At 42.2% G+C, this 72,089-nt stretch overlaps 1 long non-coding RNA gene across 1 annotated transcript; it reads right to left on the bottom strand.

Annotated features, from left to right (window-relative positions):
- Nucleotides 1-24,398: 24,398 nt before the first annotated feature.
- LOC143773661 (uncharacterized) lies at nucleotides 24,399-58,097 on the bottom strand. The gene is made up of 4 exons (XR_013215286.1): nucleotides 58,019-58,097; nucleotides 53,991-54,016; nucleotides 28,237-28,417; nucleotides 24,399-24,607 (listed from the first exon to the last, which is right to left on the bottom strand). It is a non-coding gene; the product is annotated as an uncharacterized LOC143773661 (long non-coding RNA).
- Nucleotides 58,098-72,089: the final 13,992 nt, after the last annotated feature.

Here is a 72,089-nt window from a genome sequence, read left to right on the forward strand (position 1 = left end):
CTAAAGAACACAAGGAATGGACATTAGACCAGTGGAAATCTGTGCTTTGGTCTGATGAGTCCAAATTTGAGATCTTTGGTTCCAACCACTATGTCTTTGTGCGATGCAGAAAAGGTGAATGGATGCACTCTAGATGCCTGGTTCCCACCATGAAGCATGGAGGAGGAGGTGTGGGGGTGCTTTGCTGGTGACACTATTGGGGATTTATTCAAAATTGAAGGCATACTGAACCAGCATGGCTACCACAGCATCTTGCAGTGGCATGCTATTCCATCCGGTTTGCCTTTAGTTGGACCATCATTTATTTTTCAACAGGACAATGACCCCAAACACACCTCCAGGCTGTGTAAGGGCTATGTGACCAAGAAGGAGAGTGATGGGGTGCTACGCCAGATGACCTGACCTCCACAGTCACCAGACCTGAACCCAATCGAGGTGGTTTGGGGTGAGCTGGACCGCAGAGTGAAGGCAAAAGGAACAACAAGTGCTAAGCATCTCTGGGAACTCCTTCAAGATTGTTGGAAGACCATTCCCGGTGACTACCTCTTGAAGCTCATCAAGAGAATGCCAAGAGTGTGCAAAGCAGTCATCAAAGCAAAAGGTGGCTACTTTGAAGAACCTAGAATATAAGACATAATTTCAGTTGTTTCACACTTTTTTGTTAAGTATATAATTCCACATGTGTTAATTCATAGTTTTGATGCCTTCAGTGTGAATGTATGTTTTTCATAGTCATGAAAATACAGAAAAATCTGTAAATGAGAAGTTGTGTCTAATCTTTTGGTCTGTACTGTATGTGCATGTAAAAGAGAAGTTACAACCAGAAGAAAGATCATTGCCTCTTACTGTCATCTTTCTCCACTATTCCTCATTTACTGCACATTTAAGGCACGATTCAATAAGACTGGTGTTTTGTATGATGGAGGTGCAGGAGTAAGATGCACCTAATTCATTAAGAGGCTTATGCTACTGTACTTAATGAAGTATGCACGTCTTATCACTGTTCTACGCCTCTGTGTACTTTCCCCAAAATATACATTTTTACACTAAATTATGCCACTATTGTAGTATAACTATTTGAGTAGCCTTTGCCATACTCCATCCCGCCAATGATCCCTCTTTGGCAGATTTGTCCGGAACAGGCCTGAAAATGCAAAAAAAAAAAAAAAACATGCAATATTTTTGTGCAGATTCAAGTTGCATAAAAGTTTTGTTGCAGATTTGTCCAGAACAGGCATGAAAATGCAAAAAAGTTGCAATATTTTTGTGCAGATTCAAGTTGCAGAAAAGTTTTGTGACTTTTCAAACTGTTTTACTCATTAAAGGGAAGGTGCCGCAATTTTGTTTTTGTATTAAAAATGATTGTTTATATAAACAATTATTTTTAATACAAAATTATTTTTTTTAACTTTAATATCTTTTTTATTATTATTTTTGCAGCCACTGGGCGCCACCATTTTGCTTTGCAGGAGTGTAAGTGTAGCTGCACGACACTTACACTCTGCAAATACGGCAGCCCTGGGCATAGGAGGCTGCGGTCGGCGTCCGACCCCATACCTAGCATTATAAGCTGCTCCCTACTGTGATCTGGCCACGCCCCCTGGGCTGTCTCCACATCACAGCAGAGGCAGGAGGTCGGCGCCATCTTTCTTCAGCCCACAGTGTGTGAGCTCCACTCACTGTGACTTGAGAGCTGCGCTGTTATAGGAGGGACAGCTCCAACTGTCTCCCCTTTCACACTGTCAGCAGCCGGCCATTCCCTGTCCTCTGATATGCTGCCTGGTGTGTGGCTGTGATCTCTAGAATCGCTAGAGAGGATGAAGTGCTGCGGTCTGTTGTCTTCCGGGGCTGCAGAGAGGTAACAGCGGGGATGGGGAGGCTCTGTGCTGCTCCGACCCTGCCTCACACTGTAGCTCCTCACAGGACATCAGACCCTGGTGTATCTATCACTATACTGTGCTGAGCCTTGTATCTAATCCTCTCCTGTGTGATACTGTCTGCTGAGCTGTGTATCTAGTCCTCTCCTGTGTGATGCTGACTGCTGAGCCGTGTATCTAATCCTATCCTGTATGATACTGTCTGCTGCGCCGTGTACCTAATCCTATCCTGTGTGATACTATGCTGAGCTGTGTATCTAATCCTATACTGTGTGATACTGTCTGCTGAGCCGTATATCTAATCCTATACTGTGTGATATTGTCTGCTGAGCCATGCATCTAATCCTATACTGTGTGATACTATGCTGAGCCGTGTATCTAATCCTATACTGTGTGATACTGACTGCTGAGCCATGTATCTAATCCTCTCCTGTGTGATGCTGTCTGATGAGCAGTGTAGTTAATCCTATCCTGTATGATACTGTCTGCTGCGCCGTGTACCTAATCCTATTCTGTGTGATACTATGCTGAGCTGTGTATCTAATCCTATACTGTGTGATACTGTCTGCTGAGCCGTGTATCTAATCCTACACTGTGTTATACTATGCTGAGCCGTGTATCTAATCCTATACTGTGTGATACTGTCTGCTGAGCCGTGTATCTAATCCTATACTGTGTGATACTATGCTGAGCCGTGTATCTAATCCTATACTGTAGCAAATAGATAATGGCTGCACTCAATTTTACTGTGCTAAAGCAAGGAAATGTGCGATACATGAAATGTGAATAGCATAATGGCTTGTGAAATCTATGAAAAAACACATGAGATGCTTAGCACAAGATTTGGCCAAAAATTGTAAGCCCATCCACCAAACGTCAAGGTGATCTCAGATCGGATGGGTAACTGACCTGTCTGCCTGGTGTGAACACTTACCTATGGCTAATAATATGGTAAAGCCTGCATTTATAGGAAGGTCAGAACCATCTGTGTTTGGATGTAATTAAAATCACAGCATGGTGAAGGGCGGGGCGTTCAAGTCAGAAAAAAAAGTACATAGTAAATATAGGAAAACTGACTGAACAGCAATCTAGTCTGAACTGGTGCATAACCAAAAAAAAGTCTTACATAGCAAATAGATCAATGGCTGCACTCAATTTTACTGTGCTAAAGCAAGGAAATGTGTGATACATGAAATGTGAACAGCATAAAGGCTTGTGAAATCTATGAAAACACACATGAGATGCTTAGCACAGTATAATCCTATACTGTGTGATACTGTCTGCTGAGCCATGTATCTAATCCTATACTGTGTGATACTGTCTACTGAGCCGTGTATCTAATCCTATCCTGTGTGATACCGTCTGCTGAGCCGTGTATCTAATCCTATCCTGTGTGATACTATGCTGAGCCGTGTATCTAATCCTTTCCTGTGTGATACTGTGCTGAGCCATGTATCTAATCCTATACTGTGTGATACTGTCTGTTGAGCCTTGTATCTAATCCTATCCTGTGTGATACTGTCTGCTGAGCCGTGTATCTAATCCTATCCTGTGTAATACTGTCTGCTGAGCCGTGTTTCTAATCCTTTCCTCTGTGATACTATGCTGAGCCGTGTATCTAATCCTATCCTGTGTGATACCGTCTGCTGAGCCGTGTATCTAATCCTATAATGTGCTGAGCCGTGTATCTAATCCTATACTGTGTGATATTGTATGCTGACCTGTGTATCTAATCCTATACTGTGCTGACCTGTGTATCTAATCCTCCTGTGGAATACTGACTGCTAAGCCGTGTATCTAATCCACTCCTGTGTGATACTGTCTGCTGAGACGTGTATCTAATAATCCTCTCCTGTGTGATACTGTCTGCTGAGCCATGTATCTAATCCTCTCCTGTGTGATACTGTCTGCTGAGCTGTGTATAATCCTCTCCTGTGTGATACTGACTGCTGAGACGTGTATCTAATCCTGTGTGATACTGTGCTGAGCCGTGTATCTAATCCTATCCTGTGTGATACTGTCTGCTGAGGCTACTTTCACACTTCCGTCGGTACGGGGCAGTCGCAAACCGTTGGCCCGACGGACGTTGTGCTAAATTTAGCACAACGTGGGCAGCGGATGCAGTCTTATGACGCATCCGCTGCCCATTGTGATGAGCGGGAAGGAGGGGGCGGAACCGACTGACAAAAAACGTTACATTGAACTTTTTTTGTGCGTCGCGGCCTCCAAAACATGACGCATCCATCGCATGACGAATGCGACGTGTGGCCATACGTCGCAATGCGTCGCTAATGTAAGTCTATGAGGAAAAAACACATCCTGCGGGCAACTTTGCAGGATGCGTTTTTTCTCCAAAACGACGCACTGTGACGTATCCCTAAAGATGGAAGTGTGAAAGTAGCCTGAGCCGTGTATCTAATCCGCTCCTGTGTGATACTGTCTGCTGAGACGTGTATCTAATAATCCTCCTGTGTGATGCTGACTGCTGAGCCATGTATCTAATCCTATCCTGTGTGATACGGTCTGAGCCATGTATCTAATCCTATCCTGTGTGATACTGTCTGCTGAGCCGTGTATCTAATCCTCTCCTCTCCCCCTGCATGTCTTTCCCCATTGCACACACAACTCAATGCGTGCGATAACAGGAGCTGCAGGGGTCATGCTGTATTATGGCATTATGTGAGATCTATATGACGGTATTATGTGATCTGTATGGTGGTATTATGCTTGATCAGTATTGTGATAATTATATGGTGGTATTGTGTGTGATCTATATGGCGGTATTATGTGAGAACACTGGCAGCATTATGTGTGATCTATATGGCGGTATTATGTGTGATCTATATGATGGTATTATGTGAGAACTGTATGACAGTATTGTGTGATCTATTTGATAGTATTGTCTGTGATCTATATGGCGGTATTATGTGTGATCTATATGGCGGTATTATGTGAGAACACTATGGCAGTATTATCTTCAGAAAGCGGACCCATTCTATGGTGGTTCTGGCTGAGCACCTGCACGCGGGTCTGGGGTAATAGAGGGGGCAGCATGACCTTCAGTTAGGTGCAGTCAGGGGAGGGCTGGTGAGGCAGCTGAAGAGAGGGGTCTCATTTTTATCCTTACTATATGGCTACATTTCCTTCCCAGCGTCACCCTGGACTCCGCCTGTCGCCTCACTTTCACACATTGCCAGGACAAGATATGCGGAGGGGAATAGGGTCTTTGCATGCAAAGTCTGGATCAGAACAGGCCATCAATCCACAGAAATGTTTCCTGGATTTCTGTGGAGCAGACAAGCAGACTGTCCATCCATGTGTATAAAAGACAGTGCTCTATGTACAATCCCTGGCTGCTCCGCGCACCAAACAGGGTGCCTCCATGTCACCCTGCTCCCTCCACCACATATCTCCCAGAATCCTTGCTGCCTGCCATCCTCGGCGACTGTCTACTTGTCAGTATAAGGCTGCCGTCACACTAGCAGTATTTGGTCAGTATTTTACCTCAGTATTTGTAAGCCAAAACCAGGAGTGGGTGATAAATGCAGAAGTGGTGCATATGTTTCTATTATACTTTTCCTCTGACTGTTCCACTCCTGGTTTTGGCTTACAAATACTGAGGTAAAATACTGACCAAATACTGATAGTGTGACGGCAGCCTTACTCTGCAGACACCAACAAAATGGCTGCTCACTGGGTTCCTGAATCTCATCCTCTCTTATCCCTTAGCAGACACCCAGAAGGGGAGGAGAGGAGACATCACACACGTCAGCAGACTCCGCCCATAATTACTGCAGTGCTGTAATGTGAGCTAGTTGTACACTAGGTTTTTCTGAAATTTCAGCAGCTGCTCCCCCTAATGTTTAAAAGTGGAAATTCCAAAACTTTTCAAATTATTTTTCATATTTTGCTAAATTATAAACAAATGATAATATTTTTTAAGAAAATGTAAACATGAATTATTTACATTTTTACAATTGCTGTAAAATAAATTTTTTTGATGGCACCTTCCCTTTAAATAATTGATAAATCAGTGCTTTATTGTCTCCTATTCTCAAACTAGCACCATATTATTCACTCTTTATATTGGTGTCCCTCTAGGCTCTCTCCAGGGAACCCTACTCTAATTTATGTCTGACCTGGCTTCTAATACCACATATGCTTATCTAATTATTCCTTGTGCCTAATCAAACTTAGAGATTCAAGCGGCTCTGATATTTATAAACCATTGGTTCATGGAGATTTTTATTTTGATAATAGTGGGAAGATATGTTTATGGTGCTATATTATAGAAATAAGTCTAAGCCTAAATTGCACTTCTGGGGCATAACTTTTAGTGGTGCATACTACCTTATATAAATGTTCATATAAGTAAGTTTTTGACAAAGTAAAAATTGTGTCTATATGCATGATTGAATACTGGGATAATTTGGAAGTCGTGGGCCACATGCACATGCTGAGTATTTGGTGAGTTTTTTACATCAGTATTTGTAAGTCCAAACTAAGAGAGGGTGAAAACTACAGAAGTGGTGACGTTTTTTTTATACTTTTTCACTTCTGGTTTTGACTTACAAATACTGAGATAAAAAACTCACCAAATACTCAACGTGTGCACATGGCCTTGAGGGGCATTGTTAGAAACACTTGTTTCACAATTATTTTGCTGAGTAAACAGGCTGCCAATGAATGAACAAAATACATCATAAATATAATTGTTCTTGGCAATGCAGCATCCTGTGTAAACAGCACTCACACTGCCAAGAAAAATAGCAGCCTATGCGCACCTTCAAAATATCGTTCAAAGTGCATCGTTTAGGCTGGTTTCACACTTGCGTTTTGATCTGCAGCGTTTTAGCGCTAAAAAAAGCATGCGTTTTTTTTCTATACTTAACATTAAAAAACGCATGCGTTTTTTGACGAGTGCGTTTAGTTGCAGAGATGCAACCTGCAGTAATTTCTAGCGGCATTTTTTTGCCGCAAAAAAACGCATGTGTTTATTCACGGCAAAAAAATGTATTGCTGTCTATGTAAACGCATGCGTTTTTAAGCACATGCGTTTGCATGCGTTTTTAAACGCATGCGTTTGCATGGTTTTTTTAAACTCATGCGTTTCTATAGAAAAACACAAGAAAATAAAAAAAAAACAAGAAAACCCTAACCCTAACCCTTGGGTTACTAGGGATCCTAACCCTAACGTTAGGATCCCTAGTAACCCTAGGGATCCTAACCCTAACCCTTGGGATCCTAACCCTAACCCTTAGGGTTAGGATCCTAACCCTTAGGCTTAGGGTTAGGATCCCTAGGGTAACGGTTAGGGTTAGGATCCCTAGTAACCCTAGGAATCCTAACCCTAGGAATCCTAACCCTAACCCTTAGGGTTAGGGTTAGCATCCTAACCCTTAGGGTTAGGGTTAGGATCCCTAGGGTTAGGGGTAGGGTTAGGGTTTGGATCCCTAGGGTTAGGGGTAGGGTTATGGTTAGAGTTAGGGTTAGGATCCCTAGTAACCCTAGGAACCCTAACCCTAGGGATCCTAACCCTTAGGGTTAGGGTTAGGATCCTAACCCTTAGGGTTAGGATCCCTAGGGTTATGGTTAGGGGTAGGGTTAGGGTTAGGGTTTTGTTCCCAAGGGTTATGGTTAGGGTTAGGATCCCAAGGGTTATGGTTAGGGGTAGGGTTAGGGTTTGGATCCCTAGGGTTAGGGTTAGGGTTTGGATCCCTTTATCACCTTGATGGTGGGGGGTGGCTTATCAGTGACCTGGTGACCAGGACATTCTTCTAATAAAAAGCTAACCCTAACCCTAGGGATCCTAACCCTAGCCCTAACCCTATGTAATTCTATTAATAGTGGGTTTTCTAGTTGATTTTGATGATTGGCAGCTGTCACACACTTGTCTGCATGCGTTTCAAAAACTCAAATGCAGGAAAAAACGCATGTAAATGCGTCAAAACGCCGCTTTTTTTTCATGCAAAAACGCATGCGTCTAAAAAACGCAGCGTTTGCACACGTTTACATGCGTTTTTTCACCACATGCGTTTTTTTTAAAAACGCTGCAGATCAAAACGCAAGTGTGAAACCAGCCTTACTTGTAAATAGGCATTAAAAGACCCCTGATCTGTAAAACTTTACCGATCACCAGTTGGAATAAACCACCTGTTGGTCTGTGTAAACGGATCCTAAGAGAACCTCTTTGTTGTTTATATGTGTTTTTTCTTTCTCTTTTGGAAATTAATTAACCCATGCATACCAGGAAAAGACCATGAGATATTCTGTCTTAAAGATGATCAATCTCGGTTAACTAACCATCACAGTGTGTAAGAGTTAAACAAATCCTTACCTGATTCTTCAGTTACCAACTTGAAACAAAATTAGTCACATTTTCACAAGAATGCAATGTGTTGCAGCTAACCAGTTCCAAAGACTAAGGGTAAATTCACACAGGGCGTTTTTGCTGCTTTTTTTCTGCAGCAAAACCTGACCTTCTTGTCAGAAAAGAAGCTGAGTCAAAAAACGCAGGTTTAGATGCATTTTTGGTGTGTGTTTTTTTTGCGTATTTTGATGCGTTTTTGGTGTTTTTATGTGCGTTTTTTTCTCTTTGTCCATGCTAATGTCCTAGGATTTTCAGCAGCAAAAACGCAGCAAATAATGATGCCTGCTTTTTTACTGCTTTTTTTCAACACCCATTCAAGTCAATGGATGAAAGAACGCAGCAAAAACGTTGAAAGAAGTGACATGCCCTATGTCCAAAAAACGCAGCAAAGCACAAAATAGTGATCAAATAAAAAACCACCGTGTGTGCATGAGATTTCTGAAATCTCATAGGCTTTGCTGGTATAAAAGCAGCTGAAAATTAGCATAAAAAGCAGCAAAAAAATGCTCTGTGTGAACTTGCCCTTAGGCTGTGAGCACATGTTGCAGATTTTGTGCGTTTTTATAGCTTTTTTTCCTGCTGGGATTTGTGGGAAAATCTGATGCCAGCAAAGTGAATGAGAAACCTGAAGTGTCATGTACACATTGAGTATTTTTGAGTTGCAGATTTGGTGCAGAAAATTATCTGCAGAATGTCAATTCTTGAGCGTTTTTGCCCGGCATTTTTGACCCATTGAATGCACTGAAAATAAAGCACAATGTTTCTTCCTGCGAAGAGATGTAGAAATGGTGGAGACATTTCTGCAATCAAATACTCAACATGTGAACATAGCCTTATTCAGGGTTTTTTTTTGTAGTAAATAAGATTAATTCTTTAAGTTGATTGAAGTGGTATGAAAACATCAAGGGCAGCCATAAAAACTGCTGCAAAAAAGGGTAACAACTAACAAAAAGGAATAATAAAATTGTGTATTTTTTATTTTAAATTACCATATTATTTTGCTTTTCATTATTTTGCATGATTGCTGCTAATCAGCCTTTGAAAAAAGAAATAGCAAGCAAATTAAAATAAAAGAAAAACTCTGTTAATGTTGAAAGTAGGACACATGTATTTCGTATTACTGTCTCGTTCCGCAAGACTTAGAGTTAACTAGAGACATCTTTGTGCTGTGAATTTAGTTTGTTTCAAATGAATATAACTCCAAGTAGATAAAACTTCTGTGAAATCAAACTGTCCACTTAGGAAGCAACACTGTTTAACAATCAATTTCACATGCTGTTGTGCAAATGGAATAGACAACAGATGGAAATTATTGGCAATTATCAAGACACACTCAATAAAAGGAGTGGTTCTGCAGGTGGGGACCACAGACCACATCTCAGTACCAATGCTTTCTGGCTGATGTTTTGGTCACTTTTGAATGTTGGTTGTGCTTTCACACTCGTGGTAGCATGAGATGGACTCTAAAACCCATACAAGTGGCTCAGGTAGTGCAGCTCATCCAGAATGGCACATCAATGTGAGCTGTGGCAAGAAGGTTTGCTGTGTCTCAGCGTAGTGTCCAGAGGCTGGAGGTGTTACCAGGAGACAGGCCAGTACACCAGGAGATGTGGTGAGGGCTGTAGGGAGGCAAAAACCCAGCAGCAGGACCGCTATCAGCCTTTGTGCGAGGAGCACTGCCAGATCCCTGCAAAATGACCTCCAGCAGGCCACAAATGTGCATGTGTCTGCACAAACGGTTAGAAACTGACTTCATGAGGATGGTCTAAGTGCCCAACGTCCACAGATGGGGTTGTGCTCACAGCCCAACACCGTGCAGGATGCTTGGCATTTGCCACAGAGCACCAGGATTTGCAAATTCACCACTGGCGCCCTGTGCTCTTCACAGATGAAAGCACGTTCACACTGAGCACATGTGACAGACGTGACAGAGTCTGGAGATGCTGTGGAGAGTGATCTGTCTGCAACATCCTTCAGCATGACCAGTTTTCCAATTTCTTTGGAAGGCCGCACAGCCCTCCATGTGCTCGCCAGAGGTAGCCTGACTGCCATTACGTACCGAGATGAGATCCTCAGGCCCCTTGTGAGACCATATACTGGTGCGGTTGGCCCTGGGTTCCTCCTAATGCAGGACAATGCCAGACCTCATGTGGCTGGAGTGTGTCAGCAGTTCCTGCAAGATGAATTCATTGAAGCTATGGACTGGCCCTATGGACTGAATCCGATTGAACACATCTGGAAAATCATGTCTCGCACCATCCACCAACGTCACGTTACACCACAAACTGTCCAGGAGTTGGCGGATGCTTTAGTCCAGGTCTGGGAGGAGATCCCTCAGGAGACCATCTGCCGCCTCATCAGGAGCATGCCCAGGTGTTGTAGGGAGGTCATACAGGCACATGGAGGCCACACACACACTACTGAGCATCATTTCCTTGTCTTGAGGCATTTCCACTGAAGTTGGATCATTTTCCACTTTGATTTTGAGCATCATTCCAACTCCAGACCTCCGTGGGATATTAGTTGTGATTTACGTTGATAATTTTTAGGTTTTATTGTTCTCATCACATTCTACTATGTAATGAATAAAGATTTACAATTGGAATATTTCATTCAGTGATATCTAGGATGTGGGATTTTAGTGTTCCCTTTATTTTTTGAGAAGTGTATTATATATTGCTTTTTAACATGAAAATATGATATGTATGATCCAATATGTGATAATAGACACAGAATTTAATGTGCAATGGCATAGATCATAATAATAAAGATATATATGGTCTTCAGGCTAGCACATGGAGAACTTCCTTAGGGCTTGCTGCCTTTGTTCTATTCATGACTAGTGTTGAGCATTCCGATACCGCAAGTATCGGGTATCGGCCGATATTTGCTGTATCGGAATTCCGATACCGAGATCCGATACTTTTGTGGTATCGGGTATCGGTATCGAAACAACATTGATGTGTAAAATAAAGAATTAAAATAAAAAATATTGCTATACTCACCTCTCCGACGCAGCCTGCACCTTACAGAGGGAACCGGCAGCGTTGTTTGCTTAAAATTCGCGCTTTAACTTCCTTACGCGAAGTCCCGGCTTGTGATTGGTCGCGCACCGCCCATGTGGCCGGGACGCAACCAATCACAGCAAGCCGTGACGTAATTTCAGGTCCTTCGGGATTTTAAAATTACGTTCCGGCGTTGTGATTGGTTGCGTCGCGGTCACATGGGCGACGCGACCAATCACAAGCCGTGACGTCACGGGAGGCAGGAGACGCGCGCATTTTAAAATGCGCGCGTGTCCAGCCTCCCGTGACGTCACGGCTTGTGATTGGTCGCGTCGCCCATGTGACCGCGACGCAACCAATCACAACGCCGGAACGTAATTTTAAAATCCTGAAGGACCTGAAATTACGTCACGGCTTGCTGTGATTGGTTGCGTCCCGGCCACATGGACGGCGCGCGACCAATCACAAGCCGGGACTTCGCGTAAGGAAGTTAAAGCGCGAATTTTAAGCAAACAACGCTGCCGGTTCCCTCGGTAAGGTGCAGGCTGCGTCGGAGAGGTGAGTATAGCAATATTTTTATTTTAATTCTTTATTTTACACATTAATATGGTTCCCAGGGCCTGAAGGAGAGTTTCCTCTCCTTCAGACCCTGGGAACCATCAGGAATACCGTCCGATACATGAGTCCCATTGACTTGTATTGGTATCGGTATAGGATTAGATCCGATACTTTGCCGGTATCGGCCGATACTTTCCGATACCGATACTTTCAAGTATCGGACGGTATCGCTCAACACTATTCATGACGTATTTCCTATCAAAATAGTTGATTTTCTAAACTGTCAAAAAACAAAATAGTAATACTAATAATGATAGTTCTTGCTCCATAGCATTAACAAACTCTTCTAAACTTTATTTTACTTCAACTGACAATAAATTCCAGGCAGTCTATCCAAATTTTATAGCAACGTCTTGTATCTGTCCCTCAAAAGACAGTGTCAGCTTGCATATTTCATGAGCTCCGGATCCAGGGCATCATAAAGATGTAGATATCAGGCTTTGGGCAATATAATATGAAGTAATGAAGCAATGAATCTTGGAGCAGCCAGAGATGAAATATACTGTAATATAAGAAACATAATGCAGCACCTGCAATTAAAATGCTGTTCATTTTTTGAGGGAGATATATGTCACCCAAACTTCCATTGCCTCAGTTAAATACTGAGCGCTGGTAAAATAAGATGATGATTATAGGGTTGATTGAAATGATTATATAAAAGTTCTGACAATAGACAGCAGCTTTTTGTTTACTCTTTATAGTATGGTGCAATTTAATTCTTTTATATTGGCCTACATGTATGATACTTAAATGCATTAACCAGTTCTATCTTTATATAAAGTTTATCTCTTAGAATTAACACTTCTTTCTCAATACTCCCTTTACTTATATTGATTATTTACCTCTGAGATTTTTGCATTGTATTGCTTGGCAATATGTAAAGTAAGTTTGTGTTCAGCCTACAGTTTATATTATGTATCTAATAAATCAGGAGTTCGGCACCTGAACCTGGAGCTTTCTGGCCGAAGGGGCCTTAGGACTCCACTGACACATTAAAGACACTTGTTTCATAAACCGTACATGGTAGCTGGCAAATCCCGCAATCGATTTTGCATCGTGGCCCTGGAGCTTCAATTTAGCCCTCTAAAGGAAATGGTTAATTCGATGAGCACTGGATGGATACCTAATATTTTTTTCCCAGGACAAGCTTTACTCACAAATGGTCCCAAGTAGTTATTAATCTTCCTAATAAATGTTTAATTTGTGTAAAACAAAACATTTCAATAATTTTCAGACTTTCTTCTCCCTCTGTGATGTGCTGGACAATCAAGACTTTTTACTAAAAACACCATATTACCTCATGTGAATCTCTCCTTTATTGTTCCTCCCCCAGCTCCTCTGTCATTGCTTTCACAGTCTTAGTGAAGTGAGAGGCAACAAATACTTTTTAGATCAGCGCACCTCTGTTTGCTAGGTGGATCCAGAAGAACACTCAATGTAGCTGCACATGCATTAACTTAAGAGAAAATATGGCTGGACGGATGTGCAAAAAGCTGGATGGTGTAAAGATCAGGATAAGCCAAACTAAGATAAAAATTGACATATCTTGTAAGTTAAACAATTTCAAAGAAGAGCTTTGTATTGCTGTTAAAAGAGGTAAAGTATGCAGATCCAAGGAGATCATAAAATGATCATCTTGACTGAATCGATGGGTTGGGGTGGGGATGAGTCACTGAAGTAAAGGCTACGGTATGAATGATTTTTTTGTATGATACATTGTAGACAATGGTAATACGAAAAATGTGGTTTATTGCAAGCGGTTATATTAGGCAACAACATGTGACTTTCGTCAGGCTCAAAATATTTTTTTTGTCATTAATATGGAATTGTTTCACCTGCTGCTCTTCTACTGAATCTATTTTGTACCATTTTTTCTCCCTTCTACAATGTATGTAAATCTAATCTTCCTAGATGAGGGAGTATGTTCCTTAGAAAGACACCCATGGATAAATGACTAGATTTACATACCAAGAGGAGACCATATTTCCAGAAAGGAGAGACACAGAAACAAAAATAAAAGCCTGATTCAGTACATTGGCATATAGAATAAGTAAAGAAAAATTACATAATTATAGCAAGTGATAGATCCTCTTTAAATACAGATTAAACTATAAAAAATATTCTCTCTATGAGAGATTATTTCATTGTCACTTTGATTTTTGGGACAGCCCTTTAAGATTTATTTTTGCCATGAGTTTTAGTAAAATCATGGAATGCTAAGTAAGTTTTTTAAGAGAATAAATAATATATTGCATAATAGAAAGTAGATTATGACAGTATTCCCGTACATCAAGGTTCATAATTATACATTTTTACAATTATCTACATTTATCTGCACACAAGTAATTTATCTCTTAATTAGTTTCAATAAATTGTTAATTAGACCATGTATTTTTTCAATGAGAGAACATTAAGAATGACCTGCCTCCGTTCTTTGGCGAACACTCCATTATCTAATATAACGTGTTAATATAATATTTAGAATTATTACATTGTTAGAACTTTTAATTCATTTAGAATGATTTTTCAACACTCCAGACTTCCAACAGAAAAACTGACTTTATTGCCTGGAGCAACCAATGAGAGCTCCACTTTAATTTTGTAAACTGCACTTGGTATGGGTAAAAGACATGAGTAAAGATATTTACTATTAGACAGTTTTGATAAATTGGGCCCTATATTTCTTGTCTAGTTACATAATTGTTTTTGCTTATCCTTTGGTGTTGTACAACGTACATGATGTTTAGGTATGGAACTTATATCTTTAGAAAAATCTTGACTTAATGACAGTGTCCCCTTTTTGAATTTAGACAAGGAAACAATTTTTTTTAATAAAGGGCTCTAAGGACTGGTACCTACCCCTTGAAGAACTTATTCTTGTTGTAAGATGTTGATGTTTAATATTATTGTATATGCTGTTATGTCCCTGTACGCTGCTATATATATTGTATTTTGTTATGCATTATAGGGACAGTGTAGTACCTGAGTTTGGTCACTAGATGGAAACACTTCAGGACTTTAATAGAAGTTTAGGAATAGATAATAGTCAACATAGAAGGGACCACTGTGGGATAAGATAGGAGGATTTCCTGGTTGGAGTTCAGAGATGCTTGGGAGCTGAATTGCTCAGGATGGCCTAAGTGCCCAGACAGTTCCGACGGGCTTAATGCCCAGGACTGCACAGTGACCACGTAACGTTAAGGGGGAATCCCAACCATCCAAGGCCAGCTGGCTAGATCAGCAACAGAACAGCAGAAGTGACCTTGCTAGTAAGAATTGGAGCTGCAGGAGAAGTCACAGCAGTAATGAAGGGCAGGTCGCTCACAATGTGGCAGATCATTGCATGGGCTGATGCCCTCAAATCCGGGGTGAAAAGGCTGAGGGAACTCCACGCGCAGAGAGTCTGAACAGGGAGGACACTGAGGAACCGTGTGGTACGGTCCGTCCCAGGCACGTGCTGTGTGACAAGGAGAGAAGTACAGGGAAAGAGATATATGTGCATTGTGGAATCTGTTGTTGAAGCTGTAAAGAATATGGATGTGCTCCAAGATCAAGAGAGTAAAGCTTTGCATTTGAAGTTTGAAACGGACTCTGTGTCTTTGTGTGCAACAACGGCAGCAGTGGATCTTCAGCCAAGCCCGATGGGACCCTGACGGTACAGAAGGTGAAGCAGAAGGTATGCTGCAGAGGGAACACTATTTTCATGTGACAGGAGACCAGTGCGTGTTCAAATATGCAAACTCCGCTACAGTTCTGGCCAAAAGTATTGACACCCCTGCAATTCTGTCAGATAATACTCAGTTTCTTCCTGAAAATGATTGCAAACACAAATTCTTTGTTATTATTGTCTTCATTTAATTTGTCTTAAATGAAAAAACAAAAAGAATTGTCCTAAAGCCAAATTGGATATAATTCCACACCAAACATAAAAAAGGGGGTGGACAAAAGTATTGACACTGTTCGAAAAATCATGTGACGCTTCTCTACTTTGTGTAATTAACAGCACCTGTAACTTACCTGTTGTAACAGGTGTTGGCAATAACTAAATCACACTTGCAGCCAGTTGACATGGATTGAAGTTGACTCAACCTCTGTCCTGTGTCCTTGTGTGTACCACATTGAGCATGGAGAAAAGAAAAGACCAAAGAACTGTCTGAGGACTTGAGAAACCAAATTGTGAGGAAGCATGAGCAATCTCAAGGCTACAAGTCCATCTCCAAAGACCTGAATGTTCCTGTGTCTACCGTGCGCAGTGTCATCGAGAAGTTTAAAGCCCATGGCACTGTGGCTAACCTCCCTAGATGTGGACGGAAAACAAAAATTGACAAGAGATTTCAACACAAGATTGTGCGGATGTTGGATAAAGAACCTCGACTAACATCCAAACAAGTTCAAGCTGCCCTGCAGTCCGAGGGTACAACAGTGTCAACCCGGACTATCCGTCGGCGTCTGAATGAAAAGGGACTGTGTGGTAGGAGACCCAGGAAGACCCCACTTCTTACCCCGAGACACAAAAAAGCCAGGCTGGAGTTTGCAAAACTTACCTGAAAAAGCCTAAAACGTTTTGGAAGAATGTTCTCTGGTCAGATGAGACAAAAGTAGAGCTTTTTGGGCAAAGGCAATCAACAGAGTTTACAGGAGAAAAAAAGAGGCATTCAAAGAAAAGAACACGGTCCCTACAGTCAAACATGGCGGAGGTTCCCTGATGTTTTGGGGTTGCTTTGCTGCTTCTGGCACTGGACTGCTTGACCGTGTGCATGGCATTATGAAGTCTGAAGACTACCAACAAATTTTACAGCATAATGTAGGGCCCAGTGTGAGAAAGCTGGGTCTGCCTCAGAGGTCATTGGTCTTCCAGCAGGACAATGACGCAAAACACACTTCAAAAAGCACTAGAAAATGGTTTGAGAGACTTCTAAGGTGGCCAGCAATGAGTCCAGACCTGAATCCCATAGGACACCTGTGGAGAGATCTAAAAATGGCAGTTTGGAGAAGGCACCCTTCAAATATCAGGGACCTGGAGCAGTTTGCCAAAGAAGAATGGTCTAAAATTCCAGCAGAGCATTGTAAGAAACTCATTGATGGTTACCGGAAGCGGTTGGTCGCAGTTATTTTGGCTAAAGGTTGTGCAACCAAGTATTAGGCTGAGGGTGCCAATACTTTTGTCTGGCCCATTTTTGGAGTTTTGTGTGAAATGATCAATGTTTTGCTTCATTCTCTTTTGTGTTTTTTTCATTTAAGACAAATTAAATGAAGATAATAAAACCAAAGAATTTGTGATTGCAATCATTTTCTTAAAGAAACTGAGTATTGTATTATCTGACAGAATTGCAGGGGTGTCAATACTTTTGGCCACAACTGTATGACTACAGCCCTGATTCTGGGTCCTTGAGTGGTATGACCCTATGCATGGTATTTCATCTGAGAATGTAAGTGATAACCCTAATAATAATAATAAAAAATAACTTTAGGATAATAAACAAATAAACTTGCTGTGTTATAATATGGGCATATGGTGATTTGAAGCAAAGGTAGGGTTTTTTTTTACTTTATATTTAGAATCATTCCATCTTATAAAAGAAAATTACTCTTATTACAGTAATTCTCTCATGTATATGCATAGGTGAGCATGCCTCTCAAACCTCGTTTCTATGAATTTTACACTCATAGACATTTTGTAAGAGTATGCAACATTGTTTACAACATTATTAATATTACCACAGACCAGTTAATATTTCAAGATGACTATTCACAGAAATGAGCCAACCAGATTGAATTCATAACCTTTTACAGCCCATCTGTTGTTCCATTACTCTGTGCAAACATATGCTTATAAGGTGAGATTTTCCGCCAATTTACGACTTGTTGCCTAAACTATATGATACACCATACACAGAGATTCTGAAATAAAATAATGTTCCTTATGAAAGTGTTGCATTATCATGTCCGCTTTCATAGTACATAAAATCCATGGCTCCCAGGTCACCTTTGCTGGCATTTAGGGCTGATTCAGACAAGCATTCTAAGGCCAGTGCACATGGACGATATTCTTAGAGGATCAATTATCTGTGTGGAAAAATTTGCAGCAAACTAGAGTAGTCTATATAAATAGCAGGCAGCTCTTGCACTTGTCTAATATATGGACAAGCACATTGAGGTACACACCGAGCCAGTCACAACCACAATATGCAGACATGACTGGCCTGAGTGTTACTTGGGCCGTCTCAAAATGATACCTGCAGTGAAGAACTCCGTTTTGTGATTCTTGTTTAATGAGTGTTTACTATAATCATGTCTTTGTGCTTTGGGGTTAGACTATGGGCAGTCTCTTTTCTTGTTCTGGCCCCTCTGTCTGCCTCCTGTTTGAGTGACAGGTCACTGATTCGTCAATGACCTGCCTCCTATTTTAATTTCTATTGTGCCTGCTCAGTACTTCATTTTGTCTCCAAAAAAACATTAGATCTCCCACAAAATGGCATCGGCGGCGCATGCGCAGTCGTATCTAAAAGTCTATACTAATTCCCACCTTACCCAGAGGACGAGTGAGATGTTAATGGTCTCCTCTTCTGTTTACAGTCTTCTTTTCTGTCTACGGTGGGCGGCGCATGTGCAGATTGAGAAGCTGTATAGCTTTTTTGATGCAACCTCGTATTACAGCACTAATATGGCCCTGTCTGTAGTTTACATAGCTAAATCCTGCTGACAGGTTCTTTAAGTAATACCATGTCATATGACAGATTGTTCCTCTGAAAATGACTCTAAGGCTACTTCTTTTGTTGACATAGAAACTTATTCTTGATTTTCTTCATATTAGCGCATTGAGAAGTTTTGACTTTTTGTGCAATTTTTATTTCAGAACTTTTTAAACTATCATATGGCAACCAAGATTTATTCTCTTTTTACACATACTGCATGTACTACTTTTTAATACGTTTTTAAGAACATAATATTAGGCGCTACAAAGGACAGTCGCCCTGATATATCAAAACCAATAATCTTCATGCCGGTCTTGATGAGGGGGTGGGTGGGATGTGAGGCTCTTGAGTCAGGCAAGTCACAAAGTGTCTTGCGCCTCTCTGTGCGCTTTGCCACAAATTTTACTGCAGTCTCTGATGGAGTTTGATTTGTGGCATAACGAACGTCGGTGATCAACATGCCTGCTGCGCTTTTCAAATTAAATGTTTATGCCAGAACTCTGGTGTCACAGAGTTTCTGTGACACAGCAGTGCCAGAAGACCGCTGCATCTGATGGCTCCTGCTTCGCCGCTGAGAAGAAGCACTTCTCCGGTGTATTAAATGTGTTTTTCTTTCAGCAGGACAGGGATTAATCGGCCATATGGAAATCCCTGCATTCAGCTATGCTCGGTTAGCCACTCCTCTCTCCTATAAAAGCTAGACCTTCTGGCCAGGTCCTTGCCTGAGTTAGCAGTTGCTACATAAATCTGGAGAGTGAGGAGCTGGTGTTTGGAGAGTTGGAGGAGTTTATTGTGCGACTGTTGCTTGGTTTGTACGCTTGGAAATTCCTCATCCTTACCTGCCTTATTTTCTTCCCCCGTCCTTCACACCCTGGTGAATACCTCTGTTATTTGTGAGAGTATATTTTGTGTGAGTGCAATTTTCTTTTACCCTTGTCTTTGTTCCCCTGACTGTCGGGTTGGTGTACTGTGGTACACAGTAGCGCTTCTTTTCCCCTGGTGGGGGAAGGGGACAGATGCAGGGCTGCAGCTAGGAGACAGGGCAAGGGCGTAGGCCCTGGAATCCTCGCCATTTTAGGTATCTCGGGGAACAGGAAGAGCTAGTGCGCCCCCTAGTGCTAGGGCCAGGAAAGGTACCCTTGGTCCGAGTTTACTCGCCAGTCCTATCGTGACATCTGATGTAAAAGACATTGAAATTTTGTACATTTTTGCACCAGTTTTGGCTAATCACCACCACCAAGGGCACAGCTGGAGATTGAATGGTGACAGCAGCTCAACTAATTCTTTCTCCAACGTTGACCTTAACCCCTTAACGTCCAATCACGAACAGAGTCCGTATTTGGACTCCTCCCCCTGTTTGGTGCGGGCTTCGGAGATGAGCCCGCACATTTTCTGACACATGACAGCTGATCTGATCAGCTGACGTGTCCGGAACAGCCACGGGTGGAATTGCGATTCACCCGCAGCTGTTAACATGCTAAAAGCCGCTGTCAAACTCTGACAGAGGCATTTAACATGCACGCGTAGAAAGCGCGTCATTACCTCCTCCCACCAGCACCCATGTCACATGACTGCGGGTCGCCGATGGGTTGGCATGACAACCCGGGGTCAGTAGGAGACCCCTGTGGTTGTCATAGCTGGATAGCTATGAGCACCGCCCAGTGGTCGACGCTCATAGCAAGTGAGGTATTCTGCTACATACAGGTGATCTGATCATCGCCTACATATAGCAGAGCCAATCGGGTTATGGCAGCTATAAAAGCATGCCAAAAGTAAAAACAATGTTTTGAATAATATTTAAAAAATAAAGTTCAAATCACTCCCCTTTCGCCCCATTCAAAATAATTTTAAAAAATAATATACATATTTGGTATCACCGCATTCACAATCGCCCAATCAATATAAAGAAAGAATCCAATCGGTAAACGGCATAGCGAGAAAAATATCAAAACGCCATAGTTACGTTTCTTGGTCGCTGCAACATTGCAATAAAATGCAATAACGGGCAATCAAAAGATCGTATACACACCAGAATTGTATCAATTAAAATGTCAGATCGGCATGCAAAAGATAAGCCCTCGGACAGCCCCAGGTCACAAAAAATGGAGACGCTACGCGTCTTGGAAAATGGCATTTTTTATTTTTTTTTACAAACTTTGGAATTTTTTTTCACCACTTAAATAAAAAAAGAACCTAGACATGTTTGGTGTCTATGAACTTGTAATGGCATGGAGAATAATAACAGCAGGTAAGTTTTAGCACTTAGTGAATATGGTAACAAAAAAATCCAAAAATCAATTGTGGAATTGCACTTTTTTTTGCAATTTCTCTGCATTTGGAATTGTTTTCCCGTTTTCCAGTACACAATAGGGTAAAATCAATGGTGCCATTCAAAAGTACAACTCATCCCACAAATAACAAGCCCTCACATGGCCATATTGACGGAAAAATGAAAAATGTTATGGCCGTGGGAAGAAGGGCAAAAAATGGAGACTCAAAAATGAAAATACCCCTGGTCCTTAAGGGGTTAAATTGATGCCAAAGTGTTTTTAAAACCAAAGCATAAAGGGCAGCAAACATCTATACACCCTTATAGAGAGAGACATTATTATGACTTACATTCTGTTATAATACTTTCATTTATTTAATAGGTTCATACTGCTTTGTTATTGGTCATCCAGTTTTAACCTCTTGTGGTTGCAGCCAACAGACAATTTTTAGTTTTCCTCTTTCATTTTTTCCTTCCCTTTTTTTGTAGGATGAATGCATATAACGTACTGAAACATTTGAAAAAAATTCTAAAAGTGGTGAAATTATAAAGAACTCCAATTCTGTCACTATTTTTTAGGTCTTGATTTTACAACATTCAACAATTGGAAAAATTATCTGTGTGAGGACTTTAATTTGCATTAAAACCTACTGCTTTATTGATGCACTTTTGGAGTACATAGAATGTTTTGGCCATTTCTTATTGAATTTTTAAGTAAAGCCACGGAGCCTGAAAGATAGCAATTCTGGCATTTCCGGGTTTTGTTTTATTTCCGCTTTACAGCATTTACTGTTTCAGTTAAATAATTTGATATTTTAACAGATTGGACTTTTACAGACAGCATTATTAAATGTTTATTTTTTATTTTTTCAATGTTTTTATTTTTATTGGTCAAAAAGGGAGAAAGTTTGATTTTTTTATTTCTTTTTTATATTCACAAGAGTTACCAACTTGGCAGTCAGAAAAGCCTTCAACAGGCTCAAAAGTTCCTTGGTAACCAATTGACAGTGTGCAGTTATTTTATAGGGAAAGAGTAGGTGATCAGGAACAGAGATTGTTATCCATTAAATAACCTTGTACACTAAGTTTCCTGGTTATGTAGGGAAGAATTTATTATGAAGTTAATTAACATATATTTTTGGAAAAGGAACAAAAACTAGAATTTGCTGAAAATACTCAAGAAAACTTTCAGCGAACATACAATCTCTAGATATTTGTTTTCTTTAATCCCCCAAATGATACAAGACATTTGTCCTAGTACAATGCACTAATTTAACATTACACATTTGAGTACAGAATAGAATATTTTTGTCTCTTTTTAGAAATGAATGACTAGCTTTTGTCTCTTTTAAGAGCTGAGTGAATATATTTGCAGGACCCTGGTCCAGCGACCATGTTGTTTTCAACCAGTTAATGAAATGAGAAGCTTGGGATGTTGGCAAGTAAGAAACAGTTCACAGGGCTCCAGTTCTGTACCCACAGAATAATTGAGTGGTTGCTGTGTAATGTGGCATGGGGCAGTAGTTGTTGGTGAGGTACTTGTCTCTTATGCCCAGCATCTTACATGAAGATGGGGGACCTGGCTGGGTGTGTGGACTTGTGCTGTTGGGACAACACACCTTGCATTCCACATGTAACCAATGACTTTGGTTGGCCAGGACCAGTCGTTCTGTGAGGAAGACCATCAGTCAAAAATAAATTTGTTACTGAATGACAACTTGAGATGGATTGTATGACAAATGAAGAAATAGTCCAGCATAACAAGTAGATTCTTCTTTATTTAAATTAAATCCATACACAGGACATGAAAAGTCGTGAAGACAGGTGAATTTGTGTTAGTATAAAGCTTGCATCAACATGTCTCAGGTGAACACTCACCCTTAATCATGCTCTTAATTCTTGATTATTACTTATATGGGCTGCTGCAGAACCAATGTCCGCGCTCCGACTGGATGGGGTTAACGTCAATGTTGAGCTGGAATCTACATTATTGTATTATTTTCAGGGGGATTATATACAGAAGATAGTGGGTACACATCTTGATGAACGTTTCCTTCACAATATGTAGTATTTTACACAGTTTTGATTCCTTTCTCTTCACTCGCTTGTTCTATTTCTTTACCGTTCCTCTCTACTTAACCACAGCCCAGCTCAGTTCTACAGTCTAGCTAGCAAGAGTGTTATTCTCAACCTGCAGTTCCATGTATTCTTTCCCTTTTATAGAATTATATTGCCAGTATGGCTGGTACTTATCTTCTCTGTCCCTGATGCTCTGGAATTCCTGCCCAGAGCACTCTCTTTGCCTTTCGTACTCTAAGCCCGTTACCTTTTGGAGTTTAAAACTTTGGTTGTACTGTTAGGCGTCCTTCCCCTGGACCCATCACCGATAAATCACTCTGTTCTTTTGGACAATTATCTCCTAATTTCCACCAGGATCTTGCTATCTCGTTATCCTCTGTCTTTGTCTCCTCTCAAGTTAGGGACACCCATGCCATGCAGAGCTGGTCACATTAGACCTTAGGTCGGCTTTCTATGCACATTGGGCCCTGTCTGATATTCCTACAGGAACTGTCTCTGTCCCTTTAGTCAACACCTCCCACTCTGAGCTAGTCCCAACCATTAACTCTAACTTTCCCTACTGTCAGGCAGCACACAACAGTTCTCGCAAGTCATAATTTACATTACACAACATAACATGACGCTTGTTCTTCAAGGGGGAATGTTGGGCGATATGTGCATCTCCTTACATTTATGCCAGGATCAATTTCCCCATTTCTATCTCATTTTATATTCTGGATTTGTGGTACAATATGGAGACTGTTTACAGGAGTATGCATTCTTTTTGACCTTGTATAATAACATAGATGAATGTGTGTATGCGTAGCCTTTTAACTATTCTCTGCGATAGACTTATAAAGAGAAGACCAGGATATTGAGAACCCTCCTTTTTCTGAATTGTGAAAATGATATAACCTTATATTCTCAGCAATATTTAAACTTAGTCTCAGATCAGTGGAGAGGAGAACACTTTGGGTATGGGTGCACAGATTGTTTCTGCAGTAGAATTATCATCTGGATTTTCTAGATTAAAAATATGCAACATATTATAATAGCACTGTGAATAAAATTTTACAAAAATCCGCATTGAAAATTGGCTAATTCAGCAGATTTGATCAGATCTACAGCATGTCAAATATGCTGATGTCATTGTGGATTTCATCCTTTGCAATGAAAAGGTGAAATATGTGGCAAATCCAAAGCATTTTCACAAAAGAAAGTCCTCAATGATTACGGTAAATCCATTGCGGATGTATCCTACAATGGCTAAAACATATATATTTGTCGCTGAGTGGAAGAGCTGCATAACACCTTGAAATCTATTATCTACTGAAAGAGATAATAAAAATATATTCTTGTAATATAATAATGGTCTGTAACAAATGTAAGATAATCATTCTGATTAGATATTCCACATGGTGGCATTTCTGGCCATAAAAGGGTTAATTTCCAGCCGCAGCTTTTTTTAATAAGAGATATCTTCATCTTTTTCCTTGACTGTGGCTCAGGTGTTTATGCTGTTCATACCGTGAAGGAAAAACACTTAGATGGAGAATCATATCATATGTTGTTACTCCTTGAGGGTGATAAACACTTCATTACAATTCAGCTGATACTGCTCCATGGTATATTATGATAGTCTCTCTCATGAGTTCTGTAATATTGCAGCCACAGTGTTGTCTTGGGTGATGCGATTGTTCAATAGTTGGTTATTTCTAAACAAACAGAACATTATATACCATCAGCTTCCGTAAATCTGTAAATTAATTCTGAGGTTTTCTGCTATCTGATTGAGTTTGCATAATGTATATATCACAATTACAGAGAGTGATAAGGTTGACATTAGTGATGAAGCATTAAATAATTTTTAAAAATGCTGGTCCTGAGAAAATGAAAAAGTGGCAGAAAAATACATGTCCATCACGGATTGTGTGGAATGTTTTCACATTTGTAGGACACAATTTTGAATAATGTGATGAATTTTTAATGTTTCCTTCTGTTCCGCTTGTGTCACTAGAGGGAATGGTTGGTGATATCAAATTCCTGTTTGTGGCACATTAGTATATGGGAGGGGGAAAATTTTCAAGATGGGTTGTGACCATAGCGGTTATTTTGAAGTTGACCATTTTGGATCCAACTTTATTTTTTCCAATGGGAAGAGGGTCATGTGACAAATCAAACTTATTGAGAATTTCACAAGAAAAAAATGGTGTGCTTGGTTTTAACGTAGCTTTATTCTTTCATGAGTTATTTACAAGTTTATGACCACTTATAAAATGTGTTCAAAGTGCTGCCCATTGTGTTGGATTGTCAATGCAACCCTCTTCTCCCACTCTTGACACACTGATAGCAACATCGCAGAAGAAATGCTAGCACAGGCTTCCGGTATCTGTTGTTGCAGATGCTGCACATCTTGTATCTTCACAGCATAGACAATTGCCTTCAGATGACCCCAAAGATAAAAGTTCCTACATGAACAGTTTCCTGGAAAGTGGATTGGTCATCGTGGGCAAGTTGAATGGCCACCAAGGTCTCCTGATGTGACCCCCTTAGACTTTTATCTTTGGGGTCATCTGAAGGCAATCTCGCGAGACTATGGCACTATCTTCAATGGAGCACGGTGACCCACTCCACTGCGCAGGGTGAATACATCATAAAACACTGCGGGGCGGGATCTAGGGCATCCGCAACATGCAGGTGCGATAGCCTGATGTCAGTTACCGGGCAGTGCGCACTGCGCATGCCAGAGAAATGTTGGCACAGCACAGGCACCGGGCATGTAACAGCAATACAGGAGGCGGCACACAGATGCAAGAGGGGAATGATGGACGGCTGGGAGGCAGCTGAAACGGGGAGCCCTGTGGGGCTTCTGTGATATTGAGGACAGGCGTACTATATGGGTATGTGTTGGCTGCTATATGTTTATTAACTTCTTCATGCATTTGCACTATGCACTTTAAGGCCAGTTTGGCTATGTTTCTTTATGCATGTTAAATATGTTGATGTTTTGCACATAATCCCAGAGCCTGAATTTATTTATCACCTCTATCTCATTTTTGTGCACTATGCTTGTGTAAAAATCCTTTCCTCTTAATTTATGATCTTATACAGTATATATTTGTAATAATTGCACTTCAATAAAATGTGTTACCTTTTTACTTCTCTCTTTGAGTGGTGTGTTAAGATACTTTTTATCTGTTTATTGGGTTAGTGTAAATGCACACACCCCTTCCATGCTTTCTAGGATTTCTCTTCACGGTGAAGGAACTCATTTATTAGCATAGATATGTGTTTGGACATTTTTTTGTATATATTTGTTTATTCACATAAAGTGGTCAAACAAGATATATAGAGTCAGCAGTATAAGTTACATGACACGATGCATTGACTGCGCACCTTTAATCTTGATGAACCAGGTATACTGGGTTTTGTTCCTGTAAGTTTTTTCTTTTTCTTTTGTACTTTTCTATGCTGTATGTATTGTACATATTGGGATATATCAAGTCTACTGGAAAATGTAAACTTTAGTTCTTCTGGGATGGGTAGTATCAACTAACATAATAATTAAACATTTACATACAACAATCCTGCAGGCTATCCAATTAGGTGCAAACTCAATATCATGAATTCCAATATACTGGCCTGCCTATAGTTCCTTTTACTTTCAATTACTCAGTTCAGGCATCAATATATAATTCATGAAGCCATTCATCCACCTAGGTTTTATAAAATCCCAGAATGACTTTGATCACCTTGGAATAGAGATGTTATTTACAACCTTTGTTAGTATGTATGAGAGTCTCTCTTCTACTGTATATCTACTGATAACAATGCAATGTTTGTTTTAAACAGATATAATTCAGGAACTCATTTCCTGACTAGTAAATCTACATGTTTGGTACATATGAGTAGACAGTCATGCGTTTGTTTAGTTTCTCATTAGTTATAATTTTATAACAGGGACAGTAAGTTTAGGTAAAATAACACGGATCATTAAAGAGTAATAATAGGCATATCACTAAAATGATATATAGGATATTGTTTGCTTTAAATATAATGGTATATACCAATTTGTAATTACATGGAATTCTATTCAAATCTTACTAGATTATTTTTCTGTTGGAACCTTTAGGGTATGTGCACACGTCCGGATTTCTTGCAGAAATTTCCTGAAGAAAACCGGAAATTTTCTGCAAGAAATCCGCTTTTTTTTTTTCTGTTTTTTTTTGCGTTTTTTTAGCATTCTGCAAGCGTAATTAGCTTGCAGAATGCTAAAGTTTTCCAAGCAATCTGTAGCATCGCTTGGAAAACTGACTGACAGGTTGGTCACACTTGTCAAACATAGCGTTTGACAAGTGTGACCATCTTTTTACTATAGATGCAGCCTATGCAGAATCTATAGTAAAAGATAGAATGTTTAAAAATAATAAAAAAAATTAAAAAAATGGTTATACTCACCTGCAGGCGTCCGTTCCTATAGATGCCAGTGTGGTTCAGGACCTTCCTTGACGTCGCGGTCACGTGAGCGGTCACATGACCGGTCTCGACCAATCACAAGACCGTGACGTCATCGCAGGTTCTTCACCGCACACCAGCTATAGAAACCGAAGCGGCAGCATGCAGCGGAGAGGCGGGAAGACATCGAAGGTAAGTATAGGACTATTTTTTATTTTAATTCTTTTTTTTGGACCAATTATATGGTGCCCAGTCCGTGGAGGAGAGTCTCCTCTCCTCCACCCTGGGTACCAACCGCACATAATCTGCTTACTTCCCGCATGGTGTGCACAGCCCCGTGCGGGAAGTAAGCAGATCAATGCACTTCCAGGTGTGCGGAATCCCCTGCAATTCCGCATTTTAATGAACATGTTGCTTTTTTTTCCGCGATGCGATTTTTTCGCGGAAAATAAGGCTACATTTGCACAAAAAATGCGGAATACACTGAAAATAATGGGAGGCATATGTTAGTGTTTTTTTCGCGTTTCTATCACGCTTTTATAGCAAAAAAACGCAAAAAATACTGAACGTGTGCACATGGCCTTAATGAGATGATATGCTTTAGTTTGCAATATCAGATCAATATAGGGCTGAGGTGCTGACATCCCAGTTATCATAAGGGATAATTGAGGTAAGCAATGAGTATGTGAGTATACAGACGATGCAACATTGATACTAACAGCGTTGATGGAATGAAGGTCTTATTGAGAAATGTCAAAATGGAAAGCTCGAACATGTGACTGCTCTTCAGCACAAAGCAAACAAAGATTTTGAGTACTTCCAGGTATTACTGGGACACATTTGAGATGCACGGCGACAAACTGGAAGTTATAAAAGGACTACAACCTACTTGGATCGTTGGTCACTCAAGATGGAGCGATGACACTGGAAGTTGATAGCAGATTAACTATGGGCAAATCAACAATGAAGTCACTGGACGAGGTCTTCAAATCGAGGAACATTTCACTGGCGAGGAATGCATGGCTTGTTTATAGTTTGATCTTTTCTGTGGTAACATACGGTTGTGAAACCTGGGCGATAAAGAAACAAGACAGAAGAAGAATTGATGCCTTTGAAATGTGGTGCTGGAGAAGGATGTTATCAAAACCATGGATGGCAAGAACAACACACAAATCAATTTTGGAACACATTCTGCCAGACGTCACTCAAAGCAAGTGTTAGGGATAGCAGAATGCACCAAGTAAATATAGATGTTTATTATTATTGGTGCGTTCGCAGCCCGGGGTCCACCGTGCAGGAGGAACCTGCTGCTAGTGTATGGTGGCACTATTTGGCGGTAAAGGCTAGCTCTGTTACTTCACAGAGTAGCCTTGAAAGGAAAGCACTGCGCCCTGTTAGACTCACAGGAGCACAAGCTAACTGCCGAACTGATAGCAGTCAGTGGTAATGCAAACACACAATCTTCTCACCGGAGGTGTCGGTATTCTAGGGGCTTATTTCAGCTGGGTCCCTGAATAAAATCACACAATCTCCTCACCGGAGGTGGCAGTATTCTAGGGGTTTATTTCAGCTGGGTCCCTGAATACAATCACACATAACCACACTGGCACAAAGCACATAACTTGGATTGATACTAGCGCATGGCCGTGCGGTCATAGGAACCTTTTATAGCTGCAGCAAGTACAGGACCTTCCCAGAAGGACCAATGGGAGTCTGCCACAGAGGTTGAGCACCTTCAGGACCTTCCTAGAGGACCAATGAGATTAGCTGCAGTATCTAAGCATGTGACCCTTGATCTCCAACGAGAGATCTTACACTGGGCATGCTCAGAAGGGGAAAAGCAGGACTTAGTCCCAAAAACGTCTGCTTGCCACTGCCCAATACTGGCTACAATGGCAGAAGCTGGAAAGGCAACAGTAACCCCTTGCACAGAGTCAGACTGAGTGAGACGCTGGGACCGACGTCTCTGCTGAGCAGACTCCACTGCGGCAGGAGAAGAATGGGAGACCGCAGCGGAGATGGCCCGAGATTCCCCCTGTGCAGAGGTGGGAACCCGCCCCCTAACATCACTCCCCCCTAGGGCCCCCCCGCCTGGACCTCGCTACGCTCGAAGGCAGCAATGAGCTGCGGAGCCTGAATGTGCTCAGCAAGCTCCCAGGACTTGTCCTCAGGACCATAACCCTTCCAGTCCACCAAATAACATTTTTTGCCATGTACCACCTTGCACCCCAAAATAGCGTTCACCTCGTCATCGTCCGTAGATGAACCCGATGTCCCAGCAGATGACTCAGAAAACCGGGACATGCATACGGGCTTCAAGAGGGACACATGAAAGGTGTCGGTGATACCCAGGCGTGGTGGAAGGGCCAAACGGTGGACCACAGGGTTAACCTGTTCGATGACCTTGAAAGGGCCCAAGTAGCAAGGTTCAAACTTAGTGGACTCAACTCGCAGCCTGATGTTACGGGCAGAGAGCCACACTAAGTCACCAGGAGCAAAGGTTGGTGTGGGGCAGTGATGTGCATTGGCGGAGAACCTCATTTTCTCCTTGGAAGCCCGAATGGCATCCTGAGTGCGGTCCCAAATGTCCTGTGCCTCCACAGCCCAGCCTGCCACCCTGGAGTCGGTGGAAGACACGGGCACAGGTACCCGCGGATGCTGAACATAGTTAAGGAGGAATGGGGTCTGTCCAGTGGAGTCGGCTACAGCGTTGTTCAGCGCAAACTCCACCCACGATAGCAAGGATGCCCAGTCATCCTGCCTGGCTGAGACAAAATGTCGCAGATAATGTGACCAAGGTCTGGTTGGCCCTCTCTACCAACCCATTCGTCTCGGGATGATATGGAGAAGAGAGATTCAACTCAATGCTGAGAAGACGACAAAGCTCTATCCAAAACCGAGATGCAAACTGGGGACCCCGGTCACTGACAATTTTGTCCGGCATACCGTGTAGTCGGAAGACGTGTTTTATGAACAACGCTGCCAAGGCCCATGCAGAAGGTAGCTGTGGAAGCGGCACCAAGTGCACCATTTTAGAAAAATGATTGGTGATAACCCAAATGATGGTACAGCCACGAGACTTGGGCAAGCCCACCACAAAGTCCATCCCGACCATCTCCCAGGGCCTGTCTGCCACTGGCAAGGGATAAAGTAACCCAGCTGGCCATTGTCAAGGAGACTTATTTTTGGCACAGGAGACACACGCCCGAATATAATCTCCGACGTCACAGACCATATGCGGCCACCAGAACATGCTCACCAGCAGCTCAGATGTCCTCTTTGTCCCAAAATGTCCACTTACCCTGGGCAAATGAGCCCAAGAGAGAGCCTCCGGTCGCAAGTTAATAGGTACAAAAGTCTTGCCTGGAGGCACTGACTCTAGCGAAATCGGAGCTACGGTTCTCAGGCTCTCAGAAGGAACAATAAGCCAAAGCTCCCCTTCCTCCTCAGAAGACACAACGGAGCGAGAAAGGGCGTCAGCATGAATGTTATTCTCCCCAGCGAGATAAAGGAGGGTGAAGTGGAACCGGGAGAAGAACAAGGACCATCTGACCTGACGAGAATTTAGCCGCTGGGCTGTTTGTAAATATATCAAATTTTTGTGGTCCGTGAAGACTTGGAAGGGAAAGCGAGCCCCCTCCAAAAGATGTCTCCACTCCGAGAAGGCCAACTTCATTGCTAGTAACTCCCTGTCCCCAATGGAATAATTCCTCTCCGTTGGTGTGAAGGAGAAGAAGAAGCAAGGATGCTGCCAACCTTGAGCATCCTTTTGGAAGAGGATTGCTCCTGCACCAACGGATGAGGCATCCTCGTCCATTATAAATGGCTTATCAACATCGGGACAATGTAGGATTGGAGCGCTGGAAAAATGAGACTTAATAGAGGAGAAAGCCTTGGAGACCTCCTCAGACCACAATTTGGGATTTGCTCCCTTCTTGGTGAGGGCTACCAGGGGAGCTACCAAAGATGAGAAGTGGGGAATGAACTGGCGATAGTAATTAATGAACCCCATAAAGCGCTGCACCGCATTAAGAGAACGGGGTTCTTGCCAGTCCATCACAGCCTGTAGTTTGGCAGTAACCATAGCCAATCCCTGGGGGGAGATGATATAGCCCAGGAAAGGTAAAGACTCCTGCTCAAACATATACTTCTCCAACTTTGCATAGAGGGAATTTGCCCGTAAGAGGTCGAAGACTCTGCCAACATCTCTCCGGTGGGAGTCAATATCTGGAGAGAAGATGAGAATATCATCCAGATAGACTACGACCGAGGTGAAGAGCATATCCCGGAAGATATCATTAACAAAGTCTTGGAAAATGGCTGGGGCATTACAGAGCCCGAAGGGCATCACCAGATATTCATAATGCCCATCCCTGGTATTAAAAGCCATCTTCCATTCGTCCCGCTCACGGATGCAAATCAGGCTATAACCACCCTGCAGATCTAATTTGGTAAATACCCTTGCTCCCCATAGCCTATCAAAGAGCTCAGAAATCAGGGGCAACGGGTACTTATTCTTAACGGTGATGGCATTAAGACCCCTGTAATCTATGCATGGACGTAATTCTCCGTTCTTCTGCACGAAAAAGAACCCCACCGCTGCAGGTGACACTGACTTCCTAATGAACCCTCTTGCCAAATTCTCCTGGATGTATTGGGACATAGCCTCCATTTCCGGGAGAGAGAGGGGATAGACCTGTCCCCGAGGAGGTTCTGCTCCAGGCATGAGATCAATAGGACAGTCATAGGGGCGGTGAGGCGGAAGGGTCTCCACAGCCTTTTTGGAGAACACGTCTGCATAGGACCAATAGCACTTGGGAAGGGAAGAAAGATCTGCGGGTATCTCGGTAGTGGAAACCTGAATGCACTCCCTCACACATCTGCCCTTACATGATTTACTCCAACCCAATATCCTCCCAAAGGTCTACTCAATATGTAGGGAGTGGAAACGGAGCCTGGGCATTCCCAGCATAATCTCGTCCATTCCCTTGGGAAGGACAAGAAGGGAAACAATCTCCTGGTGGGAAGGGGACATGGATAACATGAAAGGGACAGTCTGGTGTGTGATTTGCGAGGGAAGTGTCGACCCATTCACTACTACAGTCACCGGTTTGGCGAGCATCACCAGTGGTATTGCATGGCACAGAGCAAAAGCAGAGGACATGAAATTCCCCTCTGCTCCAGAGTCCACACAAAGCTCGACTGTTAGAGTGGAAGAGCCTAACATGATTGTCCCTTTAAAGGACAGCTTGGAGGAAAATGCCGCTGTGTCTAGTGAACCTCCTCCAATGGTTACTAGACGCGATCTTTTCCCGACCGCCGTGGACATTTATTGGCATAATGTCCTAGCTGTTGGCAATTTTTACACACCACACGGGTACTCGAGCGGTCCGAGACTTTGGTCCCATTCGAGAAACCTCCATGGCTTCATGGGAATCGGACGCCTGAATGGAAGATTCTAGAGGTCTGGCGAAGGTGGGAGCCAGCCGAAACCTCTGCCTACACTGGGTCCGCTCTAACCTCCGCTCGTTAAAACGGAGGTAGATGCGGGTAGATATTAAAATGAGCTCCTCCAGTGTGGCGGGAATCTCCCTGGTGGCCAAGGCGTCCTTCACATGGTCTGCCAGTCCTTTCCAGAACACCGGAATGAGGACTTTATCCAGCCACTCCAGCTCAGAGGCCAAAGTCTGGAAATGGACTGCGAACTTGCTGACCATGGACAAACCCTGTGAAATTGCCAACAATTGGAGCACGGTATCGTGGGTGACACAAGGTCCTAAAAAGACCTGTTTCAGATCGTCCAGGAAGAGAGGAGCACTCTGCACCACACGATCATCACGCTCCCACAGCGGCGTTGCCCACTCCAGTGCCCTGCCCTACAAAAGGGATAAAATAAATCCCACTTTCGCCCGTTCCATAGGAAAACATGCAGCCAGGAGCTCTACATGTATGGAACACTGACTCATGAATCCCCGACATAGCTTACTGTCACCAGCAAACTTGTCTGGAAATGGGAGACGGGATAAAGTTGGAGCAGGGGTGGCAGAGAACAAACTGGCTTCAGCTACACTTGCAGCCTGAACAGTGACTGCGGTAACATCCACAGCTGAGGTTGTGTGTTCTAGAGCCGCCAACCTACCCTCCAGCTGCTGGATGTACCGCTGTAGATGCTGATCGTCCACCATTTACTAGCCAGACCCTGGCGCTAGTATTCTGTTAGGGCTAGCGGAATGCACTGAGTAAATATACATGTTTATTATTATTGGTGCGTTCGCAGCCCGGGGTCCACCGTGCAGGAGGAACCTGCTGCTAGTGAATGGTGGCACTATTTGGCGGTATAGGCTAGCTCTGTTACTTCACAGAGTAGCCGTGAAAGGAAAGCACTGCGCCCTGTTAGACTCACAGGAGCACAAGCTAACTGCCGAACTGATAGCAGTCAGTGGTAATGCAAACACACAATCTCCTCCCTGGAGGTGTCGGTATTCTAGGGGCTTATTTCAGCCAGGTCCCTGAATACAATTACACAATCTCCTCACCGGAAGTGCTGGTATTCTAGGGGCTTATTTCAGCCGGGTCCCTGAATACAATCACACATAACCACACTGGCGCAAAGCACATAACTTGGATTGATACTAGTGCATGGCCGTGCAGTCATGTGAACCTTTTATAGCTGCAGCAAGTACTTGCCCCCAACATCTGCCCCCAGCCACCCCAGAAAAAGGCACATCTGTAAGATGCGCCTATTCTGGCACTTAGCCTCTCTCTTCCCACTCCCGTGTAGCGGTGGGATATGATTTTCCCATTTTTTTTCCTAATGTGTGTGTGTTTTATTAACCATTTACTAGTATTGGATTAATAATGGATAGGTGTCTTATTGACACCTCTCCATTACTAACCTGGCTTAATGTCACCTTACAATAGCAAGGTGACATTAACCCTTTATTACCCCATATCCCACAGCTACAGGGAAGTGGGAAGAGAGAGGCTAAGTGCCAGAATAGGCGCATCTTACAGATGTGCCTTTTCTGGGGTGGCTGGGGGCAGATGCTTTTAGCCAGGGGGGGTCCTATAACCATGGTACCTCCCTAGGCTATTAATATCTGCCCTCAGTCACTGGCTTTCCCACTCTGGCGGAGAAAATTGCGCGGGAGCCCACGCCAATTTTTTCAGTGATTTAACCCTTTATTTAAACAGCTAGAGACCGCAAATTTTGCACACAGAGAACTGGAACATTACTAATGAGGAATATGCAAAAAAAATAAGGGATATGAAATGGTTTACTGTATGTAAACCATGACTCATATCCTGTCGGGTTTTGGAAAGAGATGGCAAAAACCGGCAATTGAATTACCGGCTTTTAAGCTATCTAGCGCAGTATTAAATATAAATAAATATATATATATACATATATATATACATATAGACTGTATATATGTTTTCACGACAATTTGAGCCCAGGGATCCATTGTATGTCCGTTTTGCAAGCCGGCGAGAAAATCTCGCTGTTCGGATGCCATACAGATTACATACGGAGGTGTACATGCGCAAAATATGCTGCCACACCCTGCCTACGGATGACATACGGATCACTATTTTGGGAACATTGCTGCGTATTACGCATGTAAAATACGGACCGTATTTCCCTACGCTGAGTGTGACGCTGGCCTAATAGATGCACCTTTTCTGGAGAGACTGCTGGTTGCTATTTTTAGGCAGGGGCGGGTCAATATCCATGACCCATTCCCATTCTGAGAATACCAGCCTCCAACTGACTGGTTGACAAAATTGGGGGAGGACTGTTTTTTATAAATTATTTATTTAAATAATTTAAAAAAAAAAGTGTGGGGACCCCTCTATTTTTGATAACTAGCCAAGATAATGCTGATAGATGAGGGCTGCAATCCATAGCTGTTGGTTTTGTCTGTGCTGGTTGTAAACAATACATGTGGCTCCACCTTATTTTTTATTTTATTATACAGGCGCCAGCTAATAAATACTATCATCATCATATGCTTGCTCTCACTGCTATCAGTGAGACCAGTCATACGATGATGAGAGTTGTACTCTCATCAGCCGATGCCTGTGACTGTCGGTAACCTTTTTTAACTTCGGTCACATATGCTGGCTCACACATTGTCATCTTTATGACAGTGTGGAAACCGTAGCGCTTTGACTGGCAGTAACAAACGTACTGCCAATCAGAGCTGGTGTTTCTCATGCTATCATACAGATGACAGTGTCAGACTTTTTGGATGTTTGGGCTGCTGAACCCAGACAGTAACAAGGACTTCAAGAAGAAGTCTGTGTTCGGGGGTCCATGCACGGACACTAGGTGCTCAGTACAGACCCCAAACTTTACCGTTTGGGTTCGCCCATCCCTACTCCTTTTTAAACAACATAAACTGGTGTTCATACTAAAAATCACATGACACAGCTGCTCATAATAAAGGGGGGAAATTTTATGTATGTAACTAAGCTTGGATTAAAGGATACCTATTGTTTTATTTTTATTTAATATCAGGTTCCTTCCTAGCATGTGCAGCAGATTGATGACAGTCTTGGTCCTGAAAGCCCCACTACTTACTTTGCAGCATGCTGCTCAGCAGGCAGGAGTGCTAAGATTCTGAACGAGTGCATTTACAGACCTTTGCATAGGGTCAATAGAAAGTACATAGAGTATAAGCTCATAGACTTCTACCGAGCCAGCATACTAAACAGCTTTTTTGAGATTTGTGGAGTTCTAAAGACTTGGACCCCACTGGTCTGCTGCACATGTTAGTAATGGAATAGATATAAAATACAAAATAATATATGTACTAGCATGGATGTTACACTGTATGACTAAAAAAAGATAATTGCTAATTTTTGCTACTAGTCAGTTGCACAAAGGATGAAAATTGAAGCACTATGCTTGTTAAATGGCAGTCCCATTCTAGCGAGGGACATGGGTATTCCGTTGTCATGATCTCCAATGTTTCCTGCTGAGTTTTATGGCACATTTGCAAGACCCTCTCTCACTCTTTAAGTACACTGTGATGCCGAGTCACAAATGTAATGCTGAGTTACCACTCATGTACAAGCCCTGAGACAGGGTAATCGATATGTCTGGGGTCAAGAGCGCTCTTTATAAACAGAGGGGTAAGACAAAGGCACAGTCAGGTCACAGTCCAAGGTCAAAATTCCAGGAAGGAAAGGGATCAAGACAAACGGGCTAGGCAAATTAATGGTCAAAGGCAAGATTCAAGGTCTGGCAACAAAACAGAAACAGAGCATTGTAAAACAAGGCACACACACCATTGAGGTAAAGTTACGATTGTTAATAATCAGACACAGCCAGCTAAATAGCCAGGTAATCGCCCAGGAAACACCTGGAAGAAACCTAGTACTCACAATTCTGACAGCTCAGCACGTCCCTGATTCTACGTATAGAGCAGCTGAGCTTTCACTGCATCCATGACACAGTGAGTGATGGAATGGTGACAGTACCCCCTCCTCTAGAGGGGCCACCAGACTCCCATGTTTCCAAGGAAACCTAAGATGGAAATCCCTGATCAATCAATTGGCCTTCACAGAATGAGCCAAAACCAAGGATCTCTCCTCTGGTCAGCATTCCCTCCAATGAACAAGATATTGAAGGGATTTTCGGACCCTCTGAAAATCCACAATTCTCTCCACCTCATACTTCAAACCTCCATTGACAGAAACCCGAGGAGGCAGAGATGAGGGATATAATACCGCAGGGACAAACTCTTTTTTTTTTAAATCTAAAGTTAAAACTTTATAAACTGCCACCGGATTGACTAGTTCAAAAATCTCATAAGAGACAATTGTAATGTTATGCTAATTCACCACTCATGGAAAACTGTGAGGCAGGGTAGTCAGGAAGTTCAGATCAGGGGAATAAAATGTGGATGTCCTCTTAACACCAGACTGTGAGGTAATGATCTTCTTCTCAAAACGCACCACTATAAAGCAAATAGTGTCATGTCTTCAGAATTACATTTTCATTGTTGAAATACACAGGCTCCATCTAGTGGCTGAATTTATTTATTGGCACTATCTTTTTGTCCCTCCGCTCTTCCTATTGATTGCTTTATAGTGGTGTCATCACTTGTCATTGCACGGCGAATAAGCCTCCTTACCTTGACAAGCCAGCTGGTATGTCACTCTCCATAAGGAGAAACGTTACCCCTTAGACCCCAGTCCAGAGCCTCTCACCTAGCCAAATCAGTTCTCATGCTTCGCACTGACGAGGGCCAACAGCCCGAAACACCGTGTCTGCGAATTGAGATACTGATTTGGCTTTTATCCTAAGTCATATTGCACGACTCGTTAAAGGGTTGATTGTGACTTGTAGGATCGCTACTTCCAATAGGTGGCGCTATAGAGTTAAGTCCTCTTTTTTTCAGCAGAGGCAATTTGCATATTTAAATTCCCAGAGGAGCATTGCACGGCGAATAAGCCTCCTTACCTTGACAAGCCAGCTGGTATGTCACTCTCCATAAGGAGAAACGTTACCCCTTAGACCCCACCTACTCTTAGCAGACCACTGTTGTTAATAAATGGATCAAGTTTTCTCAACACACTGTTTACTGATATTGAGGTTTTGTTCATAAGTAGTGTTGAGCGATACCGTCCGATACTTGAAAGTATCGGTATCGGAAAGTATCGGCCGATACCGGCAAAGTATCGGATCCAATCCGATACCGATACCCGATACCAATACAAGTCAATGGGACTCAAGTATCGGACGGTATTCCTGATGGTTCTCAGGGTCTGAAGGAGAGGAAACTCTCCTTCAGGCCCTGGGAACCATATAAATGTGTAAAAGAAAGAATTAAAATAAAAAATATCGCTATACTCACCTGTCCGACGCAGCCGGGACTTCAGCGAGGGAACCGGCAGCGTTGTTTGTTTAAAATTCGCGCTATTACTTGGTTACGTGAATTCCCGGCTTGTGATTGGTCAGGTCGGCCATGTTGCCGGGACGCGGACCAATCACAGCAAGCCGTGACGAAATTACGTCACGGCTTGCTGTGATTGGTCCGCGTCCCGGCAATATGGCTGCCCTGACCAATCACAAGCCGTGACGTCACGGGAGGCTGGACACGCGCTCATTTTAAAATGGGCGCGTGTCCAGCCTCCCGTGACGTCACGGCTTGTGATTGGTTGCGCCGCGGTCAACCAATCACAAGCCGGGAGGCTGGACGCGCTCATTTTAAAATGGGCGCGTGTCCAGCCTCCCGTGACGTCACGGCTTGTGATTGGTTGCGCCGCGGTCAACCAATCACAAGCCGGGAGGCTGGACGCGCTCATTTTAAAATGGGCGCGTGTCCAGCCTCCCGTGACGTCACGGCTTGTGATTGGTCAGGGCGGCCATATTGCCGGGACGCGGACCAATCACAGCAAGCCGTGACGTAACTTCGTCACGGCTTGCTGTGATTGGTCCGCGTCCCGGCAACATGGCCGACCTGACCAATCACAAGCCGGGAATTCACGTAACCAAGTAATAGCGCGAATTTTAAACAAACAACGCTGCCGGTTCCCTCGCTGAAGTCCCGGCTGCGTCGGACAGGTGAGTATAGCGATATTTTTTATTTTAATTCTCTCTTTTACACATTTTAACATTAATGTTGTTGCGATACCCGATATCCGATACCACAAGAGTATCGGAATCCCGGTATCGGAATTCCGATACAGCAAGTATCGGCCGATACCCGATACTTGCAGCATCGGAATGCTCAACACTATTCATAAGTCATTGGATTTTTTTGAAGTAGGCTTCTATTTGAACAGTAAGAATAATATGGTTTCTAGAAGAATCCAAGTCTAAGAGAGCATATATTACAATGATGCCAGCCTTTACATCTATGTAACGAGTTCTGATGTCTCTAAACGAGCAATCTATGTGTGACATGCAGATGATAGCTCCAATAAATGACTTCCAACTTAAGAACTTGTCAAATCTGGAGGATCCCATTTGGATATTAGAGATTGTTATATGAAGTGTAGACACCTCAGGGCGTATTTCAGCATCTGAATTACCTTCTACTAGTTCAAAGGTTCTTCACTATGTAACAGTTTTGGTCCTGAGAGCCAGGTTGCGTTTTCTAGCTAACTTGCATCAACTGCTCTAGTAGCGTAATATGCAGGAATTCTGGTCTGTAGTCACTCTATCTTTTCAAGGTCAATGTCTATTTCAGATATAATAAATTCAGCTAATGTAGGCAAACAAATAATGTTGCATTCTTTAGTGCTAAAGCATATACAGTAAATAAGTAATATTTGAAATATGATTTGCATTACTGCTCTAGACAATAAGAAAAAATGCAGATACTTAGCACATAATTTGGCCAATTCATGCATGCCCAGCAGCCAACGACAAGGCAGTGTCCGGTTTTCTGGGAACTTACATGTCTAGTGTGAATATCTTTCTTAGGGTCCCTTTCCACTTGCGAGGAAAACGGATGCGTGCAATCCGATAAAAAATCGGATTGCACTCTGACCAACGTTATTTAATAGGTGTCTTTTCATTTGCGATTTTTTTCTCAGCCGAAATCGGACTGAGAAAAAACTGGATCGGCTGAGAAAAAAATCGCAGCATGCTGCGTATTGCTGCGATTCTCGGACGAGACTCGCCAATGCAAGTCAATGGGTGCGAGAAAAAAATCGCACAGCACTCGCAACATGCGAGTTCTGTCCGATTATTACGCACCAGTGTCCTTTGAAAAGCCGGCAATTCAGTGCGGTGTACAGTAAAATCACACTGACAGGTTAGAATAGAGAAGATATATACACATAGAATAGGTATATATACATATATATATGTCAGTGAGACACCTATATATGTATATTTATATTTAATGCAGCGCTAGATAGCTTAAAAGCCTCTAATTCAATTGCCGGCTTTTTCCTTCTCCTTCACAAACCCGACATGATATCAGACATGGTTTACATACAGTAAACCATCTCATATCCCTTTTTTTATTACATATTCCTCTTCACTAATGTAACAAGTGTCTGTGTGCACAATTTGGGGGATCTAGCTACTAAATTAAAGGGTTAAATTGCGGAAAAACTTGGCGTGGGCTCCCGCGCAATTTTCTCCGCCAGAGCGGTAAAGCCAGTGACTGAGGGCAGATATTAATAGCCAGGAGAGGGTCCATGGTTATTGGCCCCCCGTGGCTAAAAACATCTGCCCCCAGCCACCCCAGAAAAGGCACATCTGGAAGATGCGCCTATTCTGGCACTTGGCCACTCTCTTCCCACTCCCTGTAGCGGTGGGATATGGGGTAATGAAGGGTTAATGCCACCTTGCTATTGGAAGGTGACATTAAGCCAGATTAATAATGGAGAGGCGTCAATTATTACACCTATCCATTATTAATCCAATTGTTGGAAAGGGTTAAAAAACACACACACACATGATTAAAAAGTATTTTAATGAAATAAACACAGCGGTTGTTGTAATAATTTATTGCTCTCTCATTCCATTTTCATACCCTCGCTTGGCAAAACAATAAACACACAAGATACATACCCTCTCTGATGAACTGTCACGTCCCACGAAGTAATCCATCTGAAGGGGTTAACTAATATTACAGGCAGAGCTGCGATAATCCACTCGCTCGTGTCTGTAATCCCCGGGTGCTGAAAGGAAAGCAGTGATCTGTACTTACATTCAGTCGCGGTGATGCGCCCCTGCTGGATGTTCTCATGAACTGCAGCCTGGGAACTTTTTCCCACGCTCCAGGTCATATGAGGACATCCACCAGGGGGCGCATCACCGCGATTGAATGTAAGTATAGATCACTGCTTTCCTTTCAGCACCCGGGGATTACAGGTACGAGCGAGTGGATTATCGCAGCTCTGCCTGTAATATTAGTTAACCCCTTCAGATGGATTACATCGTTGGACCTGACAGTACATCAGAAGGTATGTATCTTGTGTGTTTATTGTTTTGCCAAGCGAGGGTATGAAAATGGAATGAGAGAGCAATAAATTATTAAAACAACCGCTGTGTTTATTTCATTAAAATACTTTTTAATCATGTGTGTGTGTTTTTTAACCCTTTCAAACAATTGGATTAATAATGGATAGGTGTAATAATTGACGCCTCTCCATTATTAATCTGGCTTAATGTCACCTTCCAATAGCAAGGTGGCATTAACCCTTCATTACCCCATATCCCACCGCTACAGGGAGTGGGAAGAGAGTGGCCAAGTGCCAGAATAGGCGAATCTTCCAGATGTGCCTTTTCTGGGGTGGCTGGGGGCAGATGTTTTTAGCCACGGGGGGGCCAATAACCATGGACCCTCTCCTGGCTATTAATATCTGCCCTCAGTCACTGGCTTTACCACTCTGGCGGAGAAAATTGCGCGGGAGCCCACGCCAAGTTTTTCCGCCATTTAACCCTTTATTTTAGCAGCTACAGCGGCCAAATTTTGCACATACACACTACTAACATTAGTAGTGTGGAATATGCAAAAAAAATGGGGATATGAGAAGGTTTACTGTATGTAAACCATGTCTCATATCCTGTCGGGTTTGTGAAGGAGAAGGAAAAAGCCGGCAATTGAATTAGAGGCTTTTATGCTATCTAGCGCTGCATTAAATATAAATATACATATATAGGTGTCTCACTGACATGTATATATGTATATATACACATTCTATGTGCATATATCTACTCGATTCTAACCTGTCAGTGTGATTTTACTGTACACAGCGCTGAATTGCCGGCTTTTCAAAGGACACTGGTGCGTAAAAATCGGACAGCAATACGGATGTCATACTGATGTCATACGGATGGTGCGATTAAAAAATCGCATGGCACTCGCATAACACTCGCATGACACTCGCATGACAATCGCATACGTTCCATCCGTTTTTTCGGTCCAGATTACGGACCGTTTTTTATCTCGCAAGTGGAAAGGGACCCTTAGGCTTTAAAATGTATCTTTTAATTTTTATCTAAAACATAAACAAAATAGGGTATACAATTTAGTCCCTAATCTGCCTAAATTATTTTTATATTAAAGTGCTTACTGCTCTCTGTATTGATGTAATGCGTAGCACCCTAGGATGCAAACACTTATCTAGGAGAATAGGACAGTGTATTTTAGCGCACAATTAATCTGATAGAGACAATTACCCTTTTAAAAACATCATAGGATGAAGGGTGGAGTGCCAGCAAACCAGAGACCGCCTTGTCATTGGCTGCTGAGGATGCATGAAATTGCCAAATTATGTGCCAAGTATCTCCATTTTTTCTTATTATCTAGAGCAGTAATGCTATTCATATTTCAAATGTTACATATTTTCATGCTTTAGCACTACAGAGTGCAACTTTATTTGTTTGCTATGTATAGAGTTTTCACCAGTTTTCTGATTTGGAAGTGCCAGTCAGGTTTTTGTTGTTTGTATATTAGCCCTCTGACTGAGCACTCCACCCTCCAGCCTGTGGCGTTTTTAAATGCAGCAGGATTCTACCTACCCATAAATTCAGGCTTTAGCCTAAGAGAGGTTTTCACACTAGACTTGTAGGTTCCCAGCAAACCGGACAACGCATTGTCGTTGGCTGCTTTGGCTGCTGAGTATGCATTAATTGTCCAAATTATGTGGTAAGTACCTCCATTTTTTCTTATTATCTAGAGTAGTAATGCTATTCATATTACATACAGCTCTGGCAAAAATGAAGAGACCACCACATCAAAACCCTGTCATGGGCAGCCCAATCTCCAGACCTGAACCCTATTGAAAACCTCTGGAATGTAATCAAGAGGATGATGGATAGTCACAAGCCATCAAACAAAGAACTGCTTAAATTTTTGCCCCAGAAGCAGTGTGAAAGACTGGTGGAAAGCATGCCAAGACGCATGAAATTTGTGATTAAAAATCATGGTTATTCCACAAAATAATAATATTGCACTCCCTACTTTTCAGTTTTTGAATTTCCACAAAAATTTAAAATAACCAATACATTTCGTTCAACTTCACAATTGTGTTCCACTTGTTGATTCTTCACCAAAAATTTACATTTGGTATCTTTGTTTGACGCATGATGTGGGAAAAGGTTGAAAAGTTCCAGGGAGCCAAATACATTCGCAAGGCACTGTATTAGGTTATGAGTGTTAGGTGTCGAGTTCCCACCGCTGCACAGGGAGAATCTCGAACCATGTCTACTGTGGTCTCCCATTCTCCTCCAGCCACAGTGGAGCCTGCTCAGCAGAGACGTCGATCGCAGTGTCTGGCTCAAGCAGATACTGTGCAGCTGCCTTTCCAGGCTCAGCCTTTGTAACCAGCATTGATCAGCGGCAAGCAGACACTCCTGGGACTAAGTTCTGCTTTTCTTATACTGAGCATGCCCACGGGACGACCTCTCATTGGAGGTTGGGGTCACATGCACAGGTCCTGTAGCATCTCCGATTGGATCACTAGGAAGGTCCCGGAAGGCTACAGCTATAAAAGGTTTGCATGGCCACCCGGCCATGCGCTAGTATAAATCTGTAATCTTTTGTGTGTGTGGATGTATGCCTGTTTCTGATGAAAGCTCCTAAATCATTCCCATTCCTAGTGTTGTTGAATGTTCGTGAATGATGGAGCTATTTAGCGCCTGACAGTACTATCTAAGCACAAGAGCAGGATCCTTACTGCGTCAAACCTGCAGTGACCACCAGTGTGGCGCCGTGCGCAACCAGTGCGCTTTCCTATCCCTAGTTAGGGTGGTTAGTGGCGTCTGCCAGTGCGGCGCTGTATGCACTATGTGCGGTAAATCTTTAAAGGGAACCTGTCACCCCTCTCAGGCATTTGTAACTAAAAGAGCCATCTTGTGCAGCACTAATGCTGCATTCTGACAAGGTGGCTCTTTTAGTTATGCTCCCTGCACACACTGAAATAAATGCTTATAAAATGTGCCCCTCATATCGTGAAATCGTCCCGGGGCACTACAGCTGAAAATGCATTGTTGTCTTTACATCAGGGTAAGTGTTCCCTTGTTGAATACGCCACTGAATTTATACAGTTGGCGGTGGATACGGTTTGGGACTGTTCTGCTCAATTACCCATTTTTAAGAGGGGACTTTCTAGTACAATTAAGGACGAATTGGCCCATGCAGATTCTCTTCAAGAGTTAGAGGAATTTATACAACATTGTGTGTGCATTGACATACGTATCACCGAACGTAGAAAGTAGAAATTTGCAGCCTTTAACCATGTCTCTAACTCTCCCCTTCCCTCTAAAGAATTTGCAGGCAAAGCCACTTGGGAATCGGAACCAGTCCCTATGCAAGTGGATGCTTTACAATGCCGTGAGAGTAACGAGCGCAGGGAGTATTGCTTTCATGAGAGATTGTTTTTATTGCGGTCAGTCTGACCACTTCCTTATAAACTGTCCTAAGCAGCCTCACAAGTTATTAGCCACTGTAGGGGAACATGAGAATCAGGATGATGAATCTGTCACTTCTGAGACCAGCTTTTCTGTGACAGCTGTGTTTCATTCCCTAGCAATGACTGCCGCTCCCAAGACACGTAAGAATACACATTGTTCCCTTCCCATTAAGATCTTGTTGTCGGGCCAATGGATCTCATGTGCAGCTATGGTGGATTCTGGAACAGGGGGTAACTTTATGGACATTACGTTTGCCAAGGAGCATGGCATACAGTGTCAACAGCGAGCCATTCCAGTAACCATGGAAACAGTAGATGGTTCCCCCTGAGCCTCTGGACCGGTGGATCAGGAGACGGTACCCCTAGAGATTTACATAGAGCCTAATCATCGGTGCTTTCTTTTATGTTAATTTCTTAGCCACATTTTCCTTTGATTCTAGGAATTCCCTGGCCTCAGGCACAGAACCCAATCATTGGCTGGGAAACCAAGGAGATCACCTTCCCACCAAACGATACACCAGTAACAGGTCAGGTAAATTCTCGGGATGCAGAATGTAGAACTTGAGTACCTATGTTGCCACCCATTTACAATGAATTTTCTGATACCTGTGATAAAAGGATGTCAGATTAGCTTCCTCCTCATAGACCCTATGACTGTTCTATTGAACTTCTTCCAGGGGCGGCTATTCCATTTAAAAATGTTTACTCACTAGCATCTCCAGAGCTCCAGGCTCTGAAAGAATATATTGATAAAAATCTGGCTAAGGGTTTCATCCTCCCCTCTTCATCACCGGCAGGAGCACCCATCTTTTTTGTAAAGAGAAAGGATGGAACTCTGAGACCCTGCATTGACTATCGAGAGCTCAACAAAGTAACCATTCGTAACTGATATCCTTTCCCGTTAATTCCCGAGTTGCTGGAAAGAGTACGACACGCCAACATTTTTTCTAAGTTGGATCTTCGAGGAGCATATAACTTAGTTCGGATCCGTTCTTGGGATGAATGGAAGACAGCATTTAGATGTCGTTTTGGGCACTTTAAGTACCTTGTGATGCCTTTTGCTCTCTGCAACACTCTGGCCACCTTCCAAAACTTGGCTAATGACATCTTTAGAGATTTGCTAGATCAATTTGTTGTAATCTATCTGGACGATATTTTGATTTTCTCCGATTCTTTTCTGGAGCATCAAGAACATGTTAATACTAGTTTAAGACACCTAAAAGAGAATAATCTCTACATCAAGCCGGAGAAGTGTGAGTTCCACCGCACTGAGATTAAATTTGTATGCTATGTCATCTTGCCACAGGGGCCTAACATGGAGGCAAATAAGATTCATGCTATTCTTGATTGGCCTGCACCTAAGAATGTCAAGGAGGTACAATGTTTTATCGGGTTTGCTAATTTTTATAGACGATTTATCTGTAATTTCTCTGAGATCGCCCGAGCTATTACGCAACTAACCAAGAAGGAAAAGACTTTCTTGTGGTATACACTGGTTCAGGAGGCCTTTGACTGTCTTAAGTCCCATTTTACATCTGCACCGCTGTTGATTCATCCTAACCCAGCACATCCTTTCATTGTGGAGGTGGACGCTTTGGATTGTGCATTGGGGCCATACTCTCGCAAAGAACAGGGGAGAAAGTGTTATAATCCGGTGACCTTGGAGCCGCATGAGACTTTCTCAGGAGTAGGTGGAACCTGTACTGACCGCAAACCCTAAACTGTCACCGCAACTAGAAGTAGCCGTGGGGTGTACCTAACACATCCTAGGCACCTCGACACAGCCGGAGGACTAAATACCCCTATAGATGGAAATGGGAATTCTATCTTGCCTCAGAGCAGAACCCCAAAGGATAGGCAGCCCCCCACAAATATTGACTGTGAATATTAGAGGAAAGACACACGCAGGCAGAAAACAGGATTTAGCAAAAGAGGCCACGCTAGCTAAATAGGAAAGGATAGGACAGAATACTAAGCGGTCAGTATTAAAACCCTAAAAATATCCACAGCAGATAATACAAAAATTCCACCATCTAACTAAAGACATGGAATGTATATCTGCATCTCCTGAGAATCCAACTTGACTGAGATATCCAAACACAGTCTAAGCTGGACAAGAAAAAACATTGAATAATACTGAATTGTAAAGCACACAGCATGTGTGCTGCAGAAACAAAACCAGACACTTATCTTTGCTGATTTGGAAGCAGGGCAGGGGAAACCAGACAGAGATGCAAAACCTCCAAGAACAATGGACAACTGGCAAGGGCTAATGAATCCTGCACACCTAAATATCCCAGTCAGAGCTGCAATCTGCAGGGACTCCTGCCCAGGATTGCAACCCAGGGACAACTGCATTACCACCAACAACCACCGGAGGAAACCCAAGAGCAGAATTCACAACAAGAAAGGTCTGTTACATTTATGTGCTTTTTTTTCTCCCCTAAACTTTCTGCTGCAGAGAAGAACTATGATGTGGGAGATAAAAAGCTCATTGCCATCATCGCTGCATTTAAAGAATGGAGGCATCATCTGCAGGGGGCAGCACAACAAGTTATTGTGCTCACGGATCATCGTAACCTAGAATTTTTAAGGTCTGCTAGATGTTTTTCTCCTCGTCAGAGTTTGCTTTTGAACCAATTTAATTTTGTCATTTCATACCGCTCAGGTTCACGTAATGGGAAAGCAGATGCTTTGTCCCGAATCCATGCCACAGATTCCGTACCTGGGACCCCGTCCAAGACCATTTTGTCTGATGCCAATTTTGTTGGAGTCATCCAGAATAAGGACTTATGGAAGACTCATAAGGAGGCCTATGATGCTGACCCATTCCTTGCCAACCCTACTGATGATGTGAATGTAGTTCTCAGGAATGGTATGTGGGTTCAGGATCAACGTTTATACGTTCCGGAGGTCATAAGGCTGCAGGTTCTCAAGTTTGTCCATGATTCTTAGTTGGCTGGTCATCATGGGGTACAGAAGACTCAGGAGTTCATAAGTCATTTCTTCTGGTGGCCTACCTGTCTGAAGGACGTGAAGAGCTATGTTCTCTTTTGTGAGGTATGTGCACGTTTTTAGTCTCCTCGTGCAACACCTACAGGGTTGCTGCATCTACTACCAGTCCCTTCTTGCCCTTGGGGGTCTATTTTGATGGATTTTATAGTGGAATTGCCCTCCTCTGGTGGAAAGAACACTATTCTAGTGGTGGTGGATCATCTTACTAAAGCTGCTCACTTCATCCCTTGCACTGGTCTTTCCTCAGCTAAGGAGACGCTTGAGCTGGTTATTCAGAATGTGTTCCAGATGAGATTATTCTTGATTGGAGAGTGCAGTTTACCTCCAGATTCTGGAAAGGATTTTGTTCTGCACTTGATATCAATGTCTGTCTGTCCTCAGCATGTCATCCTCAGACCAATGGGCAAACGGAGTGGACTAATCAGACACTGGAGAAATATCTTCGGTAATATATCAAGCACTCGCAGGATGACTGGCTGGAGTTGCTTCCTCTAGCAGAATTCTCTTATAACAACTCGCAGAATGCATCCACTAAGGTAACACCCTTCTTTGCCAATCTGTGATTTCATCCTAGTATTCTGCCCAGATCCCCGGTTGAGTCTTCGGTGCCCGCATTAGATGAGAGGTTGGCAAGGATGAGACAAGATCTGGAAACACTGAAAGAATCGCTATCTACCGCACATGAAAAATTCAAGAGATCTGCTGATGGGTGCTGGTCTCCGGAACATATGTTTAAGGTAGGAGACTGTGTGGTTATCCATGAAGAATTTGAAATTGAATGTGCCTTTACAGAAGCTGGGAAAAATTAATCGGTCCTTTCAAGATCTCTGGGATCGTAAGCCCCTTCGCCTGTCATCTGAAGTTGCCAAGGACCTTAAAGGTACATCCTGTTTCATGTCTACCTGTTTAAATCAGAGTCTCCATATACTTTTCAGGGTCGTATTACACCTCCTCCTCAGCCTGATAGTGGACGGACAAGAACAGTTTATTGTAGAGAAGATTCTGTATTCTAGGATCCGCAGGAATCAACTGCAGTACCTCATCAAATGGGTAAGGATATCCATCTGAGAAGAACTCTTGGGAGCCGGTGGGCAATATTTGTGCTCCCCAAAAAATTACTCTGTTCCATCAGAAATATCCTGACAAGCCTGGTCCTGGATCGTCCTGAGGTCACTTCTGAGGTGGGAGTAATGGAAGGATTCTGGACTTTCCTTGTGCATGTTTGCCCTGATCCAAGATGGAGTCTTTGATCCTGCCCAGTCATGGAACTTCCTGTCCGTCCTGATTATTTAAGTCTGGGTCATGTGTTCTCCAGTGCCTGAGTATTTTATGCTGCTGGCTCCTGAGCTTCTGCCTGTGGTCTGGGGAATTCCCTGCTTCTGCTGCTCACTACTCGGTGGTCTGCCTCACCCCTTTTAGCTGCCTCTCGCCTCTGGAACTGCTGTGACAGGCAGCACATCAGTGGAAGGATTTCCCATTTGCTAAATTTTTCCCAGTGTTGTGCCTCTTTGCACAACCACACCAGGTGAGCAAGATTCAAGATGTGCTTTTCTCACCAAGAGAGTTTTTTACTCATCTACTCTGCTTAGATAGCGCTCTCCCTCTTTTGCCCCTCATCCTCTCTTTCTCAGGACTTCATTCTCAATGCACCACCTGCGTATTATTGAACTTCCACAAACAAGTACTGTGCGCATGTGTGATCAAGTTTTGCTGGACTTCCTTGTTTAAGTACTGTGTGCATTCCCACTACACTTCTGCTGAATTCCCACGATTAAGAGGAAGAAGGTGGATTCATAGCACCAAGGGCTACTGGTTTGAGCAGAGTGCGAAGTGTGTCAATGGCTCCCAAGAGCAATCCCTCTGTGCCCCAAGTCAAGGCAAGGTCATCCTCTGTCTGGAATTTTTTTTGGATAGTCCTTCTGAACCAAACATTGTCTTCTATAGCATCTGCCATATGAAGCTGAGCAGAGGCCAGGGCATAGACAACCAGAGCACCACCAGTATGCGTAAACACATGGCAGCCAAAAACCCTAGTCGGTGGGCGGAACAACAGAGTACCAAATCAGTGTCTGCTGGTCAAACCACTGCCATGTTGCCTGTGATCTGTCATTCCCAATCTGCTTGCCAGGAAGCAGGTGCTCATACCTCCTGCTCACAATCTGTGGTTGCAGAGACACAGGACACAACAATCCCATCTCCACCAACATCTCATGCAGCATCACCTGCTCCAGAGCTGACCGCAGAATTAATAGATTTTGCCCCAGAGGATATTTTAGCTGCACGTCACCTATGCAGGCTGCCACCCTGCTTCTCTGATGACATCACCTTCTCTTCACTCTTGACTCGCTCCCAGGTCTTTTCCACTACAGAGTCATCATCATTTTTTCAGATTCACCTGACAGTTACCTCTGTGTGAGAAATTGCATGAGCTCCTATGTCATCTGTCTGATTACCAACGCAAGATTTGCCTTGGCTCAAAATACTACTACCACTGTCCGTGCCCATATTATCATGGCTCACAGAACAAGCAATGCTGCTTGATGTTTGAATTGAGTCATCCATGTCTTCTGGCCCAATTTCTTATGAGTACAAAAACAGACTGTTCATCTCTTTCAGTAACTCAAAAGGAAGAAGTTGTTCTGGTCTAGTAACTTCCTTAGCCCCGTGGGTGCTGAGGGATAAGATACTGAGGGGCAGAAAAGAAACAGGTGTCATTGGTGGGATGGGCTACTACCACTTACAGAGCCCCTATTCTCATTACTCGCAAAGCCAACAGCACAGCTTGATATTAACCCCTTTACCCCCAAGGGTTGTTTGCATGTTAACGACCAGGACAATTTTTACAATTCTGACCACTGTCCTTTTATGCGGTTATAACTCTGGAACACTTCAACGGATCCCAGTGATTCTGACATTCTTTTCTCGAGACATATTGTACATCATGCTAGTGGTAAAATTTCTTTGATATGACTTGTGCTTATTTGTGAAAAAAATGAAAATTTGGCCAAAATATTTAAAATTTCGCAATTTTCCCACTTTGAATTTTCATGCCCTTAAATCACAGAGATATGTCACACAAAATACTTAATAAGTAACATTTCCCACATGTCTACTTTACATCAGCACAATTTTGGAACCAACATTTTTTGTTAGGGAGTTATAAGGGTTAAAGTTTAACCAGCGATTTCTCATTTTTACAACACCATTTTTTTTAGGGACCACATCACATTTGAAGTCACTTTGAGGGGTCTATATAACAGAAAATAACCAAGTGTGACACCATTCTAAAAACTGCACCCCTCAAGGTGCACAAAACCAAACCACATTCAAGAAGCTTATTAATCCTTCTGGTTCTTCTCAGGAATTTTTGGAATGTTAAAAAAAAAATGAACATTTAACTTTTTTTCACAAAAAAAATTACTTCAGATCCAAATTTTATTTGTTCCTAAGGGTAACAGGAGAAATTGGACACCAAAAGTTATTGTGCAATTTTTCCTGAGTACGCTGATACTCCATATGTGGGGCGTAACCACTGTTTGGGTGCATAGCAGAGCTCGGAAGGGAAGGAGCGCCGTTTGATTTTTTCAACGCAATTTTGGCTGAAATTGAGATTTTACGCCATGTCACGTTTGGACAGCCCCTGATGTGCCTAAGCAGTGGAAACCCCCACAAATGACACCATTTTGGAAAATAGACCCCCAAGGAACTTATCTAGACATGTGGTGAGAACTTTGAACCCCCAAGGGCTTCATAGAAGTTTATAACGTAGAGCTGTAAAATGTAATAATCATATTTGCTACACAAAAATGATCTCTTCACCCCCAATTTTTAATTTTACCAAGAGCAATTTGTCCTGAGTACGCTAATACCGCATATGTTGGGGTAAACCATTGTTTGGGCGCATGGCAGAGGTCGAAAGGGAAGGAGCGCCCTTTGACTTGTCAATGCAAAATTGGCTGGAATTGAGATGGGACGCCATGTTGCGTTTGGAGAGCCCCTGATGTGCCTAAACATTGAAACCCCCACAAGTGACACCATTTGGGAAACTAGACCCCCAAGAAACTTATCCTGATGTGTGATGAAAACTTTGAACCCCCAGGTATTTCATTAAAGTTTATAATTATAACGCCTGGGCGTGAAAATAAAAAAATCTTATTTTTTCCACAAGCATGATCTTTTAATAGCCAATTTTTTTATTTTCCTAAGGGTAACAGGAGGAATTGGACCCCAAATGTTGTTGTCCAATTTGTCTTGAGTATTGTGATACCCCATATGTGGGAGAAAACTGCTGCATGGGCACACGTCAGGGCTCGGAAGGGAAGTAGTGACGTTTTGGAATGCAGACTTTGATGGAATGGTGTGCAGGCATCATATCACGTTTGGAGAGGCCTTGATGTGCCTAAACAGTAGAAACCCTCCACAATTGACCCCATTCTGGAAACTATACCCCCCAAGGAACTTATCTAGATGTGTGTTGAGCACTTTGAACCCCCAAGTGCATCACAGAAGTTTATAACGTAGAGTTGTAAAAATATAAAAATAATTTTTTCCACAAAAATGATCTTTTCGCCCCCAATTTTCCAAAGGGTAACAGAAGAAATTGGACCCCAAGAGTTATTGAGCAATTTGTCCTGAGCATGCTGATACACCATATGTGGGGGTAAACTACTGTTTGGGCATATGGCAGTGCTCAGAAGGGAAGGAGCACCAGACTTTACTGTTATGGTTTGCAGGTGCCATGACCCACTGGGAGAGCCCATAAGGTGCCAGAACAGCAGAACAGCAATGTTACCCCATTTTATGAATTACACCTCTCATTGAATTAATCTAGGGGTGCAGTGATAATATTAACACCATGGGTGTGTCACAGAATTTTATACTATTGGGCAGCCATGCGGGGAGACTCGGGACGAGTGGAGCGCTATTTGCCTATTCAAGCAGCGTCGGACTGGAGTACCTTGGGCCCACCAGAGAAAAATCATTCGTGGGGCCCACCTTGCAGTTATATAGAAATAATACCAATTATGTTGCAAAATGATGTAATATCAAACATAGTGTTTATTAACCTCTATACACTACACCACACAGGACACATCCTCCATATACTGCACAGCACCGGACACATCCTCTATATACTGCACCACACGGGACATATCCTCTATACACTACACCACACAGGACACATCCTCTATATACTGCACAGTACCGGACACATCCTCTATATACTACACAGCACAGGAGGTCCTCTATATCCCACTGGCCATATTCCACTGCGTATTCAGTCTGTGTGTGTATACAGTATATATATACACACAGCCCTCCAGACTCAGGCTTATGACTCTCCTTGATTCCAATTACCTGTACAGAACCCAACACTGTGGAATGGAACGTCATTTTACAGCACTGGCTCCAGTACGGATATGGAAATAAAGAAGACAGAGCAGGACACAAGACTAATGCAGAGTTAGGCCTCATTCACACGTTCTTATTTTGGTCACCATTCAGCACTGGGATTTGTAAGACAAAACTCAGAGCTGAACCCACACAGAATATAATAGAAAGATTCACATTTATTCTTCAAATTACTGACGAAAACATAATATGCAAATTGCCTCTTCTGAGAAAAAGAGGACTTAAACTCTACATGTCAGTGCAGATGAGGCCTAATAAGCAGCTCACCGCACAGACCAGGAACTATATTTTATGGGTTCGCTCACACGAGCGTATGACATGGCCGAGAGCTATGTGATGTTGTATCGGATAGCACTAGGCCCAGTGTTCTACTATGGGATAGTGCAGATGTGCAATTATGGCAGCAAGGTGCAAGTGTATCTGATATTCGGATGACACGTACCCATACAAGTCTATAGGTGCATGCAGTAGTGTAACTAAGGATAGGGGTCAGAGGGTGCTGTTGGCCTGGGCCCCGCACTCTGAGGAGCCCACCTGAAGCTACACTACATTTAACTATCGGTGTGCACAGCACACCATTACAGTTAAACTCTGAGACAGAGCGGGGAGAGTTTGAGTAGGACCAATTCTTTTGTATGACAGAATTGATGGCCGTGTGAATGAACCCTAAACCTCACATGATTGAAGATGTAGAGAACCCTGTTCCTAAATGTGAATATCAAGAAAACAATGACATCCCATCTATAAAAACATGAATGATCATTATTAATAATGGAAACAGGGGCACTACTCACAATTCCGAGGCTGAGATCTCAAAATTGAACTCACCCGTTAGATTGTCTGGTGTCGGCTCACTATGGCAAGAAAAGGATAGAAGTGAGCAGAAAGCAAAATACAGGTTAAGCTCTTGACATAATGACATTAGGCTTCCTATACAGGGTGGGCCATTTATATGGATACACATAAATAAAATGGGAATGGTTGGTGATATCAACTTCCGGTTCGTGGCACATTAGTATATGGGAGGGGGCAAACTTTTCTCCCACTCTTGACACACTGATAGCAACACCGCAGAGGAAATGCTAGCACAGGCTTCCAGTATCCATTGTTTCAGATGCTGCACATCTCGTATCTTCACAGCATAGACAATTGCCTTTAGATGACCCAAAGATAAAAGTCTAAGGGGATCAGCCAGGTCTGGAGTCCTTGGTGGCAATTCAACTGGCCCATGACAACCAATCCACTTTCCAGGACACTGTTCATGTGGGAATGCTCGGACCTGACACCCATAATGGGGTGGTGCAACATCTTGCTGGAAAATCTCAGGGAACGTGCCATCTAAAGTGCATAAAGAGGGCAACATATCATCATGTAGCAATTTCAGATATCCAGTGGCATTTAGGTTTCCATTGATGAAGAATGGCCCCACTATCTTTGTTGTACCATCTCATATACCATTCTTCATCCTCTTCTATGTTGGTGGAAAAACCTTTTCTCCACCAGATGCAGAGAATGCCCCCTTGTGACCGTCACCTTCCTTGGTATAAACAGATCCTCGGAGAGATATTTGTATTGTCCCCTTATATACTTATACATGGTTATTAGATCGCCCCTCAGTCGTCTTTTTTCTAGACTAAATAATCCTAATTTTGCTAATATCTCTGGGTATTGTAGTTCCCCCATCCTCTTTATTAATTTTGTTAACCCTTTCACGATGGGGAAATTTTCCAGCTTTGAGCTCTAGTTTTGTGCTTCCTTTTTTTCTTCTTCCAAGAGCCATCATTTTTATGTCCATATAGACCAGGGGTGGGCAATTAATTTTCCCAAGGGGCCACATGAGACCATGGCTGCTGTGGAGGGCCGAACCAATAGGCCAAAATTAATTCTGCTCAATTGTAATATCAATACATTATAATTATTATACTATTGATCATTTTAATAATAATAATTATATCACCTAATATTGAGCAGAATTAAGTATGTTGACATCCCCCTATATATCATTTGAACCTGAGTACAGCCCCTTCTGTATATCATATGAGCCTCCCATAGCCTCCCCATATACACTGAATGTCGCCCCCATATCCTCCCCATGTGCAGCATGACGCCCCCATATCCTCCCCATGTGCAGCATGACGCCCCCATAACCTCCCCATGTGCAGCATGTCACCTCCAAATCCACCCCATGTGCAGCATGACGCCCCCATAACCTCCCCATGTGCAGCATGTCACCTCCAAAGGCAGCACCATGTGCAGCATGTCACCCCCTTATGCAGCACCATGTCACACCCCCATAGCCTCCCCATGTCCACCCAAATAGCCCATACACATGAGAAAATAAAAATGAACACAACATACTCACCTCGGTCCCGTTCCCTGGCGCTCTGCTTCTCTCCCTGCCTCCAGTGCGCTGACTCTTCGGGGTACACAGCTGACACAATGAAGTGACGTAATCGCATCAGCTGTTTCACACGCTGATTGTTGGAGGAATTGGCAGGAGGCTCCTCCTCCACCAAAGGAGTCAGCGGCGCAGCGCAGAGCCACAGATGGAGAGACAGCGAGCGGGCGGGCACTGTGTGGCCCATGGACCTCTGATTTCCAGCCCCACGGCTGTCTTGGTCCATGGAACGGACTGAGACAGCCAGAGGGCCAGATGTGGCCCGCGGGCCGCACTTTACCCAGGTCTGATTTTAGACATATGAGGGCTTGTTTTTGGCAGGGCGAGTTGGACTTTTGAATGACACTATTGATTTTTACACATAGTGTACTTGAAAAAGGGAAATATGTTCCAAGTTCAGTGAAATTCTGAAAAAAAAAAGAAAAATTGGATTTTTGTTTTTAATTGAGCATTTTGTGATAAAAATTACCTTGCAATATCATTCGGCTCATCAGTATGATGACGGCAATACCAAACGTCCATTTTTTTAATTTTTTGAGTAGTGAAAAAAAAACATAGAACATTGAGAAAAAAAAAAGATTTTGTGTCACCTTATGAGACCAGTTACGTTTTTATTTTTCGGATGATGGAGCTGTGTGATAGCTTATTTTTTGTAGGGCTAGATAACGTTTTTATTAGTACTACTAGATGGTGGCCCGATTCTAACGCATCGGGTATTCTAGAATATGCATGTCCACGTAGTATATTGCCCAGCCACGTAGTATATTGCCCAGCCACATAGTATATTACCCAGCCACGTAGTATATTGCCCAGCCACGTAGTATATTGCCCAGTGAAGTAGTATATTGCCCAGCCACGTAGTATATTGCCCAGTGAAGTAGTATATTGGCCAGCCACGTAGTATATTGCCCAGTCACGTAGTATATTGCCCAGTCATGTAGTATATTGCCCAGTGACGTAGTATATTGCGCAGCCACGTAGTATATTGCCCAGTGACGTACTATATTGGCCACTGGCCAGCCACGTACTATATATTGCCCAGCTATGTAGTATATTGCCCAGTGACGTAGTATATTGCACAGCGACGTAGTATACAGCACAGAGCCACGTAGTATATTGCCCAGCCACGTAGTATATTGCCCAGCCATGTAGTATATTGCCCAGTCATGTAGTATATTGCCCAGTGACATAGTATATTGCCCAGTGATGTAGTATATTGCCCAGCCACGTAGTATATTGCCCAGTGACGTAGTATATTGCCCAGCCACGTAGTATATTGCCCAGCCACGTAGTATATTGCCCAGTGACGTATTATATTGCATAGTGATGTAGTATATACAGCAGAGCCACGTAGTATATTGCACAGCGATGTAGTATATTGCCCAGTGACGTAGTATATTGCCCAGCCACGTAGTATATTGCCCAGCCATGTAGTATATTGCCAAGCCACGTAGTATATTGCCCAGTCACGTAGTATATTGCCCAGTGACGTAGTATATTGCCCAGCCATGTAGTATATTGCCCAGCCACGTACTATATTGCTCAGCCATGTGGTATATTGCCCAGCCACATAGTATATTGCCCAGTGATGTAGTATATTGCCCAGTGATGTAGTATATTGCACAGTGACATAGTATATACAGCAGAGCCACGTAGTATATTGCAGTCATGTAGTATATTGCCCAGTGACGTAGAATATTGCACAGTGACGTAGTATATACAGCAGAGCCACGTAGTATATTGCAGTCACGTAGTATATTGCCCAGCCACGTAGTATATTGCCCAGTGACGTAGTATATTGCACAGTGACGTAGTATATACAGCAGAGCCACGTAGTATATTGCACAGCCACGTAGTATATTGCCCAGCCACATAGTATATAGCCCAGCCACATAGTATATTGCCCAGTTACGTAGTATATTGCCCAGCCACGTAGTATATTGCCCAGCCACGTAGTATATTGCCCAGTGACGTAGTATATTGCAGTGACGTAGTATATTGCCCAGTGACGTAGTATATTGCAGTGACGTAGTATATTGCAGTGACGTAGTATATTGCCCAGCCACGTAGTATATTGCCCAGTGACATAGTATATTGCCCAGTGATGTAGTATATTGCAGTGACGTAGTATACAGCAGAGCCATGTAGTATATTGCCTTACTCACTGTGTCACGTCACCTGATTTCCTGAGGACCCCTTCCCCACTGTGTCACCTAATTTCTTGAGGGCCCCCTGTGTTCCCCTTTGGGGCCCTTCCCCAGAGGTGAAATGGTGGGAGAGGTGACCCCACAGTAAATTAGGAGACAGTGGGGAAGGGGGACCACAGGAAATTAGAAATTTTCTATGGGGGCCCGGACCCCCACCTTGTGTCACCTTTAGATTGCAGGGGGGTCTCCCATAACTGTCTCAATGGATGTTGAACTATGCTGCAGGCTGCCTGCAGGCATATTTTACTTACACTAACACATTACATTACTGACTCAGTAATCATCAAATGTCCGGACCCTCAGCTCCAGCCTCTCCGACTCCGACTGTATGATATATCATATTGCAGTGCGCCTGTGCTGCTTGGGCAGGGCAGCCGACCAATCACAGCACAGCTCATTGTCTGAGGTGTGCTGTGAGGTCACACAAAGAAAACTAATGCTGATTGGCTGCATGTCAGCCAATCAGCATTAGAAAACTGTAGTCCACAGTTTGGATGATGAAGAGGAGGCGGAGTCTCATGCAATGGGTATGTGAATGCAACAAGAAACAGGTGACTGACTGGTGGTGGGTCTGCCTAGCGGCGAGCCTGAGCCTGTTGTGTGCAGTGCGTCCGTGTGTGTGTGTGTGTCTCTGTCTCCTCTCCTCTCTCAGCTCAGCCTCACACAGTCAGTCAGCTGTTATTTATATATATATAAATAATTTGTAGCCAAAAAAAGTCAAATACAAAAATAGATCAATGGCCACATTCGTCTGTGCTAAAAACTAAGGAAATGTGAAATATGTGAAATGTGAATAGCATACTGGCTTATGAACTTTATGAACAAACACATGAGATTTTTAGCACAAGATTTGCAAACGTTGTGAGCCCATTCACCAAAACGTCAAGGTAATCTCAGATCGAATGGGTAACTACACTGACTGCCTGGTGTGAACACTTACCTATGGTATCTGAGCTGACTGCCTAATGTGAACACTTACCTATGGCTAATAACAGGATAAAGCCTACTTATATAGGAGGCTCAGAACCAATTGTGTTGAGATGTAATTAAAACCTGGAGAAGGGCGGGACGTTCAAGTCAGAAAATAGTATATAGTAAAATAGATCAACTGACCGAACAATATATATATATATATATATATATATATTTATATATATATATATTGTTCGGTCAGTTGATCTATTTTACTATATACTATTTTCTGACTTGAACGTCCCGCCCTTCTCCAGGTTTTAATTACATCTCAACACAGTTGGTTCTGAGCCTCCTATATAAGTAGGCTTTATCCTGTTATTAGCCATAGGTAAGTGTTCACATTAGGCAGTCAGCTCAGATACCATAGGTAAGTGTTCACACCAGGCAGTCAGTGTAGTTACCCATTCGATCTGAGATTACCTTGACGTTTTGGTGAATGGGCTCACAACGTTTGCAAATCTTGTGCTAAAAATCTCATGTGTTTGTTCATAAAGTTCATAAGCCAGTATGCTATTCACATTTCACATATTTCACATTTCCTTAGTTTTTAGCACAGACGAATGTGGCCATTGATCTATTTTTGTTTTTTAATGTCAGCATAGGCCACAAAACATCCAGCACATGTGCATATGCATAACACACATGGATGTCATCCATGTGACATGTATCGGCGCTGGGGAAGAAGCGTTACAGTATTAACTGTTACTCGGAGCCGTGTACTGAACACGGCTCTCATCATTCTCCTTTGCTCTGCTAAAGATCGGCACAAGCAGGGGAGAATGGCGGCTCTCATCATTCTCCCTTGCTCTGCTGGCGATTGGCACAAGCAGGTGAGAATCAATCGCCAGCAGAGCAAGGGAGAATGATGAGAGCCGCCATTCTCCTCTGCTTGTGCAGATCGCCGGCAGAGCACGGGAGAATGATGAGAGCCATGTTCAGCACCCAGCGCAGGGGAACAGAGCTTACTGTAACGCATCTTACCTGTCGCCCATCCTTGTGGTACTGGTGCGGCACACGCATGCCACGTGTGTGCCAAAAGTATTTCACACACGGACACTGACATCTCTGGTACCGAAAATATCTGGACGTGTGAAAGAGACCTTATAGCGGGTTTTTACTTTTGGCTGCTGCTACATGCTATAAGACGCTTTTTATTCCAAAAAATAGTTTTTAAATCACCATATTTTGATGGCTATAATGTTTCCATATTTTGGCCCACAGAGTCATGTGAGGTCTTGTTTTTTGCCGGAGGAGTTAACGTTTTTATTGGCACTATTTTCGGGCACATGACATTTTTGTTCGCCTTCTATTCCGATTTATGGAAGGCAGAATGAACAAAAAACAGCAAATCATGAATTTCTTTTGGGAGGGGGTGTTTATACTGTTCCATGTGTGGTAAAATTGATAAAGCAGTTTTATTCCTCCGGTTAGTACGATTACAACGATAACTAATTTATATCTTTTTTTTTATGTTTTGTCGCTTTTATACAATAAAAACAATTTTATATAAAAAATAATTATTTTGCATCGCTTTATTCTGAGAGCTATAACATTTTTATTTTTCCGGAGCTGTATTGGGGCTTGTTTTTTGCAGGACAAGATGCCATTTTCAGCGGTACCATGATTATTTATATCCGTCTTTTTGATCGCTTGTTATTCCACTTTTTGTTCAGCGGTATGATGATAAAGCATTGTTTTTTGCCTTGTTTTTTTTTTTTTTTCATGCTGTTCATTAAAGGAGTTAACTAGTGGGACAGTTTTATAGGGTGGGTTGTTCCGGACGCGAGGATACCAAAAAATTTTAAATTTAATGTTTAGAATTTTTTTCATTGAAAAAGTTATTTAGTGATAGAATAAATATATTATTTTTTTATTATTTTTAAAATATTTTTACAATTATTTAAAAAAAAATTTCTATGGGACAATTATTTTTTGCAGGCTGATCACTTCTATAGCATGCAGATCAGATGTTATAGAAGCTGTCAGCGCTGCAGTTTCTGTACACTGACCTTAGAGACTTCCTGACATGCACTGTGCATGACAGGAAGTCTCTCAGCTCTGGAGACCCAGATGTCATCATCAGGGGTCAGCCCCTCTGCCGGCTCCGGAACACTGCAATCATGTTTGAGCATGTTTTTGTCCAGGGGTTAAAATGTTGGGAGCGGTCCGTGACTGCTCCTGGCACAAAGTGCTGGGTGTCAGCTGTGAGAATCAGCTGACACCCGGCCCTGATCGGCCGCACACTACCCATCTGCATGGCCGATTGGCTACGACGTACTATCCCATCCATGGTCAAACAGGACCAGACCATATGGATGGGATAGTACATCGGATGTCAGAAAGGGGTTAAAATAGTGTTCTCCTGTGGCTCAATGTCATTAGAGAAAAATAACTTGAAGTTGTGTTGGAGTTGTATGTTCTTTGGCCCATGGGGTGCCATAGGTTAGAGGACTATGGGGCATAACGAAAAATAGTGTAATTAACGGAATGAAATTAAAAATTTTGTTCTGTACAGCATTAGTTAATATGGCGATGAAGGAGATGATCTGTACAGAACACTGACTCCAGCTGGTGGTGTCACTCTTTGAAGCTACATCATCCTGATGAGACAAGAACATTATAAATATTCCATGGTGCCATGTGCAAACTCCCTACTGATACAGTTACCAGAGGCAAAATAGGCCAATTGTGACCTGAGTTTTGTATTACTAATGCCATGATGGTTGCTGCAAATAGTGCCAATGGTACTTTCACATTTTTTGCAGTGGTATGAGTAGTTTTTCTTGTCTATGTCATTGCCATGCTTTGTTTTAACATACATTTTGGACACCAGTATAACCTTTCAGTCTTTTACCAAAATTTATTACCAGTCAAACCTAATCAACTCTGTAAAACTATAGAATCAACCACAAATGGAAGGCAAGGTTAATTGGATGATCAAAAAGGCTAATACAACAACAACCTGCCAGTAATATTGGTGTGAAGTGTTTTATAGTCATGGCCAAAATTGTTAGAACCCATGTAATTATGCTAGAAAATGAAATATTTCTGACATGGGTTTAAGGCATACCATTTCTCTTTGTGGCGAATGACATACCAGCTCTGGCACATCAAGGTAATGAGGCTTTTTCGCCATGCAATTCTCCTCTGGGAAATTTACCATGTAAAGTGCATCTTCAGAGAGGCTTGGACTCACTCTATAGCTCCATCTGTTGGAAGTAGCGATCCTGACCATTTTTGGGGTTTGTGTGAAATTATGTCCAATTTGCCCTTTTTTGTGTTGTTTCAATACACACAAAGAAAATAAACATGAGTATAACAAAACATGACAAAGGCAGCGTGCCGAAACCTGCGTTGGGAGGACGCCATTCGGGAGAGAGACCCATATTATTTTTGTAAGTACTACTCTTCCTCCACTTTTGGTTTAACTTTTTACATAATTATACTTGGTCTCTTCTTTATTCAATACATTATTCATGTTGTTTTAATGTGCCTGTTTATTACTAATAACTAATTACTAATAATAATATATTTATTTAGTTACAGCCACAGCCGCCGTCTCCTGCCTTTGTTACCTGCTGCTCCACCGCTCCCCCTCCCCCACCATCTTTCTGAGACAATAACTCGTGTATGAGCTGAGGGGGGCGTTTTCAGCACAAAAAAAGTGCTGAAAAACTCTGCTTATACATGAGTATACAGTATATGGTATTTATCTTATACAACTCCCTTTATGCACTTTATTACTCTGTGATTCATTTTCACGTTTTAGTAGTCAGTTATTTATTTTCATCAATATCATGATTAGCATTTTATAACTTGGTTAAATTACATCTTACTGTTTATGACCAATTTCTCCTTTCTGAGTTTCTGTCCTTGTTTTTAACATTTTGTATACATTGATTTGTTTTTTTTCCTATTATTATTATTATTATTATTACCTGTGTATTATTGATAAACATTATTGATTTTTTTTACTGTACTATGATTGGACTTTATGGTCGGCTTTCTCTTCTGCTTTTTTCTAATACAAAGATTGAGTAAACTTCTCCCGTTTTTATCTGGTTTCCGGGGTGAATTTTATAATTTCCACATCTGCCACTTGCCACAGGTGAGTTTGAACAAGCATCACATACTTGAAACAAAGTTGTTTGCCAACAATTTTGAAATGATGTCCTTTTTTTGTGTTGTTCCAATATACACAAAGAAAATAAAGATGTGTATTACAAAACACGTGTAATTACAATAATTTTCGTGGAGAAATACTTCATTTTCTGGAACAATTTCAAGGGTGCCAACACATGACTGTATGTCTACAACTTTTCAATTTAAACAGGTGTGCTGAAAAAGACCATCACTGTTATATGTCTCAATTTACTCTAATATTTTTTATTCAAGTATTTGGTTCAAGCAAATTAATTATCCCTGTCCAAAATAAAACACCTGTCCAAATACTGTTGCCAAATTGCTAAGTAAATTGCATGTGTAATGTTTTTCAAATTCTATTTTTTTTTTAACTATTATCCCTCTTGACCATAAAATCTAACCCTGAATGCTATATTGTTTGTGAGGTAAATAATTTACAGCAGTATTATTGCGATGCGTACGGTTGTTGAATGCAACTACTACAGCAGTTGTAAAACCTTATTTCTTTGTTTTAAAATATTTTTTTTCTTAAAGGTATCACCCCTTTGCAAAAAATGCAATGCACATAACTAAGATACTATGTCATTAAGTAGTTAAACACACAGAAACTAATTTGCGACAAGAGCCAAAATAATTGGTCTTTAAAAAAGGAAGAGAATATATGCCAGATAAGTTGGCAAATCCAAAATACTGAAAAATACAGCTTTATTATAATAGCAACACATAAAATTACCCCTTGGTTCACAAAACAAACAAACAAACAAACCCTGCATTGGTTCAGTAAAACCAAAACATTCAAAATTATGAGAATATCAATTGAGAAATGTGCAAATAGGAGGTTGGTAAGATAATAAAAGAATGATCAGATATAACATCAATCCCAAAAATAAGGAGGGTAATATGTACACCAGCCAAATGTGGGAGAGCAGAAGAAGGAATAAATACTCAATATGTATTGCCACACATAGTGGCTGAATTTTTCTGTAATTTAGACTTGTCTGGCATATTTTCTTTTCTTCTTTTTTCACTGTCTTAACTACATATGCGTACAAGCACTTCACTTTTCTATTTGTAGTATTTAGAAGGGTGCCCACTCTTTTTAATATGGTCTAGCAGTATAATTCTTGTGCATACAATTGCAACATTCAAATTAAAACAGTTGTCACACCTTAACTATTTTTTATTTTTATTTTTTATAAGATATTCCGCCCCTTAAACAAAAATTCAACGTTCAAGGGAGCAACATGTAGCGTCATCTGAAAATGAAAATATGGCAGTAGTATATAGTAAGATGGGTGTACAGTTGATAGGTTGGAATATTAAAACGAATTAAAAAAATTAAAATGTACCTGTTATATAAAAAAATAAAAAATAGAATACAAGAAAAGCTTTTTAGTTTAGTTTTATGTCCCATCTGCAACAGGCTGTGAGTTATTTAACAACTAGTCCATGATATCCATATCAGTAAATCAAATCAATGTGCTGAATGATGCCGCTGGAAGAAGCGAAAATGAAACAGCCTTGGGGTGGGTAGACATGAATTCCTATTTTCTCCTCTGGGGGCCTCTGATTTTAGGGAATATTCCATCTACTGTTCACTACTTCAGATCTGCTGCTACCTATTTGTTTGCCACTGATGCAGTATCCATGCACTATTATTGCACAAATGGGAAGGCTTTTTTGATTAGACTATAGCTGCACCTGCACTTTAACTATATAAAGGCTATTGCACTTGCACTTTGACTACATGAATGCCATTAGAGCACAACTAGTCTACAAACTTAAATGCTCTCTCCATTTGATTACTAATGATTTGCTCTTTGATTTTTATTAAGCTGGATTTGTCTGCATTGAGAAATTCAATTACATGAATTGGATCTATGTAACGCTTGTGTACCCTTTTTTGGAGGTTTCTTCTACCCTGCTTTTAATGTTGTTTTCTGTTTCTATAAATTGATTAATATTTTATACTAAGTATATTTTATACTAAGCTGGAATCTCTTTGTGTCCTTCAGCACATTGATTTGCTGACATGTATACTGGTTGTTAATTGATTGGTAAAGTGTTTAGCATCATACAATTCTTTTGGGACAAACAAGTGATTAACTATAAGTGTATTATGTATTGGTCTGATATTGAATTACTACAACAAAGAAGTGTGCAAAAAATAAGGGAAAAATTGTAACATTACGCACAGTTTGTGAAGTAATCATTTGATTTTAAATTTCTGGATTTTGGAGATATTTAAATAATAAAATAAACCGAATAAAATATGATACCTAAGCGTAATTCTTTATTATTAGTAAAATTATGGCTTATGATATTAAATTGCTCTTGTGAATTGTAAATGCAGTGTGCGAAGATTAAAAAAAAATGCTGTTTATTGAAGCTCCTTATAATTCTCATGCAAAATGAAATCCCTTTCATGGCCACCATAGAATACGATGCCCCTTGAAATGCATCAAACACACTTCATGATGCCCACATAGTGAATTCTACAACATGCACAGTAGGATGGCCACACTGACCCCAGCGATTTTCATTACATAACAGCATCTATTTCACAAGGAACATAGAAGCAACAAAAATAGCTGTACCACAGACATTCATTTAATTATTCACCTATATGTTCACATAGGGTACTTCAGCCCCACCACACTGGGCCTTTCTCAAACTTGTAATAGAATTGAAACATTACCATTGAAAACCGATTCAACAAAAATCCCAACCCGTGGATGTGGAGGGATATAGAGGCATGAGCATGAATATCTAAAAATTAACAAAATTTTATTAGAAATTAGATTAAAAGACATTAATTTGAAATTTAAACAAAGGGTTTACAAATAAAATTAGCCAAGAGTAAACTATCAATAGCTGGGGGCTTGGCAGCACTATAAAGACTAGAAATAAATGTTACTTATGATAAACATTGTCAGGAAATAGGAAGAAGTTCTGATAACTTCAATTACACATTCAGAGCTCTCAGCTGCAGTTTCCTCTGCCTCCCAGCACAAGGCTGGAATTCTAAGCCACTCTTCCTCCCTCCTACCGCTATATCGCTGTAATGTGAGACCAGCCAGCAACACTCACTGAGGATTTTTTTATGGCTTTGCACTGCTAAAACCAGTCTCCTGTCTAAACCCTTCCAGCCTGATACCAGCTATAACTGGTACAGCAACTTTCTAACCGCATGGGACTCTTTTGTTCTTGTAAATATATGTATAATGGCACCAATCAGGGATATAGAGATAAGGGTTACATATTCCGAATGTCCACCGAGAAATCTATAACTCACTGAAATCGCTGGGATCTGAACCCAACGAAATGCAAGGAACTGATTTCTCCATAAGTGGGTCATATATCTACACCGTGTTTATACTTAAAAGAACCTCCATGATGTGGTGAGCATCCTGATCATTGTGTCGTTCATCTCCAAAGTTCCTACAACGAGTTATGTATAGAAAGGGATTGTCATAACTCTAAGAAAGGGGGGTATTCAGCCTTTGGGTGAGGTCACCACAGGGGGTGTGCCTTGGTTTTGGCCACGGAGATAAGTGAGTGAGGCATCAATCTTTATGAGTCTTTTGCCCTGGGTCTAGCTGTGAGACCCGTCTGTAATGCATCTTGATGTATGCCCATTCCCCACAGCACATGGTCTGACATGAGATGAAATGACATAACGAACTGTAAATGTTTTTCAACTTTAATCCCATTTTATTTGTAATTGTACTGTATATACGATACTTCTCTTCTTTTATAATATCTTTTTATACTTCTGTAAACACTGCCTACCTTTTTGGAGTAAAATATATAAAATTACTAGCTTTGTTTCTCCTTGCTCTATAACGTACTGTCATGCCCTCTGAAGAGAATTACGCTACTAATTTGGGTTGGCTCCAGACCCATCACTAATAATGAAATCAGAGCTGGTGGCAGTGGATTTGTCCTGTGTGTTTGGGAGACTTTGTAGCGACGGATGGTGTTGATAATTGTTCCCGCCTGAGTGGGAGTAGTTATATCGCCCTCGCTGCAGTGTGCCCATTACCAGTGCAAAGTAATGCAGCCTTTCTGGTGACTAATTATCCTAGGTGCAGTACCCTGTCTGACCTGAGGGTAAGGGGGATGCCAGAGAGCTGCAAGTTACAAACCGGGACTGGGAAGTGGGATATAGATAAATCCCCTTCAGAAAAGAACCAGGGGCAACCAAACAACCCTGGTTCATGACAAATTGGTGTGAACAAGGGGATGATAAAGGTATCCTCCCCATGAACCTTGACAAACATGTGTTGAGGACCAAGTCAATCGATATCAATATCACAGTTATACCTATAGTGATAGGTAAAAGTGCAACGTGCTTATAGTGATATAAAACTGAAGTCAGTGTTTCAGAAGCAGAAGGTTTGTAAAGGCAAATATACCAATACTGCTGGAATATACAGTATTTCATTAAAGGTCAAGTGACCATAAATCAACAGAGAGCTGCAAAGCGATTATTATGAGTGAGAATACTTTGGAATCAAACCAGCTAAGGATATGCCACAGCTACGACTTTTATCCCTCCACGGGTTGGGATTATTGTTGAGTCTATGGTATATCCATGGGGTTACATTAAACATTGTTTGGACTTATGTGATAAAAAAAACCTTGAACACAGATGTACACAGATTGACACATGTGCATTATATATACAGTATTTCTATGTAGCTCTCACTCTCAAGTCAGGAGAACAGATGGCCAGTCCAAGGATTGCAATGCGATCCTCGGGCATACGACAGTCTGACCAAATCAGTGATTCCAGTGCAGAAGGGTTGTTGGGACTATGAGCGGGGGAAGGGGTGAAAATTAATTTATAATTTACATATGCTTGACTTGCGAGACAATAAATTTGTCCAGGGTTCACAGGAAATAAAAACTATGTATCCTAAAAGGGCTGCCCAAGCTTTATTTTAGGATACTATTGGTATACTACACAAAAATGACCTGATCGAGTCACTTTAACAGACAGATTGCTGAGACTGATATATTACAACGAACTCTGAGCTGTGAGCAGGACTAGGACAAGAATGATTTCAGCCAATGAATGTTAATAATAAATGCTAACTTGTCTTTTAAATATATGCGAATAGGCGCCAGCCTCGAGGGCTCTAATTAATGATTTTCCTGATTGATAATATCAACCAAAAAATATACTTAACAATTAGAGTTTTGTATCCAATAATGCATATTAACTCTTAGACTCTGAGATCGTCTGTCTTCCTTTTTTTATGTGTGAATAAATAATATTCTAAAAAATTGGTTGTCCACTCCTCTCAGACATTGATTCTTGTGCAATTTACAATTACAATTTGTGCAACTAAATTAGCAAGTTTCTTTAATGTGATTCCCAATCAATGAGGTCATGAGCTTTACAGTAATCAAGTAGCCAAGTGAGAAAAACATTTAAATTTCATTAAATATGTAAAAACATTTCTTAAAGTATAAAGTTTGCTTTACTTAAAATGTATTTTTTTGAAATCTGAAATGTAGATGGAAAGGCAGCCATGTGTATAGTTATGAGGCAAGTCCATTCCTTTTAATATAACATGCACTATGCCAAAGTACCGTACTGCATCATGTGCAATATGACAAGGTCTGGCTAGACTAGGAGTGAAAATGAGTCTGGACATCAGGATGCACAATCCACGCCATCTGCGCTACATATATTCTAATTTTCTCTGAAAGTAACATAAATGATGATTTTCACAACCAATTTATTGTTAACAATTGAGGCACAAATTGTAAGATTCCTTAAAGGGAATCTGTCACCTCATTATGCCGCTATAAATTGAGGCCACCGCCATTATGGGTTTATTTACAGCATTCTGTAATGCTGTAGATAAGCCCCCAATGTAACATGAAAGATAAGAAAAACAAGTTAGATTATACTCACCAGGGGGTGGTCCGATGCGGTCCTGGTCCGATGGGTGTCGCAGGTCCGGGTCCGGCACCTCCCATCTTCATGTGCTGACGACCTCTTCCTTGCTTCTGTTGCAGCTCATGCGCAGGCGTACTGATTTGCCCTGTTGAGGGCAGAGCAAAGTACTGCAGTGCGCAGGCACCGGGAAAGGTCAGAGAGGCCTGGCACCTGCTCACTGCAGTACTTTACGCCTGCACAGGCATCGGAGACGTTAATGAAGGAAGTGGAGGTGGCTCCCTGCGTGCGGAGTATTGAGTGATGGCTGGGAGGCGTTTGTGTCCGGGGAAAAAGACATGACCTCCGGACAAACTACAGGTATGAGGGACGGATTATAGAAATGGATATTGCAACTAAAAGAGCCACCTTGACAGAATGCAGCATTAGTGCTGCACAAGGTGGCTCTTTTAGTTAAAAATGACTGGGGGGGTGACAGGTTCCCTTTAATGATGTAAAATCTTCAACCTTATTTGTATATGATTAAAACATCTCAGAGATAGTTAATCATATACAAATGAAGTTACAGATTTTATAATGTTGATCTGGATTTCTTCTACTACAATCATTTCAAAAGGTTGTCAAAGCTGGCTTAAAAAAGCTGAAAGATTTCAAACAGCTTTATGCCAGATCTTAGTTTCATAGTGTATTGATAAACATTTCTACATTTCTTAGGGAGGAAATGGAAAAAAATTACAATTTATTATTATTATTATTATTTATTGTTATAGCGCCATTTATTCCATGGCGCTTTACATGTCTGGAGGGGTATACATAATAAAAACAAGTACAATAATCTTAAACAATACAAGTCATAACTGGTACAGGAGGAGAGAAGACCCTGCCCGCAAAGGCTCACAATCTACAAGGGATGGGTGAGAATACAGTAGGTGAGGATAGAGCTGGTCAAGCAGCGGTTTGGTTGATCGGTGGTTACTGCAGCTTGTAGGCTTGTCGGAAGAGGTGGGTCTTCAGGCTCTTTCTGAAGGTTTTGATGGTAGGCGAGAGTCTGATGTGCTGTGGTAGAGGGTTCCAGAGTAGAAGTGATACGCGAGAGAAATCTTGTATACAATTGTGGGAAGAGGAGATAAGAGGGGAGTAGAGAAGGAGATCTTGTGAGGATCAGAGGTTGCGTGTAGGTAAGTACCGGGAGACGAGGTCACAGATGTATGGAGGAGACAGGTTGTGGATGGCTTTGTACGTCATGGTTAGGGTTTTGTAGTGGAGTCTCTGGGCAATGGGGAGCCAGTGAAGGGATTGACAGAGGGGAGAGGCCGGGGAATAGCGGGAGGACAGGTGGATTAGTCGGGCAGCAGAGTTTAGAATAGATTGGAGGGGTGCAAGAGTGTTAGAGGGGAGGCCACAGAGCATGAGGTTGCAGTAGTCAAGGCGAGAGATGATGAGGACATGGACTAAGGTTTTTGCAGATTCTTGGTTGAGGAATGTACGGATTCGTGAAATATTTTTGAGTTGAATTCGGCAGGAAGTGGAAAGGGCTTGGATATGTGGTTTGAAGGAGAGATCAGCGTCAAGGATTACCCCGAGGCAGCGAGCTTGTGGGACTGGGGAGAGAGGGCAGCCATATACTGTAATGGTTAGGTTCGTTGGGGGGGTCGCGTGAGATGGGGGAAAGATGATGAATTCTGTTTTGTCCATGTTAAGTTTCAGAAATCTAGCGGAGAAGAAGGATGAAATAGTGGACAGACATTGAGGGATTCTGGTTAATAGGGAGGTGATATCTGGTCCAGAGATGTAGATCTGTCTGTCATCAGCATTGAGGTGATACTGAAAGCCATGATATTCTATGAGCTGTCCCAGGCCAAAGGTGTAAATGGAGAAGAGCAGGGGCCCAAGGACTGGACCTTGTGGGACTCCAACAGTTAGGGGGCGAGGTGAGGAGGTGGTGTGTGAGTGGGGGACGCTGAAGGTCCGGTCTGTTAGGTATGATGAGATCCAGGATAGGGCCAAGTCTGTGATGCCAAGGGATGAGAGGGTCTGTAATAATAGGAAATGGTCCACTGTGTCAAAGGCAGCCAACAGGTCGAGGAGGAGGACGACAGAGTAGTGTCGCTTGCTCTTGGCGGTTAAGAGGTCATTGGTGACCTTAGTTAGGGCAGTTTCAGTGGAATGGTGTGACCGGAAGCCAGATTGTACTACATATAAGAATTTGGGGGCACCATGGAAAGGTTACTACTGGGATCCAACCTTGACCAATGAAAAATGAGAGTCTGCAACAAACAAGAAAAAGCAAAGGCCATGAAAGAACGGGGATCACCAGACAGCAGGATGTTATGCAAAAAGGATCATACAATTTTATTGAGGTATAACACAGATACTGAAAACATTAAAAACATTTAAAAACAGTAAGAAAAAGACTAATGCCCAAAATAAGGCCCATGCCTGGAAACAAGTTTACAGGGGACAGTAGAAAATACAAAAATACAAATATATAAGCATGTGCACCTGGCCCTAGAGAACCTATATGGACAGCATATTATATATCTATATGATGTAAAAATAGAGCCAAAATGGCATCCCGTATTGGCAGAAAAATAATACTGAAAATTGGTCTATGATAAGGCCTTGAAATTAGCTATCACAAATATGGTAATTAGGAGCACTCTGCAGTGTGGTCTATGCAGCACATGCAAAGAGAGCATGTAATTCCCCCCAACAGTTCTGCTGAGCTAATGAACTAACGTATAGCCAGACTACAGCGTTCCAAATGAACTGATTGCCCATAGACAAACTCAGACCAGAGCGAGTGCATACATAGTATCCCTGCAAGACAAACGGGAGTAATACCCCTCAAATCATACCAGGCATGAGAAAGAGCGAACACCCGACGCGTGTCGCCACTTGCGTGGCTTCATCAGGGGTATGATTATCGCTAACAATATCTTTGTATATATACCTTACATAATGGCGTGTAAGTGAGTACAGCCGTGAGCAGTCAGACGAGATCATGCAGGCGGCGTGTAATACAATCTATTGCGCATGCTCCGGCTTCTTCAGCCGGAAAACATCATTGCTAAGCAACCGTAAACAGAAAACTAAAGCGTATACCGGTTCTCACATGCACACTATCAGTGCGGAAGGAGCGTACCTAAGCCGAGGAGTAAAGCGAGTTTGTACATATTCATATTGACATAGAGATTTTGATCAAATCACCAATAGAAAAAATCCCCAATAGAAAGAATCCAATGTACCCCCCCCACAAATAACTAGTTCAAAGCAACCAAATGTGATTTCCT

This window comes from Ranitomeya variabilis, chromosome 5 (genome assembly GCF_051348905.1).
Source record: "Ranitomeya variabilis isolate aRanVar5 chromosome 5, aRanVar5.hap1, whole genome shotgun sequence".
Classification (NCBI taxonomy): Eukaryota; Metazoa; Chordata; class Amphibia; order Anura; family Dendrobatidae; genus Ranitomeya; species Ranitomeya variabilis.